The sequence below is a fragment of the Lampetra fluviatilis genome, chromosome 12, assembly GCF_964198595.1.
Source record: "Lampetra fluviatilis chromosome 12, kcLamFluv1.1, whole genome shotgun sequence".
Taxonomy (NCBI): Eukaryota; Metazoa; Chordata; class Hyperoartia; order Petromyzontiformes; family Petromyzontidae; genus Lampetra; species Lampetra fluviatilis.
Genome location: NC_136286.1, coordinates 10,898,881 through 10,970,969, shown reverse-complemented (window position 1 = coordinate 10,970,969; position 72,089 = coordinate 10,898,881). Strand labels below are relative to the sequence as shown.

General features: G+C 41.8%; 1 protein-coding gene and 1 long non-coding RNA gene across 3 annotated transcripts in view; one reads left to right on the top strand and one right to left on the bottom strand.

Annotated features, from left to right (window-relative positions):
* Nucleotides 1-21,672: 21,672 nt before the first annotated feature.
* LOC144935169 (protein shisa-like-2B) lies at nt 21,673-54,348 on the bottom strand. Its single transcript, XM_078861634.1, has 4 exons — nt 54,187-54,348; nt 45,745-45,928; nt 35,272-35,414; nt 21,673-22,872 (listed from the first exon to the last, which is right to left on the bottom strand). Exons 1-4 carry the CDS (start codon nt 54,296-54,298, stop codon nt 22,646-22,648), a joined length of 666 nt encoding a protein of 221 aa, XP_078717760.1. The 5' UTR covers nt 54,299-54,348; the 3' UTR covers nt 21,673-22,645.
* A 9,520-nt stretch (nt 54,349-63,868) lies between these two features.
* The window catches only part of LOC144935167 (uncharacterized), a 12,521-nt gene continuing 4,300 nt past the window's right edge, over nt 63,869-72,089 (top strand). The window contains exons 1-4 of one of the 2 annotated variants that reach the window (XR_013637271.1): nt 63,869-63,921; nt 64,371-64,468; nt 70,543-70,698; nt 71,986-72,089. The exon at nt 71,986-72,089 is cut by the window's right edge and continues 4,300 nt beyond it. This is a non-coding gene — a long non-coding RNA (uncharacterized LOC144935167). Of the gene's footprint in view, nt 63,922-64,370; nt 64,469-67,999; nt 68,225-70,542; nt 70,699-71,985 lie in introns of those variants that run through there. The other variant, XR_013637270.1, reaches the window with a different exon arrangement.

Genomic DNA, 72,089 nt, shown 5'->3' with positions numbered 1-72,089 from the left:
ATTAATTTAACAGAAGATGGAAGTCTAATAATTAAATAACAATAATTTGCGAGGACCACATATGTTATGTAGTAAAGTACTAATAGACGAATATGATGGTTAAAAATGCTAACCTTCATATGGATATTATTGCAATTCACATTAATGTTTACGAATGACCACATAGCATATGAATTAGGTGCTTAATGGTAAAGAAGCGCTAATTGGCATTTATTCGCTTTCAATCAGCAAATTGACCGACATTTTCCTTCCTTAACAAGCACGGCTTTCACGCCACATTTGGTGTTCGGTTTATCACCTTCAGCAGTCAGTCAGCACAGTGCAACACAGAGGTTAATTTAAATTATTGTAAACATTTGCTGTCAGAGGCCTCGACGAACTCTATTCAATGGAGAGCCATCGCCATTCGTCATTGGGTAAATGTTGACTGAATAAAAATGTAAGCGACTGCATAATATGAATGCATTGATAGGGGTGTATGCAGGATGTGCCGCTTGAGGATATAGTGTTAATTCATTAAATACGATACAAATGTTGATATAAACTGTGCAATCTGTTTAAACGGAATTGAATTACATCTAACTGTAATTCCATATATTCTGTTAAGCTGATATGAACCCCTCCCTAAAAATAGTACGCCGATGCTGTGCAGTCATTTGGGTTGTCGTTTGACTTGCATCCCACTGGGATTTTTGCACACAGCGTTGGTGTACACGGTGTTTTTTCTGCAATATTTTGCTGTATTTTCTTGGATTTTCTGCTGGCACTTAGTCACATATTCACTTTAAGATGTTTTCTTGTTCATGTTTTTTGTTTGTTGCGGTTGCACCCGATTCAAGAGCCGAATGGCTCACAGGGCTATACCTAATAAATGAACTTGAACTTGAGTCCCACATAAAATTGATGAAGTCACGCAAACCAGGAGAGGCCTGCAAATATTCGCTCACGCCACTGTTGGTGGAATGGGTGCCCACTAGAGTGAGCTCAAGACATCCTCTTTAGAGGACAAGTGCCCTCTTAAATTTCGATTTAAAGCTTTCGTGATTGCAGGGATTCATCTTCTTGGTTCGTTCGGTAAAGTCACGTAGAATGGAAATAACAAAATAATAAAATAATAAAATATAATGCAATAATTCTCACGACGTTTCGGCCACAACGCAAGCAGCCGTCCTCAGGTGAAGAACAGGTCTGTCGAGAAGACAGAGTCTGACATTTGCATTCAGACTCTGTCTTCTCGACAGACCTGTTCTTCACCTGAGGACGGCTGCTTGCGTTGTGGCTGAAACGTCGTGAGAATTATTTTATTATGTTTTATTTTTATTATTTTATTATTTCCATTCTACGTGACTTTTTACCGAAAGAACCAAGAAGATGAAGTGCCCTCTTCTTCCGCCACTGGCCCAGACGCCAAGGAAAAGATGCGAGTCCTCACACTTCATCTAACCACACGCTGATCGATTAACTGTGGAATACCCATTTATATGGCTGGGTGGACTGAGGCAATGGGATTAAAAAAAACCTCATTCATTGTTTCAAATGTCACGCGGAGGAGATCAAATGTAAACAGCAACTTTTTTTTGAATTGGTGAACATTATCTGTTTTTTTTATAATATATATTATATTGGAAACGTGGACACTGACAACAGCATGAAACAAAATCTGAAAAGTATGTTAATAAGTATGGAGAGGTGCATGCTTGGAATTCTAGTGGGAGACAAAAAAAGAGAAACACATTGAGCAAAAAACGAATGCAAATTAGAGACATCATATTGACTATTCAGAAATGTAATTGGGTTTGGGCAGGAAACATCGTGAGAAGGCTGCATTTGACCAAGGGCCAATAGCCGAGACATGCAGTGGCAGCCAAAGGAGATGCAGCGATGACATTCGCTCATGCAAAGAATGTCGAGGGCCTTGCCGGGCCATGAGGGATGGTGAGGGCTTTGTGGAGGCCTTCATTCATTAGTTGAGATATTTTGGCAGATAATGTTGATGATTATCGTTTTTTATGCAACATTTCCATTATCACCTTTTTAAACACCGTTATAGTACTTCGTTTGCAATTGTCTAAATACTTAACAGTAAACGAAAAAGTAAAAATACTTCTTAATATCTTTGATCTCATTGTTTACAATTTTTTTAATTTTACGTTGAGGATGAATGTGATGGCGCTTTGAGTGGCAGATTTGTGCCAGAAAGGCACCACGTATGGAAACAAAAATACACTTGGCTTGACTTTACATGAATGTGGAGCTTTAAAATATACATGGTGATTTAATTTAAATTGTGCTATCTGCATCATGACATTAGAAAAAAAAGTATGTGGAACTCTAACGAAGCAGAATGAGTACCAATAGGAACTGTTTTTGTCTAACATGTGTTCCGCTCTAGGTCTCAACCTCTTACGAACACGAGGATAAACCACCACTGTTGACTCATATTGTACCAACATTTTTTGTTACCCTGCCACAAGAGGATTCCGGCGTACCTGCCACTACATGGCTGCATTTATGACCTATCTATTAAAGAAAATGGAACACTTTCACGAATATAGCCACATTTAAATAGCAGGTTAATTGTAGCGTAAAATAAGCAGTGGGTGAGCAATTATGACTATGTGATGTGACATCGCAGTAGTAATTCTAGATTTGAAGCTTTCGTGACTGCAAGGATTCTTACTCTTTGGTTTTGTCGGTAAAGTCACGTAGGTATAAAAGAAAATAAAATAAATGAAAACAACTAAATTAAATCACGACGTTTCGGAGGCAACACCAGCTTCCGACGTTTCGGAGGCAACACCAGCTTCCGGTTCCACCTGAAGACGGAAGCTGGTGTTGCCTCCGAAACGTCGTGATTTAATTTAGTTGTTTTCATTTATTTTATTTTATTTTTTACCTACGTGACTTTACCGAAAAAAACAAAGAGTATCTAATAGTTTAAGGCCAAAGTGTAACAGCATTTTGCTGGGGGCAACTGACATGCTGTAAAATTTCCTATTTCGATTTGCAGTTGTAATTCCACTGGGGCACTCACATTTTACTTACATTGAGAATAAGTGGCCACTTGATGTTTTCACCTTCGTACCACTGGAACCATGCCGACTGAGACGTGCCCTCAAGTAATTTAATGTCTGCAGGTGTCGAATAATGGACTGTGAACTTTAAACTTTGCAAATACAACATGGTAACATTGGTCCTTGACATGTTTATATTCATATGATTTGCCTTTATATATATACGCATACAAAGAGTCGGTCCAGACAGAGAAGAAAATTAACGTCCTTGTTGAACTCGGTCGATCTGTGCTCTAAGGCTAATCCCCACACAGAAGACCTCCATAACCTGCCCCTCAAATCAGTCGTTCACAGCACACGTTTAGGTTTTGTTCAGATTTCAGCAGATAACCCTGGCCTTTTTTCAGATTTATCATTTTTAAATTTAATCCACAAACAAGATGATCTCAAAACATCCTTTAAAACATTTATATATTGTATTGTTTATGAAACGTGTTATTTCCATAGAAATACACGTAAATTCATATTGAACATTCACGTTGGTGGTGGCAGGTTTAACGACATTTCATATTTACGCGATCATACCCAATCCCCTCCCCCCCCCTCTATTATGGGCACATTGTTTTCGTAAAGCAAAATCGTGTCACCCCCTCATATGCCGAGCCTTGATGTATGTCAGTGGAGACAAATTGCATTGCTGTGCTTGGCACTATATCCTCCACTTCAAAGGCAGTGGATAGCTCTTGAAAAAATATGCACGCATTAATAAACAACCAACTTGCTCTGCTGCCTCCGACCAAGCTCCCCATGTTCCTGCATTTCAAAAATATTACGCATGATGATTGACCAACCCCATCTCTGAAGCACTGGGCTGTTGGCATGCTTGCAACAAGCCCATCAAAAAACAAAACATTATTTTATTGTCACACGTAAAAAAGAAGAAGTTATTTCAGTATGGCTATTGATTACAAAGCCGTGCTACTCCAGTAACCCATGGGAAGGAGCAAATATTAACACGAGCAGATGAAGCCTGAAACTGTCACGAATGGCAATGCAACGATAAAAAAAAGCTTGATAGGGATTGCAGAAATGACATTACGGGTTCATTTGCATACAGGTAAGTGCCTGCATAATAATTTAAATTCATGTCAAACATAATAGCGATATAACAGTTTTGGAACACCGTTAATACTACAAAAGTATTGTTTTATTAAGATCTGTGGGAAAAAAACAACTGGTAGCGGTAGCTTACTATGCAGAAAATGAATGAAATGCATATTTAATTGTGTTTCTTCCCACCTGTGAGCACGGTTGGCTACGTACGGTGTAAAAGAAGTTCAACATACACACATTACGGGAATAAATAATTATAATCTTTGATCAATCGATTTCTGGATAAAGGACCTCCACCACACCGCCGCTTGTCACGAGAGTTGAGAGATACTTCACCACACTGGTGAAGGTGAGGGGGTCCCAGATCTGGTTCCGATATCATTCGACCACTTACGTAGCCACGGTCAGGAATTGAAGACGGGTGGCCAAGTGCGTAGCAGTGTTCGTTCTTACATTAACTTGCTAATCTCTCACATTAACATCACTAGCCCCGGCCACTTCTTTATGACCCTTAGGCTACACCCATTTCAAACCTTTTAAAACAGTCTGCCTCAGCAGCAGACCACGCTTTCCCACCTGATGACGGACGCTTGTGTTGCGCCCGAAACGTCGTGATTTATTTTATTTTATAGCCACGTGACTTACCGAAAGAACCAAAGAGTAAAGGTTCTCCATCTTTCTTCGTGGATGTATTCATATTAAAAAAATGCACATGACCAATGTCTACATGTGCATTCTCCCACGTGTACAGTATGTTTTTTTATTACCCCACATTATAGTGACATTCCTCTCAGGCACAGAATTATACAGCATATTTTACCATGGAAACATGATTTTCCCATTATGTGTATGCATAACATGGCACCGGTGGAGAAGCGGTTTAAAGGGAAAATTATAGGCGCGTCCCTTGCTTGTGAATCGTGAAAACGAATAATGTGGGGATGTTTTGAACTCTCGGTAATTACATTTTAATGGTGTTGTGTCACCTACACATTTGCAATAATAAACCATAGAAAATACAATAAAAAAAGCAAATAAAAATACAAACTACTGACATATTCCCATTCAGTTCCTTTCTCAGTGTCATTTAAATGTTAACATTTTGCTCCATAGTACAATAGTTTTTTTTTATCCATCCGACTTTTGTGAGCACGAGAAAACCAATGGCAAGCGCATCACGTAATAATCCCCTGTAAATTCCGGTTGAGGATTTTTGGGTCATCGGCATTGTTTGTTCACAGACCCTCCACGGATGCCTGCCTGCTCTTAATGAAATTCAGGAACATCTGGAGATACGTTGTTATGATGACGCACGGTGGAGAGAGACGCTCGTTGAAAATATAATCCAAATAATTCATCTCCTGGTAAGGATTTCACGTGTGTCGGCGGCATTGGGATCTGATGTTAAAATCTTATCCCGCCAACGATAATCTCACTGGGGTGGGACACAAGGCAGAGCCTACACTGGTGGTCTCTCCCCAAAAAGGGTTCTAAGCGGGAACTTCCATCAGCTTCTCTGACTCGTCCATCACGGTCGCCGCCGACGCTTCCTCGACAGAGTGTGGTGGGATGGAAGTTCTCCTGAACTACGCTATCAATGTCCTTGAGCTGAAAGCCACTCGTCTGTCTCTTGGGTGGGATGGTGGGATGGAAGTTCTCCTGAACTACGCTATCAATGTCCTTGAGCTGAAAGCCACTCGTCTGTCTCTTGGGTGGGATGGTGGGATGGAAGTTCTCCTGAACTACGCTATCAATGTCCTTTAGCTGAAAGCCACTCGTCTGTCTCTTGGGTGGGATGGTGGGATGGAAGTTCTCCTGAACTACGCTATCAATGTCCTTTAGCTGAAAGCCACTCGTCTGTCTCTTGGGTGGGATGGTGGGATGGAAGTTCTCCTGAACTACGCTATCAATGTCCTTTAGCTGAAAGCCACTCGTCTGTCTCTTGGGTGGGATGGTGGGATGAAGTTCTCCTGAACTACGCTATCAATGTCCTTTAGCTGAAAGCCACTCGTCTGTCTCTTGGGTGGGATGGTGGGATGGAAGTTCTCCTGAACTACGCTATCAATGTCCTTGAGCTGAAAGCCACTCGTCTGTCTCTTGGGTGGGATGGTGGGATGGAAGTTCTCCTGAACTACGCTATCAATGTCCTTGAGCTGAAAGCCACTCGTCTGTCTCTTGGGTGGGATGGTGGGATGGAAGTTCTCCTGAACTACGCTATCAATGTCCTTTAGCTGAAAGCCACTCGTCTGTCTCTTGGGACCTGAAACTTTGGACCATGACTTTAAGCAAAGGGAGAGTAAATTGCCTTGTTTATGTCAAGAAGAAATAATACACGAAAATCGTTTTTTCATAGCGTTTTTACAAAAGGAAGCCCGTGTCTTTTTACATTTTATTTATTTCCTCATATCAATGCTTCAGTGAGTCAGTCAGTGTCCCCTGCTTAGTTATAACCTTATGTTTTTTTTAAAATCCATCGCTACACTCACTGTGAATTCCAGATATAAAATTCAGTCAATCTTAAGCATACCCAAGTCCCAGGAGTGCTTGGCTGCACTTTTCTTCTGTGAATTCAGGAAGAGGCGAATCTCAAAATCAATCCGTTTATCGGAGAAATAAATTATGGCATAAGGAAGGTGCAAGTTAAATAGTCTACTTTAGCAAATAGATTATGCTGTTGAAAAAAAGTGTTGCCTGGAAGTAATTTAACATTTAAATATACATAGTAAATATAATATAATCTGTATAGTAACAAAAAAAACTGAATGATACAGCAAAAACGGTCATTCAAGACGTTCTATCATAATCGGCATAAGCTTTTAGCAAAATAGTGTACAAAGTGCAATGGTTGATGAATAAAAACAATACTTTGAGAACATAATTAAATGCTACAGCATTTGTTGATGGATTATAAATGTAAACGATATGGCTGTTGTCATTAACGCCAAGACCTTTATATACGATTTTAACTATTCGTTGTCCCAAGCATTGAACATTGCCTTATTTTACACACAACTGATGATTCACTCATTCGTGTAAATGCATGCTGGTAATAAGGCTGCTGAGTATAATTATAATGGCATACCCATGGCACATCAGAATTAGTGCCGTCATGTTTTCCATCAATGCAATTACAGTATTTATTTTGCAAATGCGTTGGTCCTGTCACAATGTACTCAAAGATAAACGGCATTTCTGGAGGTTTTAGGGAATACATTTTATTTACAATGTGCATTGAACACATTAAACAGTTGCCAATTGCAAACGTCGTTGATGTCTGCGTGATTCCAAGAACACAGGATGAGATGTTACTATCCTTTGTGCAAGCACTTCCAAGAGTTCATGAACAGTGAGCCTGGTGAAATTTGGGGAGCGCATCGTCAGTAGTGAACCTTTGGTTCCTAGGGTGTTTCGGCCTTTCATACTATACACCCTCCCCAAAGGCGGCCAGCGACAGGGTGATCAATCCTACGCTTGCATCCCATTCCCAATTAGTCATAGGAGTTGCCTTGTTGTTGATAGCCAACATCCCATAATAATAAATGAAGTTAGTGCACGATGTATGCCCGCCTCATTTTCACCTGAATGTGACAAATCTGAAAACTGGGCCTAAATATGAAAATTTGGATCTGAAACCTTTTTCTCTTTCGGATTGACTTGAAAATATTGACATCCCAAGATGCGACGTTACGTTTCGCGTGACAGCGTTGGCACATCTCATGGCCATCTCACAGTCTCACATCGGCCACACATCCAAGTGTCACACAGGCCCCGGTGTCCTTTGCATTTCGAGATCGGTCTTATTATTATTACACGCTTTTTATTAACTCACTCTGTCTGTTTTATCCTCAAATCTTGTAACTCAATGTTTACCCACTTCCCAATGTGGTATCGACTGCAAACTTGGTATATTTAAGTCATACTGATGACGATACTATATTTTATCATTAAGAATAAAATAGATATATTTTTAAACATTATTTTTTATATGTTATGTTTCGGCTTGGGTGTCATTGTCCACGCTCAACTGACGTTGGCTGTAAATCACCACGGTCTCTTACGTTATGGCAAGCTTTGGGGCCACTTCCTGGAGTCGTGGAGTTCTTCCATTACTAGTAGGGTCACATTTAATTAAAGCGTGTTTTAAAAAAAGTTTTCTTAAATATTACTTTTTATTAATGGTCATTTTATTGTAGTCGAGGTTGCTGCAACTCTTGTCTCATTGCGTGGTATCTGCTTCATGTAAATGAATGTGTGTGTGTCACATCGCGTATCTTCTTTTGACCCATTACAGATTAGGTCAAGCCCTGGGGTGTTACTTTTATTTTAAAGCACACCACGTCTTAGCCAATGTGTGCTGTAGCGCTTCAGATCTCAACGCTGAGCCTGAGACCAGTAAGGCCCATTTTGAGTGAAACAGCTCTTTTACAAGGACGACAATCCCATATTTTTTCATCTACGTGACTTTACCGAAAGCACCAAAGAGTATAGTGACGGCAGTCAACAGGACATTGTAGGGTGGGAATGTGGAAAGTAATAAGAGTAAAAAAAAATTGTACACTGAACATGCCTACACTGCAAACAGGAAGAACGATAAATATCACTTAAAACAAATGAACATCAGATATTCTGTCAAAGATGCATGTAAATAAACCGTAGATGTAGGTCAGTTATAGTGGTGACATATGACGTCACTACTATATCGGGATTGTACGAGCGTAGGGACATGACGTCACTACCGTGTCGGCTCGGTGTGGGGGCTGTAGACGGGTGTCACGGGGGTCGTGTCAGGCCATGGCACTCCGCGTGAACCCAACAGGACACGTGACCGGACAAAGGGGGGGGCCAGGGGCCCCAGGGGGAAGCTTGGGGGTCACGTGGTTGGGGGCCCGGACCTTCCCGAAGGATCGAGAAGGGGGGCGTGGCCTTAGGGTGGAGCCGGCCACGCCGGAGTGGTTATAAGCGGGGTGTGAACGGGGACCGGGGCTGTTCTACTCCGGGATGAAGACGCCATGAGAAGTCCTCAAGTCTCCGATCGTCGTTCGTGACCAGGCAGCCGTCACCTGCCCTGGGTCACGTTGTTTAGTGTTCCCCGAGTGTTGGTGAGATTAGGAACTGTGGTCACCACCTTGTGTATAGTGTTCACGTTGGTGTTATGTGTTAATAATTAGTGTTGCCGATATAGGGGTGTCAGCGGAAGGATTGCCACCAATAGGAGGGGGAGTGGGACGGTGACAGGAGAAGGGGGAGGAGCAGGTGACGAGATATAAGGGAGAGAATGGGCGGGAAGAGGGGGTCGTTGGCAGGAACGAGATTGGGACGGCTGGGGACAGCTGTGGATGGGAGGAAAGGAATAAAAGACGAACCCCTTGCAACCTTGTGTCGGCTCTCCTTTACACCTCCAAGTTGCGTGTGCGCCTCAATCGAACCCATTACAAGAGCATTCGCAATTGTAGCAGAGGGAATGCTGCAGCACGGCATTAAATCGTGCTGCAGGAGGTACATTGGGAATGTGTGCGCGGCGACAAAGGTGTGGGGGATGAAGCGTGCACACACCAACATGCCAAGCGACGCATCATCGCGCAAGCAGCGCACCCTTTCACTACCCTCTATCAGCTCGTTAAACAACAACAACAAGAACAACAACAACACAAATCACGATAATAACGTCGACATCCTCTGAAAATGCGTTTCTTTCCTTATCCAAGAATGTTTCGCTGATAGGTGCAGATAGGAGATGGCATATTCATCCCATTAGGTCTCGGATGCTCCTTGTTTCTCATCATTTATTTCAGGGATGAATGCAACTCCCGCCGTCACCCCCCCCCCTCCTCTGACATCGTCATAGCCGACTGGATTTGTCCTGTTCACGTCGCAGCACCGTGTTTTTGTTTCTCGTCTAAAATACGAACGCAACAATGTGCTCGTGGAAGCGAGTCGGACAGAACGTGCACACATTCCACCGCACCCAAAGTGTGATCTCAGTGGGGAGTTTGCGAATTAACTGGGGCAGGAACACCTGGCTTTGTTGTGAAAAATTAATTGGTGTTTCAATATTACGGTGTCACATCGGCGGAGTTTGAATTCTATATTTGTGGGAGCGGGCAGGGGGGGGACAGGGGTTCACTCACATTAGGAATTGCGGGTGCATATAATTAATCAACCAATTATAAGAATATCTTTTACCCTTTCTGTCAAAAATACAGGTGTTAAGATGTTAAAACTCCAAACCTTTTTAAAGGAATCATGTCTTCGTTAACCGCATATAATTGTGGTGAACATGCAAACAACGAAACATGCTCTGATAGATTATAAACAAATTGAAAATAAATTCATAAATGTGTCCAGTTTGTGCGGGGCATTGTCACCCCGCAAATTCCGCCCCATGGTCTCGCAGCAATGTGTACGTGCGGCACACCGGCATATGCCAATCAAACCGTGATATACTGCATTGTGCTACCGTGCCATCCTACACAAGGACCCCGCGACCGCGAATTAAATAATGATTAATTGAATTTCGATTTGAAGCTTTCGTGACCGCAGGGATTCATCTTCTTGGTTCTTTCGGTAAAGTCACGTAGAAGGGAAATAATAAAATAATGAAAATAAAACATAATAAAATAATTCTCACGACGTTTCGGCCACAACGCAAGCATCCGTCCTCAGGTGAAAACAGGTCTGAGGGGGGGGGGGGGTCTGACTTTTTGTGACGCCGTGTGACGAGGGGGGGGGTCAGAAATCGTCCAAAATCGCGTGACGTCATTTATGGACGGCCCCTAAATCACGGGCACGTATGTCCAACTACTTTGTTTCATCAATCCTATGTATTGATTAACATTATTTAAAAAAAATTACGATTGAGAACCAAAGGGCTGCAAGGCTGCAGGAAAGGTGAAGAAGCATTGTCTTAGGTGATTGCTCGATTGAACAACAGTTTGATGTTACTGAAATTCCAGGACGTGATGGAATTTTAACTTGACCTCAACAATGACGATGTCACTTTGTTTAATTAGTGTCCCATTGGCCGCTCATTTCAGGTGCATATCTTCGAGAGCATGCGTAATTATAATCAAATCAAACAATACCGACACGTGCACTTGTAATGCGGCCCTTCATTAGCATTTATAAAACCGACGCGTTCTACGTGAACAGGCAACAGCAGCTTAGAGCCACTTGCCTCTAAACGACTGCCATTCTATGCTCGTGAAAGCCTTTTGTTCGCGAAATTAAAGGATTTATTTCCAAATAAAATGTCCAAGTTCCTTCAAAGATACAATAAGGAGTGCGTCAGCAGAACTCCGCGTCGTGTCTCCACGCACTGTGATCACGGGGCCGGTGCTAGGGAAGCGCCGGGCTGGGCCCTCTTCCACCAAATGCCCCTTTGACCATCCAAGGTCACTTTTCTTTTTAGCGGCGGACATCACCCTTACGGTTGGGTCAACACAACGGTTTAACTGCCCCCCCACCTCTCATCCGACGACAGGAACAGGGGCTGGGTTTGTGTTAAGATACGCATTTACCGACTTAAAAAAAAAACACACGGGGTCCATTCCTAAATAACCAATTTAACCCCCATGCCTCAGGTCCCAGACCCTCGGGCCAAATGTCACCAGGACACACAACCCCCAGCCAACACGCGTAGCTCCTTGCCCTGCCGTTTGTTAGTCACTGCGCCGCGGTGGTGAGATGTTAACTACTTCGCCTGGTGTACAGGAGGTTGTGGGCTCGTGTGTATGTATGTTGAACTTTTTTCGCACCGTACGTAGCCAACCGTGCTAATAGGCGGTGTGCGGGTAGGAAAATAAACTTAACACAGAAAGCAGTTGTAAAGAAAAAACTGTTAAATCTAATAAATGAGCCTTCGATCCCGAGCCTGACGCCTGTATATTTATCATTTAAATTTTGTCCCCGTAGTGGCGTGGATTTTTCTCCGGGTCCTCCGGTTTTTCCCCTCCACATTTAGCATCAGCGCGCGTTTAGAGTATTTGGCTGCTGTACATTTCCACGTGATAAGCTACTTCGTTGAGCTATCGTTTGTGGTGAGGTCGCTTTTGAAAAAGAGCTGTATAGCTCAGTGGGCCTTACCTGGTAAGATAAAGGAAAACGTTTATTTCAGCCGCTCTCACCTCCTCCGATTTTCCATACCCCCACGTGTTCATTTTGAGAAAAAGTTTAACCAACCCTGTAAGATACAAACAAGGAGTTAAGTAAAGAAAAATGTACAGCGACATGTATCGTCAGACCGCATGTTTATTGTTGGAATGTACCATACATTGAGAATGTGAATAAATAAATGAAGATACACATATCCACAAATAATCACTTTCAGAGTCCCATTTATTGAGAGAAAGAGGGCTGTAATCATTCTCTAGACTCAAACAATGTAGGATCAATGTGCTATTTGTCACTTTGATGCACTGTTACATCTGAATGGCACAATCATTTTGTTGTTCAGAATATCAATATCAGCTGAAGATAAATTGAAAATGCGATTCATTTCACAACAAATTGCAATATTCTATAATGCCTCACCGTATTTTCTCTCGCTATTTTTTGTTGCGCAGTAATTTTTAAAGTGACGACATTTCTGTTTCTCTCCCGAGTGTGTGGTCCTTGTGTCGTGTGCCTCGGTAATGCGCACAGATGTAAACGACTCACTTCTCATTGCGTCTCATCGTTGGGAATCGTCAGGATGTCGGTTTCCACGTGCAGACTACACATTTCCGGCGAGCTGAAAACCCGCAGTCTACAGTTGTGAGGTTTAATAATTAACGATCGTCCACGGAATATTTAATTCATGCACTTTTTTAGTATTGTAAATGTTTAACTGTTATTGGAATGTATAAATATATATTAAGACATGTAATAATAAAACTATAAGATATAGCTCTTTGATTAAAGGCAGTCTGTTTTGACCATACTTCACCATACTGGTCAATGAGGGTTGGTGAACGTCTAATGTGCTTTCCGTCACTCACCACTCCTGTTAACCGTGGCTGGGAATCGAACTCAGGTTACCAGGATCATAGAGCAGTGCATGAACGCTGTGCTAATGCTTAATTGAGGATTTAAACACCGTATACCATTTTACATATTTGCATCCAAAAAAATAAGCAAACGTGACTATCTCTTGTTGCTTTGTGAGAATGCTGAGGTTTATTGTGTCAAGTCGCTCTGTTGGTCGGCACCCCAAAGGATTGAATAATTAGAACAGAGGCCACACGTGCATAGCCGCAGCGAAAGGTGGTACACATCAAATCAAGTGCTCATGTTGAGAATATCCAGGGGGGAATTGAAATAGATTTTAATGCGCACACCGTTCAACGTTGATTTAGCGTGCGGGTTAGTGACAACTTAAGGGGCCGTCCATAAATGACGTCACGCACCTGGGGGGGGGGGGGGGGTTAGACATTCGTGACGATGTGTGACGAGGGGGGGGGGGAAATGTGACGTCATATCAAAAGGCGCAACTTTAAATAAATATAAACAACACGTTCTACTTAATTAAATAGACTTTATAATAAATGTTTTCTCCTACAACATCAGAGTGCAGCGGCACATTAAATACGCACTACAATGACAATAGTTTACAGCGATTTGAAGCATGTTTTATTTGTGGAGGGGGGCAGAGCTTTGTGACGTCATATTTGAGGGGGGGGGGGGTCTGACTTTTTGCGACGCCGTGTGACGATGGGGGGGGGGGGTCAAAAATCTTCAAAAATCGCGTGACGTCATTTATGGACGGCCCCTAAGACAAAAGTTCAGCTTCGGCTTTGAATGAACTCAGGGTACATGAAGAAGTTGTACTCGCGCCTTGCGCCGCCAACACGCCACCCCACGCGTCTAGAAGTGACGTATCTCATTCAACATTAGACGTTACGTCATATTGGATCATGGCATAGGCATTTTGACAAGTGGTGAAAATACATTGCGAGAAATTATTGGAGCACTTTACAAAGGGGATAAATGTGAGCAAAAATGTAACGTTCAATAAGTTTGCTCAACAAAATAGAATAACGGCAGAATTTAAAAGTGTGAAAGTTGACCGTGATAATGAAAATACGCATAATGTGTGTCGAAAAGAGAAGGTTTATATGAATTGTGTTGTACCGCCAAACAACAAAAAAGTCACATTAGTTCGAAGGTGCACAGAGACGCACGGGGAATTGCACCGAGATAGAAAGTTAACACGTGATGATAAAACAAACACAAATCAGACGCATTATATTGTACCCATGTATGCCGAATTTCTTTCGTACCGTACGTAACCGGCCGTGCAAATCGGAGGCTTAGGCAGGGCACATCACTGAAGGGTAAGTTGGCCGGTGGCTGAGGCTAACGACGGTGTGGCAGCCACAGAAGACGACCCGAAAATGTTGTCTACTCAGGGAGATGAGGCGATGCGAGATTAAAAAAAGAGATCATTTCATCCACAGGAGTGATAATGAATGGTAGCAGCACCGCACCAGTGAAGGATGACAACGGTGTGGAGAGGCGTTCATCCATAAAATGGATAGAACATATATGATGATGATACATGTATGTACATATACATGTACTGTAGATATTTTTAAGTTCTAATGTCGGTAAAAACAAGATGAGATATGTAAAAAAGAAATTGGTAGGAATAACAAAAAAAGAAGGTAAGTAGACACCACTGTTGTTCTTCCCATTGCACGAATAGCAAAGTCTGCTGTTTGCATTTCATTTGTTTAACCATGGTGACACAGGGTTACATCAGTAAATAATTAATACTTGCAAGGTTACAACAATCCTTGGGAGGATGGATACAATTACGGTATTTAATTAATTTAATTCATCTTATTTTCCCGCGGGCACAAGACATGGTAGTTTCTAAATTTCTTTCCGATACACAACAATACAATTCTGATCGTGACCATCACAATCACCAGTAGCAAACCACCATCAATCATTGATATTGATCTGCGTGACCAATAACACCAACTTTAATAGACACGCAACTGTTCCCCCATAGCACCCATATAAGTCTGTCGGAATCATATTCCTAATTGATTTCTTCAATCAATAATTTAATTAAAACTAAGTTCGTGATTGTTTTTCTCAAATGCAAATAACGTAATCAAACTTTGACCATAAAAAAGCCACCCGAGGCCTATGTTTTCTTACTCAAAGCAGGATGTTGCCATGGGGTCATGGTTAGCACAATGGACTCGCAATCCACGTCTGACCTCCCTGCGCGGCAGTTGAAGCAATGGGTGCGTTCCTTAAACCCCAACTCACCTCTGTCCACTCTAAATAGTATTGAATGGCTACACCACAAGTTAGTCGATCGGCTTGTGGTGCTAAATATCCGTACTCCCACCTCTCCCAAGACGTCTGAACAGTGTGAAAGAGTAGGCCAATACACCATGTAAAGGATATTTTGAAGAGCTCCATCTCTAGCAGAGGACCTTTTGCCAGCAGTGGCGTGAAGAAAAATTGCTTTGCTGCACCATTATGTGCTACTTTTACAGATGCTTGTCACTTTTTCATTCATAAATCAAAAGCTTATCCATAACTGTGCCTCTCCTTGAAATCACCGGATGGATGACATTAACAAAGGACCTTTATTCCATCTGACGCTTTCTTGTTGATGGAGCCAGGAGGGCCCATACATTACAGTTTCATCTCTATTTATTTATACAGAATATCCGTTTGGGGATCTGTCTTTTTTGGACGCTTCCCCCAAAGGAGGCATTTATTTAAGCTATTTATGTGTACACACTCGCTGCTTACACAGCACAGAATTACTTCTTTATACTCATTTTACATGAAATGTATTTATTCCTGTAACTGCAGTAGCTTTTATTCAGACACACAAGCCAAGTTTTTTTTCTTGAAACAATTTATTTTTGGAATACGTTATTTAGAGGGGAATTCGATGTTATGATATTATATAGCTCAAAATCAGAGGAACAAAAAAAAATGACAATTTTGCCAACACATCGTCTGTGATGTGCTCGGGCCAAACAACAAGCGAGTTCACAAACAAGCAATTAACATTGGTTCTGAGCACATGTTTTAGTATAGACTTACATTTAAGTAAAACCTCCTTCCGATGTTCATTATTTACCCCGCCTTATAACAGAAAACGTCTTTGCTGCCTGTGAACTCTCGCATCCCTCAGTCCAATGCGAAACACCAATCAGTCGTTCGTCTCTACAAATGCAGCCTACTTTTTGCAGTCAAGTTAAATTTTACGATGTTGTCGTGTATTTGACCGTCATTTAGGTATTTTTCGATTTAAAGCTTTCGTGACTGCAGGGATTCATCTTCTTGGTTCTTTCGGTAAAGTCACGTAGAAGGGAAGTAATAAAATAATAAAAATAAAACATATTTTTTATGAGTTGGATAATTTCTTCGTACATTTGGTCTCCTTCATCGCGATGGCTTGATGTTTGTCGGAGCATATGTTTGAATTATGTCCAACTTGTCGTTGATAAAGAGCCTTCATGTTCCAATGTAGCCTGGAAACATAATTCCCGGAGAGACTAAGGATATCTATTCCTCTAGAATTACTCTCAACCTCCCTCTATGAAAAAAAGAGTCTGTCACGATAAGAAGTGTGGAGTTCCTTTTTTATCCCACCTCAAGCGAGGCCAAACAAGTTGCCATTTATTTCTCTCAATTCTGTCTTCAAGCTCAACAAAAGTTGTATTTTTCACCGTCATACATTGTATGTTGCAATGGTTCGTATCCTCTCCTCCTGCTTTGTACCCTAGTTACCACCATTCATCATGAAATCAGAGTTGCATACTACCAATCAATGTTAATTAAATTCTGGAAGAGAAAAATGTATATTAAAAAAAAACCCATCATGGCTAGCCCTAATAGATTATTAAAAGGCATTTGACTCGCTAGACAAAAATGGCAAAATAAAAAAAGCTTATAGAATGAAAATCTTTTATAAATATGGAAGTACCAAAATACATATTAAATAGGGAGAAAGGCAAGGATATGCTTTCAATCAAAGTTATTGAAAGCAACATTTGAAATTTATTTCCGAAAAATTCGTTGGAGACAAAAAAGGCATACATATGAATAGAAAACAATATGAATGATGTAATGTTTTGGATGACATAGATATTTAACAGTAAATGTAAATTAACGAAACGAAAAATCGGAAATTATATAAGAACTTAAAGCAGGCTGCAAAGTTGGGCTCAAGATGAACATGAGCAAAATAAAAATGACTTGAAAATAATGATCAGAGAGACACAACTATCAAAGGATAACACAACAGCTCCTGAAAGCAGACTAGAAAAAATAATGATGACTAATAGCCTGGAGTGCTTTTGGAAACCTGAACTTAATAATACAAAACAAAACGCCACTGTGTCTGAAGAAAGTTTCAATCAATGGGTGCAATACATTGCTGTCACACGCAGATGAAAAACGATGCCACTGATGAAGAATAAAGAACAAGTCTTTCGAAATTGTGCAAAAAGTGACCTGTTTGGGATTACACTGAAATACAAATAGAACAATACACGGATCAGAAAACTTAAACATGTTAAATACATAACGTATTGACTATATTCTTGGTTATTTCGGTAAAGTCACGTAGAAGGGAAATAATAAAATAATAAAAATATAAAACAATACAAATTCTCACGACGTTTCGACTGCAACACAAAAAAACCGCCACTTTTTAAAAATTTTCTTGCTCTGGATTTCACACCTGATGATGATTGCTTGTGTTGCAGTCGAAACGTCGTGAGAATTTTTATTGTTGAATATTTTTATTATTTTATTATTTCCCTTCTACGCGACTTTACCGAAAGAACCAAGAATATGAATCCCTGCAGTCACGAAAGCTTTAAATCAAAATATAACGTATTGACTGTCGAGAAAAATAAGGAGGCTTGGGCAGGCCATGTCGCCGGAAGAGATGATGTCCTGTGGACAAGGATAACGACGGAGTGGAAGCCAAAGCAGGGAGCTGTGTCCAAGGGTTACGTCCGCCACTGACATGGAATGATGACATCGGCTCGTTTCTAGGTGCTAGGTGGATTCAAACATCACAGGGCAGACGGTGATGGCTTGGGGAGTCCTTCACGTGGAAGTAATTGATCATGGCTGATTATGATGATAATCTTGAATTTGTAATATCACGTGTTATATGTCAAGAGGTATGATGAAGGGGCGTTTGGTTATTCGGCGGCCTTCCTCCCTTGGCGATGAATGCTCATGTCCCCGTATTTAATCAGCACCCCGAGAAAAATGTTGAAGCTCAGCTCCACTGCTCGGTCCTATAAACGTTAATAATATATAGCAAATACAAAAAAAGATGTCAGAGGTGGAATGCTATTCCTTAATGGACGTGTGCTTTACGATGATAAGAACCAAGGGGGGGTGGGGCGAGGAATTTCATCAGTACTTATCTATGGATCCTGAAGGTAGCTCAAAGCCACACATGATCACTCATTTGCTGCAACCAATTCATCATTATACAGCATTCCACTTTGACGTATTCACGTTTACATTTATAATTTTGTGATCGTCAAATCGTAAAAAAATGTGCTTTCCTTTAATATTCATGTTTTGCTAAAAAAATGTCTTTACATATTTGACCACGTGACTGCATGATTTGATTGGTCCTGTTCGGTGGTTGAGGGTTAATGGTCTCACTTAAAAGAGATACATTATGAATCAGAATATGTTTTGAAACCCTACAGTATGTATAAGATGAGCATTTTCATTCTATAACGGAATGCATATACTGTAATAACTTTTTTTTATTATTATTAGGCGTGAGGCTGTTGCCCATTGGTTAGTGCACCACACTTTGAACCTGGCGACCTGAGTTTGATTCCCAGCCATGGCTCACATCAGTGATGAGTGATATCCGAGCCAGTCCTGGCCACTCTCTTTACAAACCTAAACTGAGCAGTACGGTGAAGTATAGTATGGGTCAAAACAACTCCAATGAATATCCAGTTTTGCAGCAATATTTGTAGTGTATATTGTATTTTGATTCTGTATTGAGAAATCCTATATTGTTATGTTCTTGTTCAACTAAAAATAGAAATAGTTAACATTTTTTTTTGTATTTGTAACAAATATCACCTTGACACTTTCACAACTCCACAGAAACGTTGTATTTCCTTTTTCAGAAGAAATGCAATTATTGTATCTACAAGTAAAAATACTGCAAAGCACAACTTTGGGTGTAAAGGGAATATTACAGAGCATTAAGGGAGATAAAACATAATTCAGTTTTAAAAAATATAAAGCCCAGTTTGTACTTTATCATATAACTAATACGTTTTAAGTGCAAGATTGGATTAACATTAATGACAATTTGTCACTGGAATATTTAAAAATTATCCACTAATTAATTGCAAACATTTATCCAATAAAATATTGACATACTGAGCAAACACACGACGAACTGTTTTTAAATTGCTACACTACTTGTAATGCTAGAATATTTAGCAAATACAACACGCCATTAATTAGGCCAAAACCTTCCAACACACAGACCACTTGGAAAATCCAAATTATTATTAATCAAATGGTCCAAGCCACATTTTTGGCCACAAATGGAATGACATAAATTGTTTGTGTCGATCACCAACAGATAGTTGTTTGCATCTTTGTGTTTCTAAACACAGAGAATACAGAGTGCTCTTAAAAAAAAACAATCTACAAAGGGTCTCTCTCGACCAGTGGTCCTTAACCTGGGGGGGGGGGGGGTACCCACACTCCCTGGGTGTGCCAAATGCCCCTTCTGGGGGTGCGAGACGTGGCAGATTTTGGAAAAACAAACTAAGCACGGGCACATAAGTACAAATAGTACAACTACTTTGTTAATCAAACCCATGTATTTATTAGCATTATAAAATTTTCAACGATGGAAATCCAAAGGGGTGCAAGGCTGCAGTGAAGGTTAAGAACCACTGCTCTAGACACTGCAGCATATGGGGTTTGAGTACAGTTCAAAGATTGGTACATTTGTATGGGTATTTTTTTAGAAGGTGTCCCTTCACACACACAGTGCATAAGTTAATTGAAATGTATGGGCATTTCCCCCCTCAGCACCCTAACCGTCGGATAAAATAAAGCCCGCAAAAGCTCGCAAGGTTACAAGGTTGCGAAATATCTTACAGAAAATCACTCCCGAATGCCTTCAATATGGGATAAACCGTAGCATATAAATGAGATGTTCAACTTTGCTCGAACAGGGCACTTGTGTGCTTATTCCATGTTCACGACTGCGTGCAATAATTTCAATGTGAACTGAGATAATTGCTTTGGGTTATTATTCTGGATTTACTGTCATCATTATCATACGAAAAAATGTGCCGCCAAATGTTACGGGAGTACAAAATAAAAATATAGACCACATGTTTGTTTTCTTCTTTGTAAAAAATATCACAATTTTGTCTATGACAAAACGCTAAATTGTCCAGCTTGAAGAATAATCTGCTATATTCTTAGGTTTTTTCGGTAAAGTCACGTAGGTAAAACATCAAAATTAATGAAAATAAAATAAAATAAAACAAAAATCACGACGTTTCGGAGGCAACACAAGTCTCCGTCATCAGGTGGGACCGTCACAGCCGAATTAGCTGCATCAAGTGAGGCAATGATTCAAGATGTAATCCCTTATAAGCAAGTTGAAGGGGGGAGGAGAGGGGGGGGCTCATCAGAATGTGGTAGCCAATGAATGGAAACGTATCGGGAGGGAGGGGGGCGGGGCTCAAAGACAGCACGGAGTGCTCAACACATGATACACATGATAGACAAAAGAACGAAAATGCCCATGTTTATACCAATGCTGGCTGAACAGTGAAGAGAGTACTGTTAAAAATAACTGGGGATGTTAACACTCGGTAAAGTAAAGTAAAATAGTGCCTGTCAGATAAGATGGTCCAAAAAAGTGTAATTAAGTCTTTTTTCCGTGGTTGATAACATCTTTCCAATGATTACTAAGTTTGTACCCATCATCACGGTTGAAATTATGTCTGTGTTTGTATATTTGTATGGCTTCGTGTACAAACCTTTGATGGTAGCCGGGAGGTTTGCAGAGGACCTTGGTCTCGGAAAAGACAATTTCATGAGAGCCCACCGAGTTGTAGCAATGATCGGCAACGGCAGAAGAATCAGTTCTGCCGTGTTTCAGATCTGACTTGTGCTCGCGGACACGATCAGAAACATGACGTTTCGTTTCTCCAATGTAGCAATCACCACAAATGCAACTCAATTTGTAGACTCCAGGATACTGTAAGTCAGGAACGACATCCTTCACAGATGGAATCAGATCACGGATTTTATTTTTTCTTGCTTATAAGGGATTACATCTTGAATCATTGCCTCACTTGATGCAGCTAATTCGGCTGTGACGGTCCCACCTGATGACGGAGACTTGTGTTGCCTCCGAAACGTCGTGATTTTTGTTTTATTTTATTTTATTTTCATTAATTTTGATGTTTTACCTACGTGACTTTACCAAAAAAACCTAAGAATATGAATCCTTGCAGTCACGAAAGCTTCAAATCTAGAAATAATCTGCTAATGTTTTTAACAATGACTGTGGCTCTGCAAACTCAATTCAGTTAGCAAAACGGTATTTTCGTTTTCGTTTGGTGAACGTTTAAAGTGTGTCGAGTCAATGCTATATTCAGTGGCAGACTTTATGCAAGGCATTATCTTCCAAATTAATGACTGCAATTTGTCAATAAATTAGGGTGGTCATTAAATATCCAGCTGTAACTAATGTTTATACTTTTCTGAAAGGCATTTAAATTCGCCCAAACTCTGCCAATGCTCACAGCAAAATGGACAGTTTGCATCAGAAAATTATGGTAATAAAAATAAATTACAGAAATTAGATGCAGCATGAGTTGACATGTTAATGGTTGCCAATGTCATCTGTGTGATGGACCAACCCCTGGGTCACCGGTTCTGCCCCCGTCACAAAACCAAGCAACGAAACTATATTTGAACCCATGCGCCTTAAGTTTGTGTATCTCTTAGCTACACGAAAACGAAATGCTGCTGAAAACCATTATCGAAAATTACAAAAATAAGCTACCCAGGGGAACATTGTTGCAGAACAACAACTGAGAAAGAAACCTATTTTCGATCGTACAATAAATAGGCCCACGCAGAGCCTGCACCAAGGCAGTCAGGTTGGTTTTGAACTGCAGAATCAGAGCCGTGCCACTGGCATCACACACAACGAACATGTGACGACATCAGCCGCACGGCGTGCCCCTGACAAGATGTACGAAGGAAATCAATAACCCTGTCCCAAGTCAGACTCAATATAGCCTTGCGAGTCCAGCGTTTCGACGTTTTGGTTCTAGCTCGGTCTCGCCAAAAATTATCCTGGAAAACCACCCAGTACTGCGAGAGCCCCGTGGCTGGCGCAGCTCACATGTGCCAGTGGAAAAGTGGGTATGAGAGAGAGAAAATACGGCAGCTAGCGGCGTGAAGACCGGCGAACGAATAGGAATGCAGAGAGGCGAGCGCAGCCGCGCGCGGATTGGGGGTCACTTCCTTGCCGTGCAGCGGTGGGCCGGGGAGGGGACGGTCACGGCCCCCAGCGGAATGACGGCCGCCTCCTCCTGCACCATCTCCATCTTGGTGGTCGTGGTGTCCGACTTGAGAACCTCGGAGACGAAGAGGATCCCGTGGGACTTGGCGTGGCTCGTGCTCGCCGCGCCGCCGCTAAACGCGCTGAAGTCCCCCAGCTCCGGGTTGGCGCGCCGCTTCTCCTCTGCAACACGACGACGAGGTGCGGTCAAAGGTCACGGCCGTCGATTCAACATGCAGGCGTATACGTGAATTTAATAAGACTGTACACGTATGCACAGTTGACAGATAATCAACTACACATTTTGAATGCTACTCTGGCGATGGTCGTATTCAAGCGCCGTATTATAAAACTATGGTGCATACCAATGCTAGATATTTTGGACCATGACTTTATGAAAATACCAAATGTGAATGGAATATTACCGAAATATCTCTCTTTTACATTTCCTCATTTCTTTAAATTATCATATGAATTTTTTGCCTTTTGATAAATCCACTGCCAGATGAAGGCCTTTATCCCAATGCTACTTCGCTATGCTAGTCAGTGCATGTCAAGGGGGGAGACCAGCTCACTCACCGCTGTTAGCCATGGCCAGGAATTGAACTCAGGTCACCGGATTAATAGCGTAAGTGTGCAAAGCTACTGTGCCATTGTTACACCCCAATCATATACCATGCAAATAAATAATCGTACTACCTAATGCCTGCCTTCTGTATTCTCTTGTTTATACTTATTCACCTACCATTCTAAATGTAGAAATAAGTTTAAATGCTGCTTTCAATATTCGCCTCTCTTGATAGCAAAATATTTCCCAATACCGTACACCAAAAATTTTAATGCTGCTTATTAAGACCCTTTATTGTCATTTTTTTCTCTCTTTATAAACTGCTATCATGATGTACTTAACAGTACACATGAAAATATTGTGATTGCATTCCTTTTAAAGTGACGCGATCTGCTAGAGCATAACCTTCAACCTGGATGTTTAACCCTCTACAATAGCCCTCAAGCTGATGAAAAGCAATGTGGAGATCGAGACGATCCTTCCCACCATACGACTTGAATGAAATGTCTTGGCATTGAGTTGATTCGAGCGGCATGTTTCCTGCACTCCAGCTCATTGCGGAGATATTCGGTGCACGACTCGCGACCTCCTGGATTATGGTTGAACACGTAGTCGGCTTTCGCGACCAATATTATCCCTGAGAGGTGTTTGGGTTAGATAGTGTGATTATAAATGTATCGTTAAACCCGCCACCACCTGACACAGCCAATTAGAATTGGTTTGTCAGGTAAACAAAACATGCCAATTCGTTACCAGTGTAGTGACATTGAATGAGTCACTGTAGCGCGTGGCGCTGAGAGATTGGTAGACAATGGAATTAGGGGTAGCAGCCCGTTCTACCAGTTGGACACGTGAGCCAAGCCCGGAGCCTTCTGGGGGATCCATAAGGGGGCGTGGCCTAGGGCGGAGCCTGGCCACGTTGGGGAGAATAAAAGGCGAGCTGCGACCCACAGTTGGGGCTGCTGCCATCGGGAATGGAACTCGTCGTGCTGCTGCTGCTGCTGTCGTCGTGATCTTCGCCTCTTCAAGCTGTGGGTCTGGAAAAATGTTGGCTGTCCCGACCCGGTATGGAGTTATTCCCTGTGGCTGTGAGAGGCCGGAATAAACAAGAAGGATAACGCCTCCTACTAGTGTCTCTGAATTAGTACACTACACTACGACAGCACACCCGGTGTGTTGGAGAGCCGAGCCACAACATTAACAATTCGAGCACGACGTTTTGCCAGTAATTACAACCAGTGTCATCATGGGAATCGCCAGAGTTGTGGAGAAATCCTGATGCTTCGGTCTTCAAACCTCCTCTCTAGAGCTCAGACCAGCACGGTCACTGCCAGGTGTTGTTAACTACGTAGCAACCCCCTCCACATATTTCGCCTGGCTTTCAAGTAACACTAAGCTCGGCTCCGCATCTCGGAAATATTGCGCGCATCGCAAACTGCATTGACTAACCGTAGTTGTGTTTCGCACACACACACCATGCTGCACACATGTTTCATAGAAGGCACGACATATGCATTGCATGCATTGATTCCTGGCGCTCCAACCACGGTGCGCTTAGGAAGGTGGTGGGGTGATGTTTTAAGACACCGACTAGCCATCAGCCCCGCGTGGCATCACAAAATGTTGGTACAAATATTTACCACCGGTGGCAATTAATCGATTGTCGTCGTGGCCTTTCCTCCGATACACGAGGTGAGAGCTCGGGCAGGATGCATGACAGGCACAAGCAAATCTGTTGAACATTTGTGTGAAGTTCATTTAACATTGACCTGTCATGTCTGAGTGTTTACACCCCCTTTAGACAAGGTCATGCCACAGGGCTGCCTGCGATGAGACTCGAAGGCATAGGTGTTAATTTGGAGCCATCGTAGGGAGCATATTTAAGGGTCCTATTGCAATGCCACGTTTAAATATCGATTGAAAACTCATTTATTTTAGAGCTGCCTTTTGTGTTTTAGTTTGTTGTGCTCCGATTAGCACCTCCAATTAGCACGGTGGGCTACGCACCGTGTGACTAAGTCCAACCTACATACATATAGTAACATACGACATAGATTGAATATGAGTAGAAATCCCTGACAATCAACATCCACACGCTTCTGACACCTGAATTAATTTTGTGACAGGCTAATCTCAAGAGTTTTTTTTTTAATCCGTATGCCTGGCATGGCAAATGCAGTGAAGTGACAAGTGGCTGAAACATCATGCATTTAAATTACCTGAACAGACCTTTGCCATCGTCTAAATTGAGCGCAGTGATGTCCCTGTTAACGCAGGTTAATACATGTAGTGCTTAATATCCATAACACAACACATACACGCAAAAGCACACATGCATACATGTAAATGAATAAACGTAAAAATATATAAATGTATATATAAACACTTTCTGATCTTTGTGAAGGCCAAACTAACTACAAGAGCAATGAAATACTTCACTGGCAATATTTAGGTAAAATATAAGTCGAGTGGTAATGATTCAAATGGTTGGAAAATATAGGTACATCATTTCACATAATGGCCTGCATAAGAACATGCCTCAAATGGTTTGGTTACTAACATCAAAGTGCATTCTTGGTAGGGAATGCCTCGCCACATTTCATGTAAGCATATTCACCGAGTAAAAGCCCTCCGACACCATAAGGAATTGTTTACGTTTGAATTAATGTGCAACTTAATTTCTAAGAAAAAGCCAAGGTAACAAGCATAGCGATGCATCCGACGGGTTTTGTTTTTAAATCCTTTATATTAAGTTCACTTGCTTGCTTGCGCGCTTACGACCGTGCAAATTTTTGGTCGTTTTTTAACCCACTTCCCGTGATCCAATCGAGCTGACATTTTGCACACAGACTCGTTGTGCTTGACAATTTATTTTCGTGAAATTTTGTTTCCATAACTTTACACTTTTTATGAATTTTTTTTTTATATTTAATTACCAATTGCTTAATGGTGGCTGGCAATCATCTGACCCATAGGTGGCAGCCATCTCAAGCCAGGGGACGAGAGGACTCTAGCCGCCACGCATATAAAGGATTTATAGTGAAAAACTTTGATTTTACGGGTTAATTTTTTTGGAAACTGCATCCGACTGCAGACAAAGGCGAACTAACGTAACGATGCGCACAACTTTCCAACCGTGTGTCTGATTGTGCTGGGAGGGCGACAGGGCTCCATTATCCAAAAACCGCTCAAGGTAGCGGGAAACAAACATGCCGTTCATTCAAGCAAAATTACGACTCAATACGCTACCCTATATAGTGCACTAACAACATTACTCATGTTGCAGACGCGTGACATTGGCAACGTGATGTTGTTCCGTTGAAAACGAGAGAATGTAACAAAGGTTCAAGGGTGCACAAAGGAACCGTGGAGATATGTACACTTGGAATAACACCGACATACGTCGCATCAACAATGGAGTTGCGTATTAATTCTATATTTGAAGCTTTCGTGACTGCAAGGATTCATATTCTTAGGTTTTTTCGGTAAAGTCACGTAGGTAAAAAATTAAAATTAATAAAAGTAAAATATTTCACCGACGTGACTTTATCGAAAAAACCTAAGAATATGAAAACGGAGTTGCGGCCAAAGAAGAAGAAGAAGACGGCACCTCCAAGAGAATGTCCACAATTAAAGGAAGTGATGAGGTCAACTCATGTGCAGGCGCTAGAGCAGTGTTGTTCACACGTTTTAAGAGAGGGGGGGGGGAAGGGGGGGCACTTTCGCCGATAAATCATCATCAGTGTGTGAGGGCCTCGACACGCTTGAAACCAATGGGGTTTGACAGCAGCACGATGATGATGGGGGGGGGGGGGGGGGGGTGCTGTCACGTTTTGTGTATTGTCAGGGGCCACACTAAAGGCCATCAGGGGCCGTCAGTGGCCCACGGGCCTTGCAATGAAGAACACTGGGATAGACCCTAAGACATGGTTAAAGACTTAAAGTGTTTTCTCCAGCAGTGGATATATCATGGCTCCTGTCGATTATATATATATAACAACAACAATGATTAGCATAAATAATATTTAAGTGGATCAATATATCGTGCGTGTATCGATATTATTGTTAAACTAGATTTCCTCATTGATCAAAGCGTAACAATGGGGCCATCAATGTGGATTTGTTCACCCACTTCTGAAACTAGAGCCAATCGTGCTAAAATTGCTCGCTGAATTGTCAACTCATTTGTCACCATTCTCCAATATCCTGCTCGAGATGGATCTACAAAAAAAGGTATTTTACTTCTAGATTTGAAGCTTTCGTGACTGCAAGGAATCATCTTCTTAGGTTTTTTCTCGGTAAAGTCACGTAGAAAGTAAAATAAAATAAAAACAAAAATCACGACGTTTCGGGGGCAACACAAGTCTCCGTCATCAGGTGGGATTAGCTATATCAAGTGAGCTCACTTGATACAGCTAATCTGGCTGTGAAGTGAGCTCACTTGATACAGCTAATCTGGCTGTGACGGTCCCACCTGATGACGGAGACTTGTGTTGCCCCCGAAACGTCGTGATTTTTGTTTTTATTTTATTTTACTTTCTACGTGACTTTACCAAAAAAAACCTAAGAAGAGGTATTTTACTATATGGCCAATATTGACAATGCCTATGTTTGCAATCTCCCGCCTCCTTTACCATTCAGGAGACATTGTGCAGCTAAAGTGCTGAACTGATGGCATTTAAATGCAGGATGCTCCTATGAATGAAAGGGTGATAGGCAAACATCACTGTGCCTTAATAGAAAGCGTGGCCTTATAACGATTGATTGTCTGGACAAAGCAACAGAATTGTATAAAAGTAAAATACAATGTTACGGTTAACGAAAAGCATATAGAGAAGTCGGTGCACAATGATGATGCCATTTCCACTGCTACACATTACATTGTTATACAAACGTCAGCAGCTCTGCTCTAGCAACTGCTGTATGAAGGCCTCCGTACACCTATGCCATCCCTTATCATGCTGCAGCACCCCAATCCACATCGCTCCTGCACGTCAGCTGATCTGGTCACCCTCGCTGCGTGGTGGTCATTTCGCTCGGTGTGTTTGCCTTCCTTCAGCTGCCACCTCCATCGGCAGCCTCATCATCCATCACCCAATTATCATTTCTAGCAAAGTGTCCTCCTGTCCACACCCACGTGCTTTACTTTGCATTCAATCTGACGAGCCTGATTAATGGGCATATATTTTTTCTCTCTCTCCTGCTATTCTGACACTTTTGTTGCAGAATGCTGAATCCGTTGAGCATTGTTTTGCAATTCGTACGTGACAAAATGCTCGTGCCGCAATTTAAGAATGGCCGAAAGTCGGTTGGATTTTGGAGGCAGGATTAGGGCCATAACCAATGATGGAAACACTTTTTTTCACAACTTCGCTGTCAGCGCTTTGACTGGCAATCGAGGCGTTGTTGTTTTTGAAGCCTTTATATATAATAGGCTGAAATCGTTTCTGTCCCCCCGTTTATCTTTACCAATAATGTTACGGCCCTTTATCAATACAATGACTTTTAAATGTACGTGTGTGTGTATATATGTGGGAGGTTGTGGCTTGTAAACTATGCGACAACACCACGAACCTCGGTTCATTTCTCATCCATTCTAAATATCAACAGTGACTGCCTTAAACGAGGACCCAGTCGGGTGTGCACGTTGGCCTATGTGCTGTTAAAAAAAGGAAATAGCTCAAAGCATCGCCTATTATATAATTTTTCAGTTTGAGGCTGTATTATTGACGAATGTGTTGGGTTTCGATTTAAAGATTTCGTGACTGCAGGGATTCATCTTCTTGGTTCTTTCGGCAAAGTCACTTAGAAGGGAAATAATAAAATAATAATAAAACATAATTGTTTCATACCCACTTTTATTTTATTATGTTTTATTATTATTATTTTATTGTTTCCCTTCTACGTGACTTTACCGAAAGAACCAAGAAGATGTGTTGGGTTTGTTATTTGCGTAAAGCATCACTGCCACAGCAGCATCACCAAATAGTTGATTTAATTTTGGAGGTAAGGGATGGTGAATCACGGCCGCGGCATCGTTATCAGCTTCATTAATCGTCATTACATCATCTCATTTATCTTCATCATTGTTTTATACCCACTTTAATTTATCGTCAACAACGTGCGAATTATAATTATCGATATCAACTTCGCTTGGTTCTTTCGGTAAAGTCACAAAGATAGAAAAACAACTAATAGATCACGACGTTTCGATCGCAACACAAGCAATCGTCTTCAGGTGAAACAATACAGCAGGCGGACTGCTGAGGTAGGAAGAAATATAGATCGAAACGTCGTGATCTCTTAGTTGTTTTTCTATCTATGTGGCTTTACCGAAATAACCAAAGAGTATGAATTCCTGCAGTCACGAAAACTTCAAATCAAGATTAGTCCTCCGTTCTTTATAAATGGTTTTGATAATGTCTAGATATCTTAAAATAAGGTTTGGATCGGTGCGAGCATGCATGATTCTATCAGTTTACAAGAAATAAAATGCCCAGTATTAAAAAAGCAAGCATAATGGCAATGGATTTTAATTTGTCTTTCGTGTAAATTTGATAGTTTGTATTCGATGGTGCATAAACGTGTTCTAAATCCAGGTTGCTCATGCGATTGACCGATAAAGTGTCCACGATTCAGTTATCTATGATCCTCTTAAACAATTCACATGTCTGAGAAGCTCATGGGTCGAATTATTCAGTAAAATACTTACCAGCAAGGATATATCGTGGAATACGACCAAACTTTAACAATTTGACTTATTGATATCCACCTCATGTGTTTTTTTAATGAAGATCACGACCAGAAGAAGAAAGCACAGTGCAGCACTGAGATAGATAGTCGAATCAACCAGAAGAGACACGAATAGTGAGATCAATAAAATACCTACAAATAAAAAGGGGGCATTGCAGACATGATCAAACAAAGGCGATGTCACTTTGTGCACATAACCTTTGACAAAAGAGCTTTCTCAACAGCTTTCCGTAGCACCAACAACAGTGGAACAATCGCAGAGGTTATGTAAGGAGACGTTGAGGGTGGTGTAAGCGGTTCGTAGGCACGGTTGGCTACGTATAGTGCGAAAGAAGTTCAACATCCGGACAAAGGCGGCGGGAACACGGCCGTGCAGGACAAAGCAGGGGATTGGCTGAGGACTGGGAGAGGGGGCAGAGATTTGGCGAGACAAGAGAAAGGAAGGCGGAGGGGAGAGTTAGAGGTGGAGAAAGAGGCCAAGGGACCCGGTTGTTGGAAAGGAGGAGAGGGAGAAGATGAGAAGGAACTTGCTGGAAGGTTCCAGAAAGATCGAAATGGGATTATAAAGGGGGGCGTTGACGAAAGCTCGAAGCTCTTGGCAGAGACGGCTGCCTGCGTGTGCGTTTGTAGTGTGAGGGATTGTTTTAAATAAAGCCCTGAACCCGAAGATCACCTCGTGTGGACGCCCTTTCACAAGGACGAGAGGATGTACAAGGCAAATGGCTCAATAATGTCAAAGATTGCCTGGAACGAGGGAGCACACTGCCATAAGCTGATATACGAGAAGATTGAGAAATAAGAATAGGTTTTTACCCTTCCTGGCAAGAAAATAGGTGTTAAGATGTTATTGGGTCTTTCGGTAAAGTCACGTAGATAGGTTCAAAGAAAATAACTAAAATAACAAATCAAATTTTCTCTTGAACCTATCTACGTGACTTAACCGAAAGACCCAATAATATGAATTCTTGCAAGCTTTAAGTCAAGGTGTTGGGATGTTCAAACACCAAATGGATACCTTTTGGAAGGAATCTGGCTAGATAATCAGTTACTCCCGTGGGTTGTCAACACATCTACGCCTCTATATAAGGAACGAAACGGTTAAACTTCTCCACAATTCTGGTTGTCACCTGATGAAGCTAGTTGTAATTACTGGCGAAACGTCGTACTCAGTTTGTAAATGTTGTGGCTTGGCTCTCCAACACACCGGTGTGGTGTACTCGTGACGAATTGGCCACGTTCTGTTTACGTGACAACCCTTACTAGTTGGCTGTGACGGGTGGTGGTGGGTTTCAACCCCACATTTATATATTTACGCGATCTAACTCAAAACAACCTCTTATGGATGAAATGTTTTGTTTAACTTACAAATAAGAATGATGATGGTCATGATGATGGTGATGTTAGTGGGGGTGATGGAGGGCGCCTACGTGTGGAGTGAGACCGCATGAGCGTTTTGGGGAGAAGATTGCGACGAGATATTCATACGCAGTACAACTATTTTGTTATACTCTTTGTTTTTTTCGGTAAAGTCACGTAGGCAAAAAAATAAAATAAAACAAATGAAAACAACTAAATTAAATCACGACGTTTCGGGCGCAACACAAGCGTCCTTCTTCAGGTGGGGAGAACGTAGCGAAAGCACACCTGCACCTAAGCACACCTGCATAAGCGGTGTGCTTTCGCTACGTTGTCCCCACCTGAAGAAGGACGCTTGTGTTGCGCCCGAAACGTCGATTTAATTGAGTTTTCATCTATTTAATTTAATTTTCTACCAACTTGACTTTACCGAAAAAACCAAAGAGTATGAATCCTTGCAAGTCACGAAAGCTTCAAATCTAGAACTATTTTGTTATATATTTGTTTTTAAAAGGTAAGGCCCACTGAGCTATATCGCTCTTTTCAGAAGCGACCTGGCCGCACATGACAGCTCAACGAGTTGGCTTCTGACGTGGAAATTTACAGCAGCCAAATTGCTCTAAACGCACGTTTCTAAATGTAGAGGGAAAAACCGGAGGACCCGGAGAAAAATCCACGAGACCACGAGGAGAGAGACGCGCAAACTCCAAATATACAGCAGCAGCAGGCGTCAGGGTCGTGATCGAACCCACGACTTCTTGTGTACCAGGCGAGGGAGTTAACATCTCTTAGCCACCGCGGCGCCCCACCAGAAGCAAACCGCACACTCCTTGTCGACGCGAAGGTTAGAATCTTAGCAGCGTCAAACCACGTACAGCCGAAACATCACCCCCGTGATCCGGAAAACGTACCTCTAAGTCAATTGTGTCTAGCCGAAACACGCGTTCTATAAAACAGCGTTGGGCAAGGTATGATCAGATTATACATTGCCAGCAGTTTTGTCAATTCGTGTCTAGATAAATGTCTCCCCCATGCGGTGTCAGCCATGGGGGTTGTTTTGGCCAAACTTCACCACGCTAGTTCGTGGGTTAAGGGTATACTCGGGGATGGTTCAGATATCAATTTTCGCTGGTGTTATTTGAATCAAATATAGGTAATTGAGTTCGTAGCGCCGCGTTATAACCGGTGTAATACTGTATCCAATGTAAGGTTTTGTTCAATTAAAAAAATATGCCTGCCATTGTAGCTTACACATTCAAGATTGATTTAGCAACGCAATTGAACTTCAACTGAAGACAAATCAAAGTGTCATCGTGTTAGATCGAGAGTTCGGTGTAATATATATTGTAGGTTTGGCATTAATTTGTAATCATCACACAATCTACCGAAATATAACCTCTGGCTACGGCTGTGTGATTTGCACGGCTGAACAAGATTGCGACTCCCCTGGGACACGCCGAAGGAGATGGGTACACTTCCTGCATTGCAATTATAATCTAGAGCAGTGCCAGATTAAGCTAGTGCGGGGCCTGTAGCATATGTTAAAAAGGGGCCCTAAATAAAATAAAAAAAACATAAATATTAAAACACAAAATTTTAACTTGCAAATTAAAGTTATTGTATTTTTTCATTCGCTATTCAGCCAGATAATACGACAAATCGCTAACCTTAAACACCCAGTCGTTCCTAAAAGTTGAAGGCAGTACTATAGTAATAGAGTAATTGCAGTTTCATTGAGCTGGAATTGATAGCTTGAAAGCATTTAGCGCGGGGCCCTTGAATGTGTGGGCGCGTAGCATTTGTAGCTACTTTTGCTACTCGGATAATCCGGCACTGATCTAGAGGCATTATTACAGTTCACATTGCTTAGATTTGTCCTCATTCTTTAAATCACAAAGTATTATTAATGTCAAATGAGGGCGGTGAGGCGGTGGGGGTGTTTCAATTGAAATAATCATATGTCTAGAAGTTAGTCCTTAAACATGTTTACATATTATTATTGCATAATTTCGTGTTGTCCATGCACAGATTTTCTATGAGGTAGCGCATTTGTACATGCATATATGTAACGGCCAGTTTGTCAATCCACTGCTGGATGAGTGGCTTGCCATGCCACGTGAGCCGTGTGGGTTGTTGGACCACACATCACCAGGCTGATCAGTGCAGGTTGGCTGAAGGACAGATTTGTACCCTGTTGTAATGTTTGCTTTTGCCAAAGATGCAACTTGTGTTTTTGAAAATATGGGCATTGGCAGAAAGTAACAGAAATTTGGCCAATTTTCATGGGAAATATAACGCCTTTGCGTCAACGTGTAAAAGTCGGTGTCTCAGTGAACCCTCGCCTGGATGTACAGTGAGAGATGGTAGTGTAGTGACCAGCAGAGGTGGGACAAAGTCATTGTTATGCAAGTCCAAGTCGAGTCGCAAGTCATCAAATTCATGACTCGAGTCTGACTCGAGTCCAAGTCACATGACTCGAGTCCACATCTCATAGGTGGGACAAAGTCATTGTTATGCAAGTCCAAGTCGAGTCGCAAGTCATCAAATTCATGACTCGAGTCTGACTCGAGTCCAAGTCACATGACTCGAGTCCACACCTCTGGTGACCAGCGCCCTGCACTCCAAATCCGGCAATTCAAGTGTGATTCCCACTCATGGCCAACATCATTGGCGAATATCTAAACTTGTCCTTGACTTCCCCGACGTTCTCTTAGGTTTTTTCGGTCACCTACGTGACTTTACCGATTCATACTCTTGGTTTTTTTTTACCGAAAAAACCTAAGAGTATGAATCCTTGCAGTCACGAAAGCTTCAAATCTAGAATTCCCTACGTTGGCTCAGCTTTTCAACGAATAGCTGCTGCGGTGTGAACATGTCAGCTCCTGGGGAGACATCAGACGGTTGGGCGTAGTTCTGGCCACGCCACCGCCTCGTGCTCGCTAACGATACTTTTCCCCAACAGCCACGATAAGGGGCCATCCATTGAGTAGGCACGCAAAGATCTGTCAACTTGACCACTACCCGCCTCCCTGTACGCACGCGGACTTTTTACACCCCCCCCCCACCTGCGTACGTACGCCTGACGCACCGCCCCCCCCCCCCCCCCGAATCATATAGAACGTCCGATATTTAATCCACGCAGAAACGATCAAGGATGAATAATATGAACGCGTTTAAGCAAACAGATAGTTCACCGCCGGCTGCATTAAACAATTAAGTTGGGTACCTTGGCCACTTATTTTGCTGGGCTGCGTGATAGCTGCACACAAGTGACACCTCTCCCCACAGTCCCACTTCTCCCGGCAGGACTTGTTGTCTGACAGCTGAAGACACTGAACTGTGGCTCATTTGAAGGCCAATGTAGACAAATTATTATCGAGGCTTCACCCCCCTCCCCCCGTTTCCTATGCTTACATACATTGCCAGTAGACCCCCCCCCCCATACACAAGCTACGCATTTGGGTTACCCCCCCCATCCCCCCTCCATGCGCACGTACTAAATATATGGCCCCTTGAGGCTATTAAAATTGAGAGGGGGGGATCTTTGTCTGTCACGTGGCTATCAACGATGGGGGGGGGGGGGGGACCACGCGCGCATGAGTGCTGGGTTGAATGGCTGTCAGTGCGGCACGCGTATAGTGTTCATCTTTCTCTTGGTTCTTTCGGTAAAGTCACGTAGAAGGGAAGTAATAAAATAATAAAAATAAAACGTAATAAAATAATTCTCACGACGTTTCGGCCACAACGCAAGCAGCCGTCCTCAGGTGAAAAAACCAGGTCTGTCGAGGCGACAGCGTCTGAATGAAACAGCAGATGAATCCCTGCAGTCACGAAAAGCTTTAAATCGAAATTTAGCGTATAGTGTTGTTACTCGTGCCCCGCCAGCAGAGCCGCGGGACGCTTGCCGTGTTGCGGCTGGAGCTGCAGGCCGGACTCGAGGCGTCCGCGGGGTTTGGTGCACAGGAAGAGGTAGCCCAGCACGCAGACGCTCACGACGAACGCCAGGAAGACGAGCGCCGCGAAGCCAAGTCCGACCAGCGCTCCCACGCTGCACAAGGGACAAGGGCATTCATAGGTTCAAGTTTCATTGATTAGGTATAGCCCTGTGAGCCATTCGGCTCTTGAATCGGGTGCGACCGCAACAAACAAAAGACATGAACAAAAAACATCTTAAAGTGAATATGTGACCAAGTGCAAACAGAAAATCCAAGAAAAGACGGCAAAATATTGCAGAAAAAAATCACCGTACACCAACGCTGTGTGCAACAATCCCAGTGGGATGCAAGTCAAACAACCAACAACAACCACAAGACAACTTAGATTAAGGCCATCAGTCTAACTCTGTACTACAACAAACAAACATGGCTAAACCAATACACTTTTCGAAATCACCAAAATAAAGCCATGAAAGCAATGAAACAGTGATCATATGAACTGTGACGGAATTGCACGCACACACACACAGGGCAACAGCATTCAAGCGCCTGGCCAGGATTACCATCCGTTTTAAAGCTTTCGTGACTGCAGGGATTCATCTTCTTGGTTCTTTCGGTAAAGTCACGTAGAAGGAAAATAATAAAATAATACAAATAAAACATAATAAAATCATTCTCACGACGTTTCGGCCACAACGCAAGCAGCCGTCTTCAGGTGGAGAACATATCTGTCAAGTAGACAGTCTGGGGCGTGCCATTCAGACTCTGTCTACTTGACAGACCTGTTCTCCACCTGAAGACGGCTGCTTGCGTTGTGGCCGAAACGTCGTGAGAATGATTTTATTATGTTTTATTTTTATTATTTTATTATTTTCCTTCTACGTGACTTTACCGAAAGAACCAAGAAGATGACCATCCGTGTTATAGTTTGTCATGGTGCAACCCAGTGCTGGATGAAGTACTCCCCAAGCTGCCGACATCTAACATAATGCAGTCACATAATCATCTACCCCCAGCGATGCCTGCACACAAAGCTGAGTTGATCGCTCCATCTCCCTGGTGAATGGCCTCGCGTGCGTTTCATTGCTCGGCTACCACTTCGTCACTATTTGTGGCCATTAACTTAATGTGTTCAAAATATTGAGATACTTAAGTGAAAGCTAAATATGCCTACACACAGGTCTATAAAGTCATTGATGTCAATATATTAAGAGATATGTGTGCGTTCTAAAACCTGTTATATTTAACGCGAGGGCATTTGAACGCAAGCTCACACACTTTTCCAGAGACAGTCGAGTATATACTCGATATGTTTACTGTTATTGACATATCGGTGGAAATTATCACATTTCCAGTGCAGGGGATAAAATAGAAAGGCTAACACCAATCCGCACTGACCAGCGTAGTGAAGTATGGTAGAAAAAAATCCCCATGATGGACAAGGTATGAGGAGGTCCATTTGTAAATAATCGATTGACAAATAACTGAAAATAACGATTAAACAGAAATCAGGTGATATTGCCTCAATGCGATACTTTTAAAATGTCAATAATGAATTTTACCTTAGGAGACCTCTCTGATTTTCAAGGCTCATGAGGGTCTTGCTACATTGGGATATTTGGGGAAATACCAAGAATGAGTGATTGACTTCTTCTGGGAGGAGACCGGAAAACCCGGAGAAAACCCACCATGCACAGCAAGGGGTGCCGCCCAAAGCTCCACACACAGCGGTTTAAGAATCCATTGGTGCACTTTCATCCCGTGGTCACCTCACAGCCAGCCCCAACCCTACAACTCCCAATATTCCCAAGAGGTCACCCGTTCAAGGACCAACCAGGCTCAACCCTGGCAGCTTAAAATCAAAATCTCTATCTGGGAGTGGTGGATAAATGTATCCCCCCCCCCACCCACCCACAGGAATGATAATTGAAAATGCAGTGCAGGCAATAGAAAAGCAGAGCCAGTGATCGGTCCACCCACCACCCCGCTGCAAATTACAACCTAATTGACATTTCATATAAATTATACATTAAGAAAGATATGAGAGATTAAATCTCTGTTAGAGAAGAACAAAACTGGATATATAAATGGTATTGAACACGGCTTTAATACATTTATTCCATAGAGAGAATGAGCTATTACTAATAGAACTAATCGAATTGCCACTTTTTTACACTTACAAAACATAAGCTCTATAGAGTCCTTTATTTATAATGGTTTTTAAAGTCAGATATTCACACTACAGATGTATCAATACACTGTCATATTTAAACAAATACAGTACAATTATTTTCAATGTAGATAGAATATTTTTAAAGATGTTTTAAATACAATTAATTGGTGGAACTCCTCATATCTCAATGCCCATTCTAAGAAAAATTCGTGAATAAGATATTTTCTGATATCTGTGTGAGGGGTAGGGTTGGTGGTTTGGGTGCTATCATCTTTCAATCAAGCCAAGATGTGTAACACGTGCCATATTGAGCAAGCGTCAGAGACAGAAGCATGCATTGCACTGATACAAATTAAACTAAACTTCAGGAGCAGAAGAGAATACAAGTGTTTTACGTCTGATCTCAAAAGCACCGATTATATATAATCAATTCTGACCGGACTTCAGTTGGCAGAGACTAACTTCGATACCATGGCAGCACCGTTCATTTATCGCCAAGACCCTCCTACATGTCCCAGTTTAGACTGCAATGGCAAGTGCTGCTCGTCACCACCCATTATCCTGGAAGCATAATTACACTGGTAATGTTACAAAAGAATGAGTTCCAGGTCATCATGTCTTTCAAGAGCTGGAGTTGAATGCACCGCATCAGGCACTAGTGCTGGATTGCATTCTTAAAGCACACAGGCATGCATCAGGATAATGAGGTTTTGTTCTTTACGAAACTCAGCCACCAATACATGAGCATAATATTCCCTTTTCTCAACAACAAATAACACAAGTATGTAGGCAACATCACAAAAAAAAACAATGAAACAAAACAATCCTTACTCTTTGGTTCTTTCGGTAAAGTCACGTATAATTTTTTTTAAAAATAATATAATACGACGTTTCGATTGCAACACAAGCAGTCGTCATCAGGTAGAACTAAATTTGAGAGAGACAAAACACAGACACGGAGACACACAGACAGACACACCAGCAGAGAGAGACAACACAGAGAGACACAACAGACACACACAACATAGACACACTATGTGTTGCAATCAAAACGTCGTATTCTATTTAATTTATTTTATTTCTACGTGACTTTACCGAAAGAACCAAGAAGATGAATCCCTGCAGTCACGAAAGCTTCAAATCAAAACAATCCTTGCCTCATAGACGCAATTAGAGAAATTCAATTACAAATTACATTTCCAGGCCCAAAGCCAAAACCGCTTTCCAAATGTGTATTTGAAGGGTCACATGTAGATGGCAAAGGTCCATTTGAAATCGCTGCCACCAATTTTGCAAGGGCTGTTAGGCGCCACTTGATTGAGGTCCGTTTTTCTGTAAGCCATCGAGTGCTAAATAGCCTGCCAGGTGCTCATTTTAAGATGTGTCAGTGTCAGCATGACGCTACACACTGAGTCTCTAGAAATGGATGGATGCAGCAGCTTCTTTACATGAATCGAAATGTTCTTTTCGCCATGCCATGAACACGAAAACAAACTCATGACTGCGTTTGCAGTGAATCCGGTGAAATTTCCTGTTGCTGAAATGTGCTCATTTAAGCCACCGTTTACATGCAGTGCACTTTATTTCACTGTGAGCACTTGTATTCACGTGCAAAATAAATATAGTACAGCAAAAGAGATTGATACATCGGTTTGGTTGGGTAGTTTTATTTATTGGCCTCTAAGGGCAACATTTATAAAGTTGAAGGCGACTCAGTTTCAGTTATTAAGTGTTGCAGAAGCACCATTTATAACAATTGGAGAGAAACACGAACCTTTTTCACTCTGATTGTGGGGTAAATCACGGGTAAGAAATGCTGCAGCCTTAGGAACCTGAAAATTCGGAGCACTTATGGAGCCAGGTTTGTGATTTATAATCAATAAGCTTGAAAAGCAAATCAACATTAGTTTCTGTTCATGACAAAACAGCAAAAACTACCGCGTCATTTTTCGATTTAAAGCTTTCGTGACTGCAGGGATTTATCTTCTTGGTTCTTTCGGTAAAGTCACGTAGAAGGCAAATAAAAAAAAAACATAATAATTAATCTATTATTTAATTATTGTATTATGTTTTATTTTTATTATTTTATTACTTCCCTTCTACGTGACTTTATCGAAAGAACCAAGAAGATGTACCGCGTCATTCCCTACATTTACTGGGGTTTCAATTCATGTTTAATCAAAGAAGTGCTCGTGATTAAATGTTGTCATTTGTTTGGAAAATGAATAGAAGAAATAAAAATGAATACGTCCCTTCAAAAAGTTCGCAAACAATAACAAAAAATGTATATATCCTTCATACTGTGATGAATACATGTTATGAATTCCATTCAGTTACACACTTCTAATAGGACACTACGGTAAGAGGAAACATAAATCAATGACATCATTAGACGCCAGTAGTTTCTGCAAAAATAGAAAACACGTGTTTTTCAAAATGGTCAAGTTACTGGACTTGAACACGGTTTTCCTGTAATTTCTCTCACTTGATACAGCTATCGTGCTGTGACTGTTCCACCTGAAGATGGAAGCTTGTGTTGCTTCCGAAACGTCGTGATTTTTATTTTATTTTTTATTTTACTTTTATTAATTTAAATGTTTTACCTACGTGACTTTACCAAAACAACCTAATAATGTATATCAATGTAATCAATGTAACCAGGTGTCTGGACACGCCCACCGAGTTGAGACGGCTAAGAGGCACCCACAAAGTTAGGGAGGGGGGAAAATCACAATCTTGTTGAGCCTGTATTTTGCTTCTTTCAACAAGGTGATAAATAAATGTTCATTACGCTGATGACGGAAACCCATGAATGCACAGTAGGCACTGTACTGAGTCACAAATTATATCTGGAACTGAACCAATGACCACCAGTCGAGCACCCCGAACTAAAATGCGCCTAAAGCAATGCTGGACATGACTGAGGGCTCCATGGAATGCCCCACGACGCCACGTGGCATCATTGGAGAAACTGAAAGCACTCTACATGCCCTCTGTTGGCATGTCAGTGCACAGCAACCCGGCTCTCAGCCAATGCCACAAGAGGCTGGGAGAGTGTAACTATCATTTGATGCAAAAAGCTACGTGGAATTGAACCCATATGTTACATGGTTCCTGGTCCAGTATTCAAACATGACACTGCAGTGTTTTATATGCCACTGTAAATAATGCATAAATAGCAAGAGTACTACAATGCAATACCATGTGCAATATTTTTGTCAAAAGTTATATAGTGGTTTGATATAGACATAAAAACTGTATGTAGTAGCTGAAAAAAATTCCATGTTAACAGGGCTGATGATTAATTTGACGGCCAAGTACATGTATTCAGAAAAATAAATCTCGTTGCTGGTGTATATAATACACTTTAGAATGTTCCTGTTATTACAGGCAGCTCAACCAACATAACTATTTGTCAAAGCAATGCCCTTATTTTATTCATGCTCCATTCAATACAACATAAAAAAAAAATCAGCTTGTCTGTGCATTTGGCCCAGACCTACTGTTTAATGTATTTCCAAAAAGTGTTTTTTTTTTGTTTCCGTTAAAATCGAACGAAAGAGCTGCTGTACGAAGCCCCATCTGGTGAATGTAGGGGCATTTTTCGATTTCCTTGCATGATTTATAATGCGAAGTAAATATTTAGCGGGGAGCAAAAGAACCATTTGATGTACTTATTGTACAGACTGTGCAACTTGAAACATATAAAGAAGTAAAAAAATTTCCCCCGTTATTACCCCATTTAACCACAGTCCTGTATCAACAGTACAATGAATTAAATAATTGTAAATATTTGTCCTCCAAGTTCCATGTGCCCTGACATTTGTCAAAAGCTTAACCAGTCATAAAAAATGGATGTACCTGAAGCCTGTCATGCATACCAATAATTTAACACGCTGCTCATTCCCTTCTTAGAGCACTGACTTTATGTCTAGGACCTTTAATGGGAGATACTAGTTATACGTATTGAATATCGAGGCGATGTTAGGAATATGTTCTACGCAGCGTAATATCAAGAAAGACTGGAGCCTCGATCATACCATCATTTAAAGATAACAAGGTACTGTTGCAACACTGAAATAGTATATTCTACTGCGTCTTGCTTCTTTCAACAATTAACGTAAATAAATGTTCATTACACTGATGATGGAAGCCTTGAAAGCACAGTAGGCACTGCACCACGGTGGTGAGATGTTAACTACCTTGCCTGGTATACAGGAGGTCGTGGAGTTCGATCCCGACCCTGACGCCTATATATTTGGAGTTTGCATGTTCTCCCCGTGGTCGTGTGGCTTTCTCTCTGGGTCCTCCGGATTTCCCCTCCACATTTCCAATCGTGCGTCTGTTGAGCAATCATTTGTGGCCGGGTCGCTTCTGAAAAAGAGCTATGTTGCTCAGTGGGCCATATCTGGTAAAAACATTTTTTAAATATAGTTTAGTATATACTTCTCTGTATTTGATTGCTATATTTTGTTCCTGAAAGGCTCAAGCTCAGCTCCTCTCGGATGGAGGCTAGAGGCAGTGGATCTTTTGTTTTGGGGAGGCCACCAACAGCAGTGATTCACACAGCTAAGGAGAGTGAATTTAGGTTGGCCCAAGGGACATTTGGTGGTGCAGGCCACCACCACAGCACTCGCCTAGCACCGGCCCTGAATAGGCTCCTAATACTGCGCTGAGATTTTGTTTCTGTAAGGAAACCTTTCATTCAGGCTGCTGGCTATCCTGAATAAAATTAACCCGTAAAAACAAAGTTTTTCACTATAAATCCTTTATATGCGTGGCATCGGTTTTATTTTATTATTCATTTCAGTTTTTCTTGAGTAAGAGTTTCATTTTTATCACATTGGTATTTTAAATTAAATATGAAATTGTTTTTTTCATAAAAAGTGGAACATTTTGGAAAACATTTTCACGAAAATAAATTGTCACGCACAACGAGTCTGTGTGCAGAATGTCAGCTCGATTGGATCACGGGAAGTGGGTTAAAAAACGATCGAAATATTTGCACGGTCGTAAGCACGCAAGCAAGCAAGAAAGTGAACTTAATATAAAGGATTTAAAAAAATAACCCTTAAAAAGTTTTTCACTATAAATCCTTTATATGCGTGGCATCGGTTTTGACCCGTTTTACCACTTTCAAGAACCTGGCGGCTTCAATTTAAATGCTCTATAAATAGTCTCCATTGTACAGCGTGGGGGCAGGGATTTCATGCCATGTGGTTAGTCAACATTTGCGTCATCATGAAACGGGCGGCTAGAGTCCTCTCGTCCTCTGGCTTGAGATGGTTGCCACCTATGGGTCAGATGATTGTCTGGCACCATTAAGCAATTGGTAATTAAATATTTAAAAAAATTTCCCTAAACAGTGTAAAATTTTTGAATTTTTTTTTCACGAAAATTAATTGTCACGCACAACGAGTCTGTGTGCAACATGTCAGCTCGATTGGATCACGGGAAGTGGGTTAAAAAACGACCGAAAAGATTTGCACGGTCGTAAGCAAGCAAGCAAGCAACCAAGTGAACTTAATATAAAGAATTTAAAAAAGGCAAACGAGCCTAACATTTCCCGACAAGGATTGCGGCCTGCAGAAAGGTAGACGGTAGCTTGTGATGTAAGTAGCTTAAATCAATCAAGATTGATCTATTTCTCTTTGTAAGTTAATTTACACAAATGTGTTTCCCTTGCAAATTTCTTTACATCATTCCACCCCCAGGACAATGGCATCGCAGTGCTGTGAAAGGGCACAAGCTGTGAAGAAGAAAATAAACTCTCCCACCGCCTTTTCGTCTTTTATAGCCTTGCTTTTCTGTTGTCAAAAGATGCCAAATAATTTAATAATGCTATGACTTTATGTCAGCGAGACCTGCAAATCACAGGGCAGTGCTAGATGTCACTACACGGCTACTGAGTATTGAGCTACAAGATGACATTTTCCCAGGAAAGCATGCCCTTTTGACAACAATAATTTCGCCAATGTTTATTCACGATTCTTGTTATTGGCACCTCATCTGGTATTTTTTTGTGGGAAATAAAAGGTATTTTTGGTTTTCTATCTCATTCGATAATAGAGGGTTTTTTTGGGTTATATCGCGTAAATATAAATGTGTTGTTAAACCCGCCATCACCCGACAGCCTACGTGTTAAACAATCTATCTAAATGATTACCAGGTGTACCATTATGTTTTATTTTTATATATTCAATAAACGAGCATTGTAAATCTTGTTATAGACAATACAGTACAATACATGCACCAAGACTAACCCCCTTTACTGACATTTGCTCCATTTAAATTGTGCACTAGACTTAATAGATAAAGATTGGTTCAGCCTTTGCCCTTTTCAATATATGCTCACTGTGCTCTTTATATAACCGAGTCACAACCTGACATTTATTTAAAGCCTCCATATCGAGCTGCACAGCATAATGCAGCCCAAATGCTTGCTTGAAATAGGTAAAAGAGATAAATTATAATTCCCATTTTATTTGAGCATTTTGAATAAAAATAAACATTTTTAGCAACAACAAAAAACAAGGACTTGCCGCACAGTTAGTAAACTCCGCGCTTGCCAGTGGCATGACAGGGATCTATCAAACGTACCTTTCACCTGCTAACACTGATATTGATACTTATTCTTCGGTTTTTTCGGTAAAGTCACGTAGGTGAAAGCATTAAAAAAGTAAAATAAAATAAAATAAAAATCACGACGTTTCGGAGGCAACACAAGCTTCCGTCTTCAGGTGGTGTGTTGCCTCCGAAACGTCGTGATTTTTATTTTATTTTACTTTTTTTAATGTTTTTACCTACGTGACTTTACCGAAAAAACCTACGAATATGAATCATTGCAGTCACGAAAGCTTCAAATCTAGAAAGATATTGATACTGTTAATAATTAATAATTTGTTATTCACGCCGTTCTTCGCGCGTTAAGGCTATTACGAAGGTGCCATACATCTTGTAAGGTCTACCACTAGGGGGCTACGTTGCTTAAGCGGTTTTACCAAGTGAAGCAATTTGTGGGGTAATTTTTTTTATTTGTTGATTTTTTTGTATTCATGTTCACCACAAGTATATGTGATTTAATGCAGACGTGATTCCTTGCAAAATGTTTCAGTTTGGTGTTTTAACATCTTAACACCTGTTTTAATCACCAAAAAGGGTTAAACCTTTTCTAATATTCTTTCACACACCTCTCTTTTTTAATCTGGCAAAACTCTTCATCCTTTTGTTGCTGGCGGCTTAAAATTACAGGCAAAAAGGGCCTTGAGTTATTAAAATGTGAATGTTTAAATGTCCACATTGAATTTCAGGGGGTGCGTGCACTCCATGTTAAGAACCGCTGTCCTAAAGAGTTCATAACGGAAGTCTGAAACTACATATGGCCCTGAGAAAGGTTATGAGCAATGCCCCATTTAGACGTTGATCATGGTATGTTTGAGAGGGTGCGTGGTGGCACAGCGGTTCCCACTCTGTGCTACGAACCCGGCGACACAGGTTCGATTCCGGCTCACGGCCAACACCAGTGTCAATTAATTTTCAGAACCATTTTTCGGCCTCCCCTAGTTTACCTCAAATGGGTATCTGGTGCGGTGTTTAGGTATCGCTACTGGGGAGACAAAGACGGTCGGACGTGGTGCTGGCCACCCACCCCACCGTGTACCTTTCCGGCCTTAATAGGTGCTCGCTAACAGCACTTGCCTGAAGAGTCTGTTAAAGGCGATATAGGTGATCCTTGTCTTTGATGGCTCAACATTCTGGAAATGATGAATGATGTAGAAGACCATACGATATACCATATGTATATATGCGGTATAGACGATATATATACAGAGCCCATACCATGGAGAAATGGTTAGAACACTGGACTTAAATAGGCAGAGGTCACGGGTTCGATTTGATCTCGAAAGCAGCAGTTGACGCAACGGGGCAAGTTCTTAAATCCCCCAAACTCCATTCGCCGAGTAGTGCAAAGGGGTTCAACAGAGTCAGTCTATCGGCAGGTCTCGTGTGGTGGGATGAAGTGTGGAGTCCTCTGACCTCTACCAAGACACCCAAATCAGCATAGGCGAGTAAGGCAAATAACGAGTTAGAGGCACATTCTCTCTCGAGCTTTTATCGAGTGGAGGAGGCCTTTCTTGCTGTCAGCAGTGGCGAGAACAAGACCATCGCATGACCGCGCCTCTGTTCTTCATCACGAGGGCGTAAACACGTGTTTGAATGCAAAGCGTTGCGGGATGCAGCAGCAGCAGCAGTCTATGCTACAGACCTACCTCAGGGCCCACATGTAGCTGTGTGAGTAAGGGAAGAAGTGATCAGGTTCTTCACAGCAGTATTTGAGGTCAGCAAAGCCGCAGCAGTAGGTCGCTGAGCTCGAGTCGTCTGGCCCCGGGCACATGAACGCCAGCACGGACACATGCTCAGCATTCGTGTAGCCACTGCACAGGGCAGTTGAATCTATAACACACGGCAAATCATTGCAGGGATACAAACGTATGCTAAAAATACACTATGTAAATGCAACTTATCTTCTTCAACGCGCTTGTATTTAAGTCCATTTTTTTTCGCCATTTATAATCACCCTGATGTCACAGGGCCACGTTTAAATGGATTCCCAGTAACAAAGTAAATTGCCTTCTTTGCACAGTCACTAATATACGAAACTGAGTTTCTCAACGAGAGAATTACGCCGCTAACAGGAGGCCAGCGAAGATTAACACTGGTAAAGAAGCATCGACAGAAGTATGTTCTTTTTAATCATAGCTTCGTGCATGTCCATGTCAAAATGTTTAAGGCACTGCTGTGCATCACATTCTGCTCATGTTTATTACGTCAATTTCAGATCATAAGTACGATCAACGTTATTTAATGTATGACTCGGTCATGCATAAACTATTTTTTTGCATTTTGGGTACGTATTGCATAAAGGTTATATGAACGCATTTTGCGTAATGTACATTCTCGTGAATGTAACATCGACTTCAACATTCCATGAACACATTTCTGCAGCGAAATATTAAATTAAGTTTTCATGTGATGAATGCACAATGAATATATAATGCACGAACATGAATATGTAGATACGCGTGCGCATTCCAAACTCTATTTTTGCTGACAAGTGCAAATAGAGTCCTGCAGTTGCTCCGATCTCCTTCCTGGGAGCTTTGCCTCCCGCCTCTGTGTAAGATTATTAGCAGGCACACGTGTCGATAAAGCACATTTAGATGTTTCTGTTAATCCTCGATGATGATTTCAGCAACCGAACGTGTCTTGCGATGCGATGCAGGTGAAGGTCTCAGCTCATTGTTGCTGCTGCAGTTTGACGTGCTTGTAACGAGCACCCTGTAGGAACATCCAGTGCCAAACACGAGAAAACTTTCTGCCCTACAGTCACTTGCTGCACTCACACATGTCCCTTGCATCACTGGTCTATGTTGAGTGTCAATGCCACTTTGAAGATCGTCCTCGGCAAAAAGTTGTACTTCCAGTCATAATTCATTCTATTGTCCTGATACATATTGACAAAAATCATGGTTCTTTCTCCTGGAGGACAAGTGCCGTTTTCTATGTACCTCGTGTCAAGGGATCACTGATGAGGGACATTAATCTCCAATCGCCAGCCTCGACCCTGTTTCTCAAGAGCATACTTTTGGTTCCTTTCATTTTTCACTGCTATAGCTATAGCAGCACCAGACGGGGAAGTTATTCGATGTACAACGGCCAATCTGTTGATACAATTAATACAAATTCTTACAAATTAAGATCGATTTATAACACACACATCAAATGTAATAATAATGTATTATCTATGGTATATGTAAATAATTTTCAAATTATATTCTACTGTTACATTGAGGCTGAAGCAGGGAGCAACGTGTTAAACAACAATACTAATTACTGTATTCTAAAAACAACAAAATAAGAGAATATGGCCCCTAATTATGACAATTTATTTTAACCTCTGGATGTATTGTTGCATGCCGAGTTGCTATGTGAGCCGGGTGGTATAGAGGTAGGGTTCGTTTTTTAGTTCATTGCTCGCTGGTTGTTGAAATGCCTGGTAAATATAAATGTGTCGTTAAACCCACCACCACCCGACACAGCCAATTAGTAAGGTTTATCACGTAAACAAAACATGCCAATGAACGTGACAGACCTTACTAAATGGCTGTTGGGTGGTGGCGATTTTAACAACACATTTATATTCACGCGATCTCACCCAAAAACCTATTGTGAATAATATTGGCCGTGAATGCCTACGTGTGAGACTGAATGCCTCTGGGGTGTTGGCCAAGTCAGTGTATTGGTCTCATTCCATTGCAGTCTCTTCTCGGGAGAGTTGACTGAGACGCAATTGGCCTACACCTTGGAGTAAGGCCTAGTACAGAATTACATTTTTGACCTCAGATATTTTCAGAATGTGTGTGCACACGGACCCTACACAATTCCTTAATCCGCTGATGCACTGAATAACACTTATGATCCCACTCAACTTCAGCCTCCTCATACATACGGTGTAGTATCTGTATTATTCATGGACGCCTCAACTTTAGAGATTTCGACAATAACACGGACTGCTCCTTCCAAAGTGTGGGAAAGTTGTACTATTGCAAGACCCATAGAGTGGGAATCCACCATGTGTGGCCACTACAGTACACGGACAACATTCTTGAGATCTCATCAAAATAAGTTTCAGGAAAGTTCTCATTATGCGTGCTGTCCTCAGATATAAAAAATGGCATTGCCTCGATTTCATAGTCAACAGCTTTACGATGACCATTAAGAGCAATTGCTAAATATACATTGCGACACCATAATGAGCACTTGTTAAAATGTCTCCATCATATATTTTCTGAATAAAAATGGTAAACATGCCTTATTTAACTAAGTAAATTAGTATGCAAAACGCAAGTGCATATTTATAGGACGTTTTCACTGACCAAGCACTGCAGCTATAAACAATTATTTAGCTCTTGTAACAACAAAATAAACAAACAGAATTGATTATTACGGATTCTTAGTTTTTGGCACGTAATAGATTGCTTGTATGTCTGGATAATGAGGCAATTTAAATATGGAAGTATTGACATCTGCCATGTTTTATGAAGATGCTGCAGACCCATAACTGAGCACTTGAACATTTAAATGTACACCATATTTGGTTTGGTTCGGCCTAATACAATAACAATCAACGCCTACATGAATACTTGATTATTCTGCTATGTTTCTACAATATGTGTCAGTCATTATCACAACGTATTTTTCTCAAGGATAAATAACAGAAAGTAATTCAGTAGGTGTACAAAGAAAGACGGTTGTGGAACATTGCAGAATGGTTGCATCTCTTACAAGGCCAAGTGGCAACAGCATGCAGTTGGAGATTCCTGGCACACGGAGTCGTTTTGTTTTTTAAGCCCGAACAAATGACGATGCATGCATCACATGTACACCACGTTCATATTGTGTATGCGCATGTAAAAATATGTAGTCTAAACAAATAGCTTGAGCAATCTACGTATGCAATATATATTGTATGTAGACATCATTTTGTGGATTGGATTCAGGTGACCTCATCTATTATTAATACATTTTATCCCAACGCTACGGAATTGCAAGATATTTATCCATGATTTTCACCCAGTCCATGATATCCAGAAGGTGGTGGAAAGCCATTCGGAAACCCACAATCTAGTGCAAGCATGGTGTATACTTTGGTTTTCTTGTTAGGGTGAACCTCGTGTGAATAATCGCATTCAACCCAGACACATTTATAGCGGGCGCATCAATGAGTTTTAAGTACAATTAAGGCAAAGAGATGCATTGTACTGGCAACCACAACTTTTAAACTGCATATTGGTTTTTAGGGAGCAGCTATTATTGCACACAATGTATCGGATGTAAAATACCCTGTGTCTCAGTGCAATGTCTTGCACTCATAATGAGTGAGTTTTCAATAATTGCAGCAACATGAATATAACGTTCAAGGTACCTCCTCGTTTAAATTGGTTTTCAAACGTTCAAGCGGCGACCAGTTTACTTGCTCAAGGTGCATTACTGAAGCCTATTGTAGGTTTTTAACTTTTTAAGTCGCAAGACCTTGCCGCTCAACAAAGGGGGTAATTGTATAATTCACAAGGTGGAACCTTCCTATGCGTGAATAAACAACAGTGTCACTTAAAGAAAGCTCTTGCTGTAATCGACAACAACTCCTCACATGTCACATGCATCATTAGTAATCATTAACACGGCGCTTGACGTCCCTACCGTTCTTTTATTTCGTCATCCTAAACGTGTTGGTATATATAATGGGGGTGGAACGGTGCAACCACTTTTCAATTAAACATTGTAACTGATTCAAGAGAGGTTTTTTTGGGGGGGGGTTAAATCGCGTAAACCCCAAAAAACCCTCTATTATGGATGATATTGGTCGCGAAAGCCTACGTGTTAAACATTGTAACTGATTATACGTGCACGGAATAAATGATAGCCAACCAGAATATATATGTTGTGCTCGTCTCCCGCTTCCTGCTTGCGTACATCACGAAAACCCTTCTCGCGTGCTTAGGAAGAAGTGTCAACAAAATGCATGGCCGCTAAAGTGCATGTGGCCTATACTATTTGGTTCTTTCGGTAAAGTCACGTAGGTAGAAAACAATAAAAAAGAAATATCACGACGTTTCGATCACAACGCAAGCGGTCGTCCTCAGCGGAAACGTGATATGTGATTTTTTTGTTTAAGCATGTTTTTTTCTACCCACGTGACTTCACCGAAAGAACCAAAGAGTATGGATTCCTGCAGTCACGAAAGCTTCAAATCAAGATTTTTGTTATTTCTTGTTATTTTCTTTGAACCTATCTACGTGACTTTACCGAAAGACCCAAAGAATATGTACGTGATTCGTTTGTTCAATATAAAACTTTTGGAAACAATATATAATGTGATTATTGCTTTTCACGTTTTTAAGAATGTACTGTTATTCTAAGTTTGATTCGTTTAGTTGAATATTTTCAGTCTCCAATGCTTACATGTGCTGCCTCTGATATTGCTCCTGTGTCTCTTGCTGTTTTATATTGTAGTCTCGTTAAACTTGTCACTTGTTCTTTTTGTTATTCACAATAATTTTCTCATTAATTTACAGTTTGGATATTTATTTAATTTACTCTAAATTCAAATTATATTCATTGTATTATCTTCCTCTCCCAGGTATATTCTGCACTGACGACGTTTGCTCTTATTGCTCACTGCTCTCTGTTAAAAGTTCTGTCTTTAATAATAATAATTTAATTTTATAGAGCGTCATTCATGCAATTCCATCCTACAACGCTGCACATCAATTAGCAATTCCCTTACTCAGGTGATACAAAAACAAAACCCTACTACTTAGCAAATATTTTTTTTTAAAGATGAATACATGCACATAACAAGAAAATGTTCATCACAGACTAAATAAATCAATCCGTTTGGTCTCCATACCCCAGACCATAATACCAACATTTCGCCGGATTTAGGAAAACCTTCACAGGAGTGTTTGTGGAGTGGCCAAAAAATTATTTATTTTAACTCGATTTAAATGTTCTGAATGTTTTTTTAAATTATGCATTCATTATTTAAAATCGAATTACCATGTAATTGCATTTTAACTGTTATGTTAGTTTGATTACTTTAGTCTGAGAAATCACGCGGCAGCCTGCTAACATTGCTGTGCTGGGCTTGCAAGTAGTGGTTGCCTGGGTCAGTCAGTGCTCTTGCGTGCTTGGTGACCTGCCAGCATGTGACGTTAACACGGCATCGCTCTGCCTACATGGTGCTGCTGATTGCGTCTGGGTGCTAGCGGTGCTGACGTCATCAACTTTTCCTCCACTATCTCTGGGGTGTCCACCCTGCCTCTGGCTTCACCGACTTTGCTGTTCATCAGCAACGCTGTTTGTCACCGACTGCCAGAGTTGCCATCAATTTGGCTCTGCCATTGTTCGCCTTCACTGCCACTGCTGTTGAGCGCCGGGTGCCTGCAGTGACCTACCAACATCATCTACAAAATTTCGATTTAAAGCTTTCGTGACTGCAGGGATTCATATTCTTGGTTCTTTCGGTAAAGTCACGTAGAAGGGAAATAATAAAATGATAAAAATGAAACAATAAAATTATCACGACGTTTCGATTGCAACACAAGCAATCACTATCAGGTGTGAAAACCACAGCAAGAAAATTTGAAAAAAGTGGCGGTTAAGAAAAAAACGCCACTTTTTTCAAATTTTCTCGTGATAATGAATTTTTTAATTTTTATTATTTTATTATTTCCCTTCTACGTGACTTTACCGAAAAAAACAAGAATATCATCTACAAACAGGAGTCATCCTGTGCAGCCTGTCCACTACAGTTAGATACATTACTCAGTGGCTAATGCTGCCTTTTCTACTCATACTGTGTCCCTTGCTTTAAAATTATCCACCGTCACCACCATACTTAGGAAATGTCACCTCGACCCTGACATTCTTTAACACTTTCACCCCATCTAAAGAATCTCCAATTTCTCGGGAAGGCTCTGAAAAATAAAATAAAAAATATCGCGATATATCTAATGAGCTTGCAATCTATGGTTTCTAAGATCCAGTGCAGTCTGGTTTTGGACAAGGCCATTTTACAGAGACGGTTCTTTTATGTATGGCCAATGACCTCCTAGTCTCTGCCCACTGTGCATCTCTTATGCTTCTGGTTCTCCTTGATGTCACGTCTCTGTTCCACAACTTAAAGACCACCACATTATTCTCCAGTGCCTTGCGAAATACATAGGCACATCAAGAACTTTCATCTCTTTGTTTTGTTCTTATCTATCAATTTGTGCTTCTAATGTCACATTCCAGGGTAAATCTTCCTCTCTAAAAGCATAATATTATGGGGTGCCTTAGGGATCCTCACTCCACTGCTTTTTCAATTTACCTGCTTCCACTGAGTAGAATAATATAATTTAAAGGTAGAATATAATACGTGTTTATGTTTTCCTGTCAACCACCCGCAGTGTTCACTCTTGAAGTCTACCTTGAAGAAATTTCCGACTGATTTAGCTCTTTTTTTCATTTCAATATCCTAATATGAGAGGTCCTAAAGTTTTGAAGTCAAATATGCATCTCCTAGACCCGAATATTAAGTTGGCAAAAATTGGTGCACAACGTTTGGGATCCTGAGCTTTGATTCACACACCACATATCCCACGTCTGTGAGACCTCCTCCCTGCAAATGCAACATTTTTTACCTACGTGACTTTACCGAAAAAACCCAAGAATATGAATCCTTGCAGTCACGAAAACTTCAGATCTAGAATTAATATCCTCTACGGGGAGTAATTCCACCTATCTGTTAGAGTTTTTAACAGACAACGAGACAAGAAGTCACAGCTTCTCGAGACGCTGGCCTTCACTTGATACAGCAAGCGTGCTGTGACGGTTCCACCTGAAGACGGAAGCTTGTGTTGCCTCCGAATCGTTGTTATTTTTTTATTTTATTTTTATTTTACTTTTATTAATTTTTATTTTTTACCTACGTGACTTTACCGAAAAACCCAAGAATATGCAAAGCATTGCCCACACATAAAATGTTATGGATCCACCGCCTGGACTGCTGCAACTCGCTCTGCCATGGTCTCCCAAATGCCCTTATTTTAAAGCTACAGATGAGGATCCTCACCTGTACAAGAAAACAAGATCGTATCAGCCCAGTACTACATTATCTCCACTGACTTCCTGCCAAGTCTCAGATTCATTTTAAGATTGTAGTGATTGTTGTTTTTTTGTTTCGTCTTCATGGTCCTGCCCCTGTCCACCTCTACTCTCTCGTCTCACTTTACTCTCCTCCTGACAAAGTCCACAGTGATCCTTTGTTCCATAACGTCGCTCCTTCTCAGCTTCTGCTCCTGCTGCCTGGAATTCTCTTTCACTTTGAATTTCGTGCAGTTGAGAGTCTACCCTTGTTCAAGTCAAGACTTGAGACCCATTTGTTCATGTTGAAGAGGTAAAATGTACCCCCCCTCCCACTCCTCCTCTGGAAGCGTCTGGAGATGTGGTTTCATTTTGATGTGATATAGCTGTATATTGTATTGTATTTTTTACGAGTGGAGGAAAATAATAAGTGTAGTCCCATTGTGTTAGGCAATGTAAACTAGCTTTAAAAGAGAAAACAAATCAGAACAACTCAAAAGTCCATCATTAAAACTGCCTTACAACAGAAAACGATATACTGTTGTAGGCTAACGTTTCAGGTAATGGCCCTTCCAAGAGTGCAGGTATTGAATGACATAGTTGGAGATCACAACTGTTAGGCAGTCGCCCCGTCCCTTTTCTACCTTGATTAAGGGTCACTGGCCAGAATCGCTCGCCAATGTCTGCTTCTATTGTAAGGTAGCATAAATAACGTGGTCAGTCTATGTGTTTATAAATTGCTGCTACAACCAACGCAGTTCCTTAATTAATATATAAATACACACACTTTTTTTTCGATAACGACAAACATCAAAAAAGTCAAAGACGCACATAAACCCAACAGGTTCCGAACCCAGACAAATACATTCCCGATTTCGCGCGGTGCATAAAGTAGCGCATTACGAGCAAACAGACCCACGCACGTAATTCTCGCGGACGGCCGTTAAATCACGACAAGTACAGCGCCAAGCCGCGAACGTTCATTTATCTTTGGTGGCGACGTTTCTCTCAAAGCCACGTACCCACGGTTTCGTTGCTGGGCGCCTGCTCTGGACTGCACGGGATCATCTTGACTCTGCTCTGCGTTCGCTTCGATGGTGAAGCGGCGAGCGCGCGCGCTCGTTCAGCAACCATGGACAGCTCCCACCCCCGCCGGCACGGAGGTGGGGGCCACCACCGCCATACTCCACGCCGACTCAACACATCACCATTAGACCCACCTCGTCACCCCCCCCCCCGCCCCCCCAACACAATAAAAGGCTTGCGGTGATGTGCGATTTTAACTCTGACATATACGTGGTTCTGCTGCTGCCGGCGTAGTGTTTTACCCAAAGCATATTTACGACGACTATCTAGTGACATCGATGGTCATGCCAGCGCATTCGCGATCTTCTCTAATGAAGAGCTCCGTTCAACTTCTCACGTTGTCCCACCAACGGATACATGTTCTTCCTCTTTCACTCTTCCCTTTCTGTATCATCGAAGTAATATTTCCAGCTGGCCCTCTTGGGATGTGCCCTGCATTACACAATCTTCATTCTTATCAGACGTCTCTAAATCCATGCTTATAGCCACGGCCGTATTATTCAATAGGCACAGTAGGCACTGTGCCTAGGGCCTACGAAAGAAAATGTTGACCATGTTTTTGTTTATTTGTATGATAACAAAAAAATGTCACCAAGATCTCTTCTCGAATACATATATTTACATAGGAAGGATGGGCACAGTGTTTAAAATTGAATCTGCGTATCTGCGGCACACAGCGTGCTCCCATCGAATTAGGGCACAGACTAAATAATGAACGTATCAGTTAACACAAATCTGTCCGGCGTGAAAATAAGTGAGTGACAGCGGCGGCTGAAGTAAGAACATGGGGCAGCAGCAGCAGCAGTTCCAACTGTGTAAAGTTATCACTAAATGCATACAAAACAGAAGTGCCTCCAAGAATCTTAATCTGGTCCTGCTTACTGCTGTTCTCTCTCCGTACAGCTTCATTCTTTTATTAAACCCACCAGCCCACTCTTATCCGAGCTGCAACAGGAAGCTATCCATATCGCCTGATGTATTGATCTGCCTCTGCCTTATAAGCCAGAAACAAACCCAACAAAAAAAACACTCAGCACGTTCATCAATATAATTGTGGGCTGATACGGAGCCAGATATATTAGGTGACATTTCAGGGTATGGTCCTTCTGTACAGCACACCTAAATAGTGGATAAGAGTTGCATGGCATCTGCACTACTGTATAGACCGTGGGGCCTGATAAGAATAACATTTTCAAGGGTTTTTTTCATCCTGATTACGTTTATAAATGTGCATATGCAGAGCTGCCTAACATGCGAACCTTGTTGCTTATCATTAACCCATCCAAAATGGAATCCTTGAAAAAAGAACGTTCACCTTCATAAATGTATCCCAAAACTTCAAGAATGTCATACCAACCTGTTCATAACGCCTTAACAATCCCACCTGCGACGCAATGGTTCAATGAACCTCAAGAAGAGCCAGATCCGTAATTTTGTGTATTTGTTTGTGGGGGCGCAGAAGGCTAAGTACCCCCCCCCCATCCATATAAATTATTCACAACATATGTTTAAAACCATTCAACGGTTTCTTCAGCCTCTCCACTCGTATAATGCGGCGTGAAAGCTGGAGACGAACTCACGCCAGACCAAAGCGCGTGGCGTTTTCAGTGAAGCATTCGAGGGCCCGCCAAGAGTAATGCTTTTAGTGCAAACTGTTATAATTGAACACATTTTGTCTGCAAAAGACGGGTTCTGGCTGGCGTTCAAGGACCCCAGTTGAACTCGTAATTAGGCCAAATGGAAACGGTTGTGTTGTGCAGTCGCGAAAAAAAAGTAAAAGCATTTGAAATAGTTACCATCGTGAATTGTCAAAAATTCAGATAGGTGTGCACTTAATGTTTGACTGCGTTTAATGCAACGTTGTGAATCTCTTCTGTGACCAAATCAAGCGATCCATTCATATCTCGGAAGCTAAGGTGAGTTGAGCCTGGATAATACTTGCATGGGCGACCATCACGCACAACAACTGTTGTACTCTATTACGTCTATGCCACCTCCTCCCCACCTAAAACCCGCATTCATCCTCGTGGTCATGTACCATACTGGTCAAGTGTGGTTAAACTAACTGCCACGACCCAGCACTGCATGGGGAGGCTTTCCTAAATTCGTAGATTGAGCAAAAAGCGTTGTATGTATATGTGCACGTGCATCTTACACGCGTGTACTTTAACCGTAATGACGAACGACGTGCAATGATTGCGCGCAAACTGTAGACGCCAACTAAAGACGCTTGCGAAGAGAGCAACCCTTGTTCATTGTCCGCATGCCCCTTGTTCACTACTGCCATCTGCTGTGGATTTTGCAGGTGCAGCACGGTCGGCGTTGATGCGGCATTGGGAGCTAAGGTGACAGACACGATAGCTTAAATGTATTACATGTCCCCCGGCTAAGTGTCCCAGCGAAAAAAATCCTGATAAAAGTCATTTCATGCAGCATTGTGCGTGACATTTTGGATTAATATCGCTTTATTTTGGAAGCTAATTATGAACTCCATATAAAATTTCAGGAGTGTAAAGTCGTGTACAAGAATACAGTACCAATTATTAAATTATCGTTGAAGTTATTTGCTATCGAAGGCTAAATTAGCACATTTCATGTTTATCTCTCTGTTATACACTAATTGTATATACTCACAGATATACCATACTGCATTTATATACGAATACAAACCTGGAACGACCACATTTCCAAATGTATACCTTATACAGTTTTTTTTTTAAAACTAATAATTGCAGAGGTGTGTTCGTGGTTTTGTTTTGTCCTATAAAGAGATAATACAGTGGGGCATGTTAATGTGTAATGTATATATGGGTGAATAGCAGGGGTGGTACAAGACAGAATGTCTCGTGTGCCTAACAGCTGCGCTCGACGCGTGAACCCAACGGCTCGAAACAGTGATGTCACAAGCCAAATCAGGTAAAACAGTGGGGAGCAAAGCCGCACTACGCTACTCGTTTGCCTTGTTAAAATCTGTGGAATACTTTGGCCACTGTGGGGAAAAAGCAGGAGTTTTACATTTGGATCTGTGTGGTGAACGTATGAGGCAAGAGCAACACGAAATGGATGTGAAAATGGTGATAAAAGTCATTTTCCCTACATCGTGACTGTGGCATAATTTGGTCATTCGGGTCACTTAGAGTGTGAATGTCTAAGGTGGTGGAGTTAATGTTCCTTAGTAAAGATAATTGAACGGGAGTGGTGGAGAGCCAGTTTAGAGATGAGCTAACAATAGAGGTCAGATTTTTGTAGTTGGTCAATGAGATTATTTGTTGGTCAATGGACGTGAATGGAAAAGAATGAGTATTTGGAGCTCAAAAATATACCACGCTAATGAGGTGTATGGGATAGTAGATCCATGTGAAAGTAACGATAAAAATGGAAGTTCCCATCATATCTGAGTTTTATTGTCGTACGTGGGGTAAAAGGCACACAAACATTTTATGGGCTCCAAATAATTATTGTTGCGTGGGTTTTCTCCAGGTAATCCCGTTTCCTCCCACATGTAAACACTCATTAATTGGCCGATAACACCTGAATATATAGTGGACTGCAGAGCTTGGGAATTTTTTGGCGCTGGATCACGGTGGGGCTGCCTTCCTGCTCATCCGCGGTTCAGCGTGTCTCCGAGTCATTCTCTCTCGTCGAGAAATTTAAGCATTATTGTATGAACAATTAATCCACAGTAAAACAAATAACTGCACAAGGAACGTGTACTAACTCATCATGAACGGCATTTAACTTGATCATCCTCACTGGTTTTGACTCAAATGACAGCACAGTCAGATCACAGAGATTCTGCCGGTGACAAGCTTCAAAGTAAGGAAGGAACACTCACAAGAATACAATGTGATTGGCAGTGTTAGAATCAAGTGATCAAGAGAGATCAACTTGCCATATGTCTCCGTGATCCACCTTTTACCGCATACAAGTAAACCTGATTAATTAATTTATTTTGATAGACTGGAGCGTGGGGGGGGGGACTTATACAACTGATTGGGGAAACTGCTTGAATTGGGACACAATTTTACGTGCCCTCTATAGAAGGATTGCAACCTATGGGTTTAAAAATAAATTTGAGAAACTAAACGACCAGTGGGCATGAAGAGTGGCAAAATCATTTCAGAAAATCTAATTCTGAGAGCATTCATCATCAAATACAACACTTCAAAAGAAAATGTTGTTTTACAGCAAGGTTCTGATTGGGTAAAATTAAATGCTGTCTGCTGTTTTTTCAACTGATACAAAATGATTGTAATGTTTCCTAATTTGTTACGCTCTCAAGTTTGAAAACACTTTAAGTGGAGATTATTGTTTGCAATGTTCACCCGTAGTGAATATATCCAGTTTAATCCTCCGCACCTATTACTGATATCAGAAACAACATCATTGAACAAACTGAGTGCTTCAAAACGTACATTACAATCCCACATTGATCATATCTCTAAGAAAATAAAAAAATAAAGGATTTTTTAAAATATAGAAACATTGTTTTCACATTCTATTACGCATGCAAATTGTTAAAGCTATCATTCTACCAGTGTTTGACGATGGTGTTGCTGCTTACGAATCAGCTCCTAATTAATCGATAAACAGACTAAACCCACGTGATTATTCTGCTCTTCGATTTGCACCGTTTTTTTTTAGATTTCAAGCTTTCGTGACTGCAATGATTCATATTCTTGGGTTTTTTCGGTAAAGTCACGTAGGTAAAAACACGCACCTTTACATCAGCCGCACCTAGTTTACACAACAAAGGCTAATTCCTAACAGTGTGCTTCAGCCGCACCGAACCTCACAAAAATAATATTCAGGGCCTACCTTGGCTCCTCCCACCCTCAACCAGTATATATACAAGGACTGTTTTCCTGGAATTTCTCTTACTTGATACAGCTATCGTGCTGTGACGGTTCCACCTGAAGACGGAAGCTTGTGTTGCCTCCGAAACGTCGTGATTTTTATTTTATTTTTTATTTTACTTTTATTAATTTTATTTTTTATTTTTTACCTACGTGACTTTACACCGTATATACCATAACACCCGGGTCGTTTAGCAGCTTGTTTCGCGCGAGCACCCTTGGCGCTCTTCGCCCTTCCCCCAAGAGGGCTCCTGCTGTGAGCTGCTCGCCCGCTGCTCATCACTCACTCTCCAAAACCCATCAAACGTATTCGCACACCTCTTAGCTTCTCACAACTCTCAAACAACTTCTCGCAGTCCTTGACTCTGCAAGCGACTCAAAACATCAGGGTAAATGTAGACTAAAACTTTCAGCGCTACTCCAGAGTCTTTCAGCGCCGAACTCAACACTTGGCAACACTCGATTTGATTTGAAGCTTTCGTGACTGCAGGAATCCATACTCTTTGGTTCTTTCGGTAAAGCCACGTAGGTATCAACTAAAATAGATCACGACGTTTCGGGCGCTACAAAAGCGTCCGTCATCAGATGTTGCGCCCGAAACGTCGTGATCTATTTTATTTGATACCTACGTGACTTTACCGAAAGAACTTGGCAACACATTTTGACCACAAGTATTGTGGTTAATGCAGACATGATTCCTTGTAAAAAGTTTCAGTTTGGTGTTTTAACAACTTAACACCTGCTTTGTTGCCAGATAAAAGGGGAAAACCCTATTCTCATATTTTAGTACTGGCAAAGGAGGTCCCATGATGATGGTGAGCGAAGTTGTCTGTTTGATGTGGAGTGAGAGTTTATTCCAATGGAGGGGAGCCAGGAGGTAAAAGGAGTGGCACGTGACTGAGCACGTGGGGGGTGGTGGGGGGTGTAATGAGTATAGATTGTGAACGCAGGGGCCTATATGGGACGTAATGAGGAATAAGAAAAGCAAGATAGGGTGGGGTAGTCAGGTGTTGTGTTCCCACAAGTGTGTAATGAATAACAAATGTGCACAAAGGCTCTTTGTCAGAAACCATGGAACTCACCCTCACCCACTGCCCCAATAGAATGTTGAACGGGGGAATGGAGGAGATACACATAGCATCCACAAACACAATCAATTGGCTCAAAAACTGAACCTAAATATCTATATACTGTAATGCTTTTTTTACGTTCAACCATGCGTGAAAAGGTGTTGAAACTCAGCATATGATTGTGAAAAACCCATCCTAACATAATCGGCAAGAAACTGTAACACAGAAACGTGATCAAATGTATTGTTGTTGGCATTAGCCAAGCTAATGGGCCCCATAGTGTGGAAGTGAACGCTCCACATATATAGTTTCCATTGCTCATTTGAGTAAGACATTCATTATAAACTATTGTCTTTTTTGCCTCTTCTTGGTTGCCGAGTAATATTTTTCCCCCTGTTCCTTACTGAGCATTGCATCTACAGGGCACTTGTGATGAAATTGACGTCCATGTCAAAACCTTTCTTATCTTCTCATGCCTTGGGTTACTGTCAAAAGCCATCTTCTTTAAATGTCATGTCATTTGAGGCTTGACGAAAACCCGCTATTGTACGCCAGCCAAGGACATGAATGAAACCACTGAAATTGACTGTATATCTTCTTGCTAATTTATTTAGGAAAATAGTGCAGTGTCGGTTGCATAGGCAAATGTCTAAACATTTGGGGAAAGGCGGTCGACTGATATCACAAATTCAAGTAATTCACTTGCAACCTGGACCTAGAGGGAAAGTAGAATAGCATTAGAACTGAAGTTACAATTTATAAAAGGCAATGTATGCAGCAGTGAAACCGAACTGAAATGTCTTATATAGGTTCCTGCCCAGTCTAGAAAGATCCCATCTTTATTCAAGTGTTCAGCATGTGACATATTTCCCTATAGCTTTTAATATAGAGTACATCATTTACAATACGATTGCCTTTTGCAGCAGTTCCTCAGGCTTTGCCACACCACGTCGATTATAAGAGTTGTTTGACCATACTTCGCCACGCTGGTCAGTGCAGGTTTCCAATTCAAACTAAACATGCGCTAATAATAAAGCTTCTACTATGCTTATTTCAAAATATTTCATCAGAAGATATTACACCATTGCAATAGCAGTCTGACGATGCGTGACAGCTTTTACATTGCAGTATGTAGTATGCTGGCGACAGCGGGTAACACTGCAGTTGTCAGTTGAGATTTGCGGAGGCAGCAGTGCTTGAACAAAATTAGAAATAACAAATATTTTTTTTAAATACAGTATAAAGCGAAATGCCTCTTCTCTGTGGCTCCGAATAGATCCAGAATAACTCGTGCTATCCGCAGGTCTAATCTTCTTACAATCGTAAAATGTTAACGGCAAAAGAGTCACTGAGAAGCGATGGTGGCGAGTGTAATGTCCATTGTATCATCCACATTTATTGTCGATTCATCTCACGGAGCACACCTCATATCTGCATCATTTGTTATAGCCACGAATAATGACCCCCCCCACTTCCCACTGCAATGAAGAATCACTGAGTTCCACTGTCCAGGGCTGTCTCGTTTTGGGACGCATAGTAGGAACTGGCGCCCCTGGCGGTAAGCGGAGCACGCATTGCCAAAGGCAGTAAGCAAATTGCATCAGAATTAGTTTCCTGTGACATCTAACATTAACGTTGAATTGGTAATCTTACAATTCATAAAGGTGGACAGTCTCCATCAGAGGATTCCAGAACACTGGCGCTGAAGGAATACCAACGCACGTTACAGAGAGCAATTTTGGAGAAAAATAATTGTGTTTACCGCTTCTGCCAAAATTATTGCAAAGTTCTCCCTCCCCCTACCCAGTTCCCCCACACCCCGACCCAGCGCACCGATGCCATGTCGCCCTCCGACCACCCCCACGACACACTCCACGACGCCCCACGCGTCGACCAGCGCACGTTCCGATTGCTCGCAGAGAGCCCATGCAGCCAGCAGCCAGCGAGCGTGCCGAGAGGTAGGGAGAGACGTGGGTGGTGGGGAGGTACGCGGATGATGGGAGGGAGGGGGTACTCTGTGGTATTAATTAGTGGGGTCCTTTGTGGGAACTGTGTGGTACATTAGTGGGATTCAGTGTGACAATCGGGCCTTTGCGGAACGCTGCAGTATAAACTCTGGGGTAATTGCGGTACTTTGTGGGAGAGGCGGGGTGTGGAGGGGGCTAAAGAAGGGTGAGCGAAAGGGGGGCTGCAGGCCAGAGGTGCCCTTTGTCGTACTTTGGTGTATTAGAACCAAAACATTTGCGGTACTTTGTGCTAACTAGGAGAATCCGTGGATGTGTACTCGTCAAAACCGTACATGTAGAGGGTGGTCCAGATATCTTGTGACCCCGAATTAATTGACCACTCGAACATTTTCATTTGCATATTCATGTCCGTTTTAAATTAATTTTACATGCAAATTTTTTTAAGTTTTAGAGAATTAAATGGGGGTCACAAGACATCTGGACCACTGTACTACTGTTTACACCTCATCACAGCTAAAAGCGCCACACTTGCCTTGTCTTTAGTACTGTACATGTTAGACAAATATCACCCAAGCATATTTTTAAGTGCGAGAATATTAGCATACTTTTGAGAATGTGTGTGCAATATTTGAGATAACTGTGCTACGATTCATAAACATTTTTCAAGAACTGAAAAGTGATTGTTGGGGGGGGCGGACCATTTCAGTGCCAACATAAACACGTCCTCACAAGTGTAAATAATTATGAAATCTGTGTTAATGTCCACAAATGCCACTTTCAAATGCGTTTTTCTTGATGCCCTTTATATGCTCGGGATCGTTTAGTACTGCACGAGGGCTCTGGTTAAACATTAATGAAACGAAGTCACAGATTCTGATTTGTTTGAAATGAAACGTGCGAGGAGGCATTCTACTCTTAAAAAACACATTACAACTGCATCACGTTTCGTATGCATACCTGTGAACCCCTTATCAGTGTCCTACCTTATCACAGACCAATTCAGACCTTATTGTCCACCCCGTGCCCTTATAGATCTCAACGTTCATTCTACAAAGTTCCATCACAAGCAGAGAAATACAAACAAATAGACACTTTTTTTGCCTTCTTGGTTCTTTCGGTAAAGTCACGTAGAATGGAAATAATACAAATAAAACATAATAATTCAGATTGTCTTCTCGACAGACCTGTTCTTCACCTGAGGACGGCTGCTTGCGTTGTGGCCGAAACGTCGTGAGAATTATTTTATGTTTTATTTTTATTATTTTATTATTTTATTATTTCCATTCTACGTGACTTTACCAAAAGAACCAAGAAGATGAATCCCTGCAGTCACGAAAGCTTTAAATCGACTTTTTTTTGCCCCTATTGAAACAGCCCCACGCCGTATGGACGCGAAATCTCAATTCCCCTGTACAACAATACGGGGTACACCGTATGGGGTAGACACGGTGTGCGTATGTTGAACCACTTTAGCACCGGCACGTAGCCAACCCTGCGCTGAATTCGTGGCGAAACAAGCGGATGCGTTGCTGCCCACAAGCAGCTCCCACCAGCCTTGCAATAAAACCACTTCTCCTTGCCACGCAGTATCTTATCTAATTCCACATCAGGTTTGGTGTTTTGTATTAGCAACGGGGACATGTCGCCCCACGGCATTGATTGCAGCAAATAAAGACCACGACATATCCGTCCGCGCTGATCGTTAATTGACGTACGGTCACAACATTTCCGCCTCGTGTTGTTACAATTGCCCCACAGTGTGGCGGTGGCATAAACATGTAAGTACTCCTCTCTCTCTCTCTGTGTGTACGGAGTTTGTGATGCTGTCATCGGACAATTATTTAATACGCGCGCGTGTGTATCGCTTGCTACGCTGCATCTCCACCCATGCCCTGCCCCACCGCTGTTTCAACACGCGCGTTGGCAGAACTCCATCCGTAAGTGTCTTGCGAATTGCGCACAACTTGTAGCGACGGCGTTGAGTTTATGCTTCCGATAGCTTGCGGCGTGGCCATTCGTGAAAGCGCGTCGTTTTACAAATGCCTTGTTCGAAGTTCGTGCGTGTCTGCTGTTCACAGGGGCACGCGTGCCCCTTGATGGCATCGGCGTTCTTGTTGGAATGATTTCCAGGGCTTGCTAATGTGCACGCCGCGTTAAATGATTCACGATCCACTCTGCGGGACGGCGAGATCATTTACAATTCGTCCTGTACTGTATCAATGATTAGACTTCTCGACAACGACAAAGGAGACGACGGATATTTTTTTGCGGCGTACGAGTGGAATGCGATCTTCCTCCAAGGTGTTCGCTGCCCGGTGTCTCCAGGTACGATTCATTGGCCGCTCTTGAAAAAAATATTTCTCCTTTCGCACCACCAAATGCCCTCTCGTTCTTGTACAACATCAGCTGAAGGCCCGATGTGTTTTCTTCGCCGCTACGACCTGAGTTCACATCCCTAAGGGAATCGGAGTGGCGTGGTGTGAGTGGGGAGCGGTGGTGCAGCGGTTAGCCCGCTGCACTACACCCGAGTTCGATTCCCGTTCACGGCCACCTCCCCTAGGTCGACTCAGCATCGAAGGAGTACCCGGTGTAGCGGTGTGTAGTAAACGTCGCCACCGGAGGAGGCAAAGGCGGCCGGGCGTGGTGTTGGCCACCCACACCTCCTCTCCTGTGCCGGCCTGCATAGGTGTTGCTGGCTAACAGCACTTGCCTCAACAGTCAGTGGCAGGCTACACGGGGGATCTTTGTCTTTGGGGGGTGGGGGGCTGTGTGAGTGGGGAGGGGTGGGGTAGCGGCTAGCGCGCTGCGAGTTCGATTCCGGCTCACGGCCACCAACACCAGCGGTGACGATTATCCAAAACCGGTACAGGGCCACCCCTAGGTCGAGCCAGCCTCAAATTAGTACTTGGTGGGGTGTGTAAAACCCTCGCCACTGATAAGACAAAGGCGGCCGGGGCGTGGTGTTGGCCACCCACCCACACGTGTTCCGCGCCCCAACAATCTGTTGAGGCTATACGGGGGGTCTTTGTGTGTGGGTTTGCGTGGTAAAGTCACGTATAAAGATAAAATAATAAATTAAATACTAGCATACGACGTCTCGATTGCAACACAAGCAATCATCATCAGGTATAAATGAAATAGAAACACAAATCTAGTATACTTAGAAATGTAATGTAATACAACAGAGAGTCGGATAACATAATAGTCAACACCCCGCCTAGTTGGTTACGTTCTTCCTGAGAATGCTAAATTTGAGAGAGAGACAAAACACAGAACCAGAGACACACAGACAGACATATAAGCAGACAGATATCACAGAGATACATAGAGAGAGAACAAACATAAGCACACAGACGTGACTTTACGTCAACCAAAGATAATTATTTCCTGCAGTCACGAAAGCTCCAAATTAAGTTTATGCGTGGTAACTTTGTGGTAATTGGGGGGGACCAATCAGCTCCTCTTTCGATGCGCCATGGTCTACTGGGGGGGGGGGGGGGGGGTTAACAGATTATAATTTAGATGGCCGCAAAGAGAAAATGTAAACGAATGAAAATGTATGTGGAAGTATTTAACTCGCTAGTACTGATTTCTCAGTGCTGTTCAAAAAGATCAACTACTGTTTATCACCAGTCCAGGCCAGACTGAAACATGTCTGAACAATTATCATGTGTGAACTTGATTGTATGTGTCGCTATAAAGGATAATTTATTTTTGGGGGTTCGACAATTTTTGGAAACCTGTTGGATCAGCTTTTTATCCCCTGGATCAACTTTTTATTCCCACATCTGGGGGGGTCCACTTTCTATAACTTTTTGATTCAGGTCTTCTAAAAGGCTCTTATAATTTAGTTGACGGACAATAGCAAAACGCCCTTGAGCGCCAAGTAGGGATGGGGAGTCAATCCAAGATAAATCTATTCCGTGGATGTTAATTTTCGAAATTGATTCTAACCTTCATACGAAATGTCCACTACCAACCGTACAATGGGTTCTCAAACCTGGAATTGAAATGACACGATGTGTGTTTATTCGGATACAAATGACTAATTAAGTCATGAGGTCAAAATTACTCTCTTTTATGTCCTGCAATATGTAGTTGGAGACTGTGCGGTGGTCAGTGCCAAAATAGTTACCGTGTGTATTGGTTAGGTTTAAAAAAAAATAGGTGTTGTGATTCATTGTTGAGTTTAAGTTATTTCTGTGTTAATTGTGGTTATTATTTTAATGTGTTACCTTTTCAATGTAGGCAGCCTCAAGCAGCGGTCCTCAATCTTTTTGTTGGGTGCGAACCCCTTTTCAACCCAACATTTCACGGACCACCACGTGCTACTTAGTCATTTGAAATTCTACATTTCCTTGGTGGTGATGATGTTATATTCAATTTTTTCACTCACTACCACTGGTTGGGAACCGCTGACCCAAAGTATTCGAGTTAACATTCTCAGGTAGCTCATCGCTCACTCTGTGACAAGATGTAATACTCAACACCGACTGAATTAACCTGTGGGAGAGAAGCTCGTATACGCTGAAATTCATCTCCGTTGTGGATATTTGTAATGTATTTTCCCTTTCTTCCATTCCTTCCACTGGCGAAGCACCAAAAAATACTACCCGTCTTGATGATATGAATAAAGTGTTCATTTATTTTCCAGCAAACCTTGAATCCAGCACTCACCTCGTGGCACATTGTCCACGCATTTATTTGCATTAATACCACAATTTGCCCATTACTCATCCTATGAACTCGCCACACTGACTCATACACCACCACACACGTTAGTTTCAACGTCATCCAACAGGACTGTAATATCTTAATTTTTAGAACTTTATTATTTAATTTAATTTAATTTATTATTTCATCTTTAGACGTGACTTAACCGAAAGAAACAAATAATAAGGACTGTAATATATCTAGACTCAAAAGAACACGGTGGTAGTTTGACACCAAAACCACGGTGCCCAGGCGTTAGCTAGATAAGAAATAACTCCCTCAGCTGGTATGCAAATATCTGCACTATGGGTGTATATTTGTAGTTTTCGCGTCTCTATCGCTCTCTCCACATGGTCGCGTGGATTTATTTTTTATTTTTATTCGGGTCCTACGGTTTTATTCGGGTCCTGCGGTATTGGTTTAGCCATGTTTGTTTGTTGTACTACAGAGTTAGACTGATGGCCTTAATCTAAGTGGTCTTGTGGTTGTTGTTGTTTGACTTGCAACCCACTGGAATTTTTGCACACAGCGTTGGTGTACGGTGTTTATTCAGCAATATTTTGCTGTATTTTCTTGGATTTTCTGTTTGCACTTAGTCACATATTCACTTTAAGATGTTTTTTGTTCATGTTTTTGTTTTTTGTTTGTTGCGGTTGCACCCGATTCAAGAGCCGAATGGCTCACAGGGCTACACCTAATACATGAACTTGAACTTCGCATTTCGGAATCGGCATCACGCGATTTAAGAGTAATTTTGCTGCTGTTAATTTCCACACTATAAGCCACTGTCGTTGCTTCTGACAAAAAAAATAGAGCTATATAGCTCAGCGAGCCTTACCTGGTAAGGAATAAAACAAAATAGTTCAGAGTTTTAATTTTATTTAAAGCCACCGCCTTTAACTGTCCCCGCTCTTAGCAAATCGTCCACGCCGCCTGCAACTACAGTGGCCTTCGTTGGTCAAACGCGATTTGTTAATAACCAATGTAAACATGCTACACGTGTGTGTATATACAGTTTTAATAATTAGTTTTTTTCCTTCCCCCGTAACGTAATTATTTTAATTGTTCACGCTGTTATTCGTCTAGCAATAAGACACTCGGAATATTAAAGGTGGTTATAACAAAAAAATGTTGGAGGGGGTATTTAAAGAGAATCGGAATCGAGTCTCGTAATTGTTAGGACGAGGAATCGATTTAAAAATCATGGAATTGGTGGCAACATCTCTGCCCCCCTTTACATTCGGGGAATTCTCATTGCCATACATATTTTTTGATACTATAACAACAAAAATCCAACTCTTCAAGCCCTGAGAATCAGCCTCTTGGCATCACAATGGGCCTGTCCATCGCTCCACCCCTACGCTTGTGGTAAGTGTTCACTGGTGATACAACACCACGGGTTAAAAACCATCTCTGGTCACCAATTACAGAATTCACGAATATGCAGAAATCGTGTTGAACTGGAAACACAAAACAATGCGATTACGTTCCTGGTACGAGTGAACGTAGGAGTAGGGGGGCTGCGGGGGAGATGGTAAATGTGTAATAACAATTCATTATACTACAATAAATTATAAAGAACAAAGCGTGATTCGTAATCGTCGAGATTATGAATTGACAACTACGGAGGTCGGTGGTGATGGTGAAGAATTCAGGAGGATGATTCCTCGGGAGATGGAATGAGAGGCAAGTCACAGACGCATCGGACGCTTTGAGACCTATCATTAAGGGGGGGCAATTAACAAGCAAGTATAACATTAATGTGGACAATAGCGAAGTTCAGAGGATCTGCAAGGGTAGTAAGTATACCCCTATTCGTGGTACACGGGATTATACTGCGGACAAAGATCTGGTCTCGTGAATACGCGAATAGATGAACACATTTCTGCGGAGGGAGCTGGTAGGAACGTTGGGTTGCTCGGTCAATGGCCAGGGTCAACGGCGGCGTGGTGTATTCCGCAAATATGCCCGACTGTGAGGGCGGGCACAAGCCGGCGTGAGTAGGTTAAACGTTGAGTTTTATAAGGGCACCACGGGGTGACCAGCCCCTCCCCACCCAGCACCTTCCCACCCCCCACCCAGCCCCTCCCCACCCTCCCCACCCAGCCCCACCCCTCCAACCCCCCACCAAGCCCCACCCAGCCCCTCCCCACCCTCCCCACCCAGCCCCTTTCCTCCCTGCCCTCTCCATCCAGCCCCACCCCTTCCATTTTTGGATGCACGACGGACGGACGGACACAATAATCCCTTGTGGGCTGGTGGAACCAGGTGGTTCCTACCAGTATTAGCATTAATTTAGTAACTCGCAAATACTATACCAAAACTCGCGAATCCAGAATTCGTGAATAGCGAGGGATTACTGCACAGTACACTTGATTTTTTTTATTGTTATAAAACATTTGATGAGATTGTAATTGCTGTGATTTTCTTAGTACATTAAATACATGTGGGTTTAACACGTAGGCATTCGCGACCAATATCCATAAGAGGTTTTTTTTGGGTTAGATCGCGTAAATATATAAATTTGTCGTTAAAACCCGTCACCACCCGACACAGCCAACTAGTAAGGGTTGTCATGTAAACAGAGCGTGCCAATTTGTCACTAGTACAGCACGCCGGTGTGTTGGAGAACCAAGCCACAACATTTACAAACTGAGTACGACGTTTCGCCAGTAATCACAACTAGCTTCATCAGGCGACAGCCAGATTTGTGAAGTCTTACTGTTTCGTTACTCATATCGAGGCGTAGATGTGGTGACCACACTTCTGTGCTCTTGCGCAAAGTGGGGGGTGTGGTTTACTGAGTCAACGTACATGATGCAAGCGCATTATGCGAGCCCTTTGATCTCGTCATTCCTGTCTATTGTGTATTAAAATAACCAGTAGTACAACTGTCAGTAGCAGAACACTCGTGCCAACAAGGATATTCAATGGATTTTGATAATGTTGATGATCCGTGCAAAACTAGCTACTACTGGCCATGACTAATTAGAGAATCGAAATTGAAATTTGTATTTTAACCGTTCGGATAGCTACCGCCTTAGTGCTGCTTGGAAGCGAATCATCAAATAATACATTATTTAAATGACTGCCTATAAAGGGCAGCATACTTCAATAGGGATTACCGTTGGTACGGCTTATTTTAATACACAATAGACAGGAAGGACAAGATCAAAGGGCTCGCATAATGCACATGCATCATGTACGTTGACTCAGTAATCCCCACCCCCCACTTTGCACAAGAGCGCAGAAGCGTGGTCATCACATCTACGCCTCTATATAAGGAACGAAACAGTAAGACTTTACAATCTGGCTGTCGCCTGATGAAGCTAGTGGTAATTACTGGCGAAACGTCGTACTCAGATTGTAAATGTGACTTGGTTCTCCAACACACCGGTGTGCTGTACTAGTACACTACACTATACACTACACTATACACTAGTGCTGTACTAGTATACTACACTATACACTACACACGAGTGCTGCACTAGTGACGAATTGTCACGTTCCGTTTACGTGACAACCCTTACTTGTTGGCTGTGTCAGGTGGTGGCGGGTTTTAACGACACATTTATATATTTACGCGATATAACCCAAAACAAACCTCTATTATGGATAAATACATGTGGTAGGTGTTAAATACACGTATACGCAATGTAATGTTATAATTCCGCATTATTTTACAGGAAGCCGGAAAGGCTCTTTGCCATCTCTCTCCCCCCCCCAAGTTGTCCAGCTTCAAGAGGTTTCCATGCCATTCAGAACATGAACAACAATGAGATGATTGCAGACATATGCAAATAAGAACAAAGAACTTGTAAAACAGACCTCGTCAAGAACTGGTAAGATTGCCGTCCACACTCTATTTGAAGAAAAGTTAAAACTCACAGAGATGACATGAATAAATAACCAAAGTTCATATGAATAGGGAAATCAGATGAGGTGACACCATTTTTGCCACGTCATTCACAGAGACAAGACACACACGAGCTAATCGAAGGTCGTACACAGCAAATTTGTAGAACAATTGAAGATGTCTGTCAAGACAAAAACAAAACAGAATTTGTATACAGGATGACTGTTATCCACAGCCCTATTGTGGAAGCTGTAGGCTCTGCGAAAACCATTAAATGCTGCCCTATTTCTGTCCGCGGTTATCCACTATTTTACCCGTAATGCATAGTGAAGTGGTTTCCTAATACTTGCGGGTTTTAGGTGGATAAGATAAATTGCACGGCAAATGACACCAAATAGCCGCAGTTATCTGCAAGTAAAAAAAAACCATGATCATAGCAAGTGCACGGATTATAGTGGTATGGATGTTACATTACTGCTGTTCACATTCTTGCAGATAAGAGCCATGAACTAAATTTTTCCTATTTGTCAATTTTTACCCAGTGGATAAGAGGAGTAAAATCGCCGATAATGCTACAGTTTACAAGGATCCTCGATATTGGTCCCCCTTATCACCGTGGATATTTTGTACCTTGAACAGTTATTTAAGGCAGATTTGTATCAAAGTGCTGACATAAACATGTGGAACAGAACGAGTTTGAGTGCTTTTGCAAATCATATTAATGTGCCTAAAGAAGCAATTGTGTGTAGCTAATGCATATTACCTGCTGTAACATGATTCAGAAAAATATAGAAACTAAATTTAAGAGAGATGCATGCTTTCAATTACATTGAGTGACATATGGAGGTTTGTGATGTAATTTTGACTGTTTAAAGAGTGGGCTTGGGCAGGACACATCACTGGAAGGGATTGACCGGTGGACGATAATAACGGTGACATAGTCAAGGGAAGGAACGTGCCGAAGAGCATGTCTGCAAAGGAGATGGAAAGATTAATTCAAATCGTGTGCAGGAGCTAGGTGGATTGTTTATTCTGAAGACCATAAGAGATGGCAATGGCTTGCAGAGGCCCTCATCCAGCGTGCTGATTATGGCTGATGATGTGGGTCTCATGGGGGTATGAATTGACTTGGTTTATGCACTTGAGGACAAACTGACTTAAAACATACAGCCTTGTCCATTTCATACACTTATATAAGCCTTTTAGGGGTAATGTCTGTGGTCAAAATGAGGAATTTTGTTAACTATGTCCATTTCTGTTTCTGTAAATGCAGGCCAGAGTTAATCTCACTGACTGGAGACTTCATTACAAGACCATGGGGTTTCCATTGTACAGAACGACAGCATTTCCGCTCTCCAAGAAAAACACATTTTTGTT

Excerpts from the sequence above, each read along its gene's own strand:
- LOC144935169 (XM_078861634.1), bottom strand. The coding sequence starts at position 54,298 with ATGGTTGCTGAACGAGCGCGCGCGCTCGCCGCTTCACCATCGAAGCGA. Across the intron at positions 45,929-54,186 it reads GCCCAGCAACGAAACCGTGG|ATTCAACTGCCCTGTGCAGT; the intron begins GTACGTGGCTTT and ends CGTGTGTTATAG. Across the intron at positions 35,415-45,744 it reads AGCTACATGTGGGCCCTGAG|CGTGGGAGCGCTGGTCGGAC; the intron begins GTAGGTCTGTAG and ends TCCCTTGTGCAG.